We start from the raw sequence: 66,672 nt of genomic DNA on the forward strand, positions 1-66,672 counted from the left end.
ATCATCAAGCATTTATTGAACACTTTCTATCCTCTCATGTGCCAGGCACTGCATTAAGCATTGGAGATACAAAAATGAATTAGAAAAAAATAACAAAAATATTTTAGAAATGAATTAGACACAGTTCCTGGATCTGGAGTCAGGGATGTAAGAAGATATCTGTGCGATAAACATTCTCTGCTTCAGGTGTGTGCCCAGTAGAGCCAAAGAAAATAATAACTATTTGAGGGTAGGGTGGGAGATGGGATAACAGAAATATGGGTCAGAGGGAGCAATTATTTGAGTGGGGTCCAGGAGCTTTCCAGGTGGCATTTTGATTAAGGATAAAATGAAATGGAAAGATAGAAAAAACACGAGAGGAATTGAAAATGTTTAGGGTAGCTGAGACCCTGTGTAGTTCAGGGTATGGTAGACTGAATTACTCTTTGCAAATACTTGCTGCCCAGTGCCACTGGTGTCAGGTTTGACAGCGCGAACTAATTTTAGCAGAAGCCTTTTGAGTACCATGCTCTTTTCTGTTTGCCATGACAATCAGCAATGTTTCAGAAAGGTTCCTAGAGAAATGATGATATTGTGTGAAACAGAGACACAGTCTACCCATAATGAGCATGCAGTCTGGATGAAAAATAAGTATTTGGTTGTCATCCAGTAAGATTTTTGGATTGCTACCATAGCATAACCTAGCTTATACATAGGTGTGCATTTCCAGCTCTTGACTTCCAGACACATAGTAGGATTGCATTTTCTTGCACCCTTTAAGTAAAACATGGTCATGTGATTTGTTTTTAACCAATAATTCGGACATACAACTAATGTGTGTCATTTCTGGAAGGAACCTTCATTGCCAATGTGAATTCACCATGCTTTCTTTCTCCTATTGAGGTGATTGGGATGATTATGGAAGCATTCATCAAGGGTACTTTCTTCAGACTCAGTCTCTGAATGAGTACATTGAGCAGAGCCCCTCTGACCTTGAACGTGTAGTATGAGCAAGAATAAAGTTTTTTTCTTAAGACACTGAGATTTTAAAGATTTTATTTATTTACTTGAGATAGAGCATGCAATGGAGGGGTGGACAGAATGAGAGGGAAAAAGAGAGAGGGAGATAAGCAGACTCCCCACTGAGTGTGGAGCCCTACACAGGGCTCGCTTGACATAGGGCTCCACACAGGGCTCCATACCAGGCTTGACATGGGGCTCAATCTCACAGTTGTGTGATCTCACAACCCTGAGATCGTGACCTGAGCCAAAATCAAGTTGGAGGTTTAACCGACTGAGCCACCCAAGCACCCCAAGCCACTGAGATTTTAGAACTGTTCAACATGGTGGCAAACCTAGCCCATCCTGATAGAAAATTAGAACCTAGACACATGGTAATGTAATGACAACAACAAATAAAAGTAAACATTTGTTTAGAAGGCAATAACTAAGAACACTTATCAGAAGCTAAAAGGATGGTGATCTATTTGGTGAATATGTCACCTGTGATAATGTAGAAGGTATATAATGAACTAAAGCAAGAGATTGTAAAAAAAAAAAAAAGAAGAAATGTTAGTAGCCTGTGTTGGTAGCTATTGGATACACTTGGAAACTTATTACAAAAAAAGAGATGAGCTCATAGATTTGCCTAGTTGGTAAGCAGAAATGAATGGAAATAGGGACAATCTATAAATTCAGAGATTTGTAGGGTTAGAAGAGGCTACTGTTTCTCAGTGTCAACTAGTAAAATATAAAATTAAGATAGTTTTAGCAAAAATAAATAAACACATGCGAATTAAAATTAGCCTTGTAGTATGTATCAAGTCAAGGGTATGGTGTTGGTATGTTTATAACCTCTGGATAAATTAAGATATTATCCAGCATATGCTTTCAATTGGACAAAATGGCTTTGGAAAAAGGAGGAAAAGTGTCACTCTCCTACCAGAGCCCAGAAAACCCAAAGCACACAAAACCAAGTCAGAAGAAATAGGAGGGGAAGGGAAGGACAATGAAAAAGAGAGAGAGAGAGAGAGAGAGAGAAATACCAGCAGGTAAGAGAGCAAGAAAGCAAAGAAATACAGCAAAACATGAGGGAAAGAATTGGTGTGGCTATTAGTTCATGGAACGCCTGGAATCAAACAGATAAGAAGCCTACATTTTTATGAGAGTTGTACTGCCAAAAGCATATCAGCCTGGATTAAAGGACCATATTCAAGACTTAATATCACCATGTACCTCTCCCTATTTTAAAAAGCTTATTTTAAAACATATTTCAGTATGCCCACTTTAAATGTAGAAAAGGAAGACGTTCTCAGAGAGCAAAGCCAGAGGTTTTGGTTATGAAAAGCAATGGCCAGGGCAGCTACATGCTGGGGATAGAATCAGGGTCTAATCAGGGTGTTGGATGGGGGGATGGGAGTCCTCAACATGTCTGCTCAATGGACTGGTGTCTACTGTGGCTTCCCATCCCTTCACTTTCCAAACAACATGCCCACTGCAGTTAGCCTATCTCGGCCCCACTGCTACATGTGGAGGGTGCACAGGGTAGATGTCTTCCGTTTAGGGAAAGAGTCACATCTGGAGCTGATACAGTCTACTACGAATCACCCAGAACCTGGAAAGTGAGCTTAACACACTGCGACTCGATGGATCTTTAGGATTGTTCCCCCTGAGGAAAGAATGAGAAAATTCTGCCTGTGGGAAGACAGTAAGCCAAACATTTGGTGAACAGAAAGGAGACTGCTAGAGTCATTAGTGTTGTTCTCCAAATATTCCTGGCTCCTTCCCTTCAAGATACTGGGCAGGATTACAGAGATTTAAAATTAGGCATTGCCATGTGACTTGCTTTGGCCAATGATACATGAGAAGTGCAGTGTGTCACTTCCTGGTGGATGCCTCCAGAGCCAGTGAATAGTTTGCTGCCTTCTCTCCCCCCAGCCAAGACAGTAATGAGAAGCACGTGTCAAGGCGAAGCCATCTTCAGCCCAAGTCGTCAAGTGTCCACAGTGAGCAGAACTCCCCTGCAGACCCTGAGTGGGGGCATGTAGCATGAGCGCAAAATAGACTTCCCTGAGATAAGCCACTGAGATGTCGGGCTTGTTTGTTAGAGCAGCATAGCCCAGCCTTTCCTGACTGATCCTGAAAGTGAGAGAGGAGGCAGGAGAGCAGAAGTGAGAGCATGAAAGGCCCTTCTCCCAGGCAGAGGCCTCCAAACTGTTTCCAGGTCATAAGGGGAAACCATGAAAGCTTCCAAGCAGGGGTGTTAACATGAACAGATCTGCTATTTTTTGGATAAAATATGCTATTTCTCAACATAAGGAGAAAATAAGCCTACTAAACCACATAAGGCAAAGAGAAACACACAGAACCCTTAGGCAAAATATATACGTATATATATACATATATATTGTATATATATGTGTGTGTGTGTGTGTATATATATACACACACACATATTCCTAAGTCTTGAAGTTTCTAAATACAGGAGCTCTGAAAGGAGGCTTGAAAGGAGTTCCAGAAAATCAGGCATGGTAATTTGTTCTATCCCACCATCCAAGTGCCATTCCCCTACAGACAACTAATACTTTACAAGAAAGTCTGCCAGAGCAGAGCAGAAACAAGGGAATGTAACAAACACCTGAGGTCAATTTTCAGCGGTCTGTGTGACCTGAGCAAGATTCTTAAGCTCCCTGGGGCCAGTTCCTCACACGTTTAAATCCAAATAAGAACACATGCAGCTCGAGATGGTCATAGGAAGAAAGAGCATATTTAAATTGCTCAGGTGAATGCCTGATTCGTGGTAGGTGTTTAATACACGACATTTATTTTTATTACCATTAACATTAAAAAATTTTATTAAGAACGTCAGCTCCCTGATTACAAAAGAAAAGGATTCAGGGCAACAGAATAGAGAATGTTCTCTCCTTGAGGAAAGTAACTGGATCTTGTCATCACCGTATTGCCAGTGGGATGGGGTGGGGCAGGGGGGAGCCACTCAGTTTTCCTTTGCTGCGGAAGGGAAAGAGAGGCGAGTGCGTGGGGTGAAGAAAAGTTGTCAAGATTTCCAACACTAGCGGCTGTTGGGCCACTGAGTCTGAACTCCCAAAGCCACAAATACCTTAAAGCTCTGGGCTGTAAACCCAAAGCTGGAGTCCCCAAGTTCAGAAGCTGAAAAGCCAGAATTAGAACCTTAAGAACCCACGTGGCTGCAGGTCCAACTCCAAACTCCAGTCCTCGAGGGATGCAGGGCCCGCGGAGGCGCTGACTCCTGAGCTTTTCCTTCATCTTCCTCCTCTCCCTGCACCTCACTGGAGTAAGTGCACCTGGTCCTGCCGAGTCACACTCAAATCCTGGCGTTCCAACGAGGCTCTGGGACACCCCCACACACACCCCCCACACCCCCAGGAAGGGTCGGGCTGTTAGGACCACCTCCTGGTGCTGGAGGCGATGCCGCTACCCTAACCGAGCCCAGGGGGTTGGGTCTCCGCCGCGGCGCTTGCAGACCTGCAGGAGCTCAGAGCTCAGCCACGTGTTCACTTCACGCCGTGGCAGCGCTGGGCCACGGCAGGAGCCACGATTCCCGGCTTCGGGATTCTTTCCGCCACACACTTCTGTCCCCAAGGCGTGCGGGGTAGTGGGGTGGGGGGGGTGGGGGGGTGGAGGATAAAAGAACCACCGCAGAAAGGGCGCCACTTACATGAGTCTAGCGCTTCCTAGAGGCCACCCGGGATATGGGCCCACCACCCGGCCGGGAGGGCAGCCGGTGTGAAATCCAGGTCCCACCCGGGACTCGCTGCGTGACTTATTCCTGAGTATCTGACACTCTCGGGACTTGTTTTCCTGTAAACAAATCAGGACTCGGAGGGTGTGGGGGTGTGTGCGCGCGCGTGTGGTTGCACGCTGTGCGGGGGCGTGCAGCAGACGATCGCCGGGGTTCCCCAAGTTTCGGATTCCCTACACGCTCATTCACAACTGGAAGCTGAGCTGCCCCCTAATTCCACCCCCTAGGAGAGAAATTTCCCCCGCGGGCAGAACTGTGAACCCTCGCACCCCTTTTCCCTCGGCCTGCAGGGTGCGCTGCGGGTGCGGGGGGTGGGGGGCTGCAGCGCGGACCGAGCTGGGCACCCAGTCTGGAGCAGTGCAGGCCCCTGGGCGGCCGGCGCCGCGGGACAGCAGCGCGGGCGGCCGCTGGTGAACTTGACCGGGACACAAACTTCGCGGCGTCCTCAACGGGGGGCGGGAGGGGGCGCGCTCGCGAGACCGGCCCCAAACGGACGCCCGCTTTCCCCGGCCCGCACAGGGGACTTAAGGGAGCCACCTTAAGGGCGGTGCTCCCGCCCCCCGGAAGTGCGGGGGGGCGGGGGGGCGGGGGACGCCGGCCCGGAGCTCGGCCTGCAGCCGCGGCAGGCGGCGCGGCGCCCGCGGAGGACCTCGAGCGCCCCGAGTGGTGCACCCCTCCCCGCACCCCGCGCGCCCTCGGCCCCGGGCACCTGGCCGGGTCCCCGCGCCTTCCCGCCAGCGCCCTGAACTGGAGCCCGCCCGGGCCGCGGGAGCCCGCGTCCGCCCGCGTCCGCCCGCGTCCGCCCGGCTCGCGGCAGCCGCCGTCACCCGACAGTCAAATCCCAAGACGTCAGCCCACAATGCACCGGGCGGGCCGGGAAAGACGCGCGGCGGAGGAGACGGGGGCAGAGCCGGGCGCGAGCCGCGCGGGAGGGGAGGGGGGAGGGGGAGGGGGAGGGGGAGGGGGAGGAGGAGAAAGAAGGGCCCAACTGTAGGAGGGCAGCGGAGCATTACCTCATCCCGTGAGCCTCCGCGGGGCCGGAGAAGAATCTTCTAGGGTGGGGTCTCCATGGCGACGGGCGGGCCCGCCCCCTGGAGAGCGACGCGAGCCAATGGGAAGGCCTTGGGGTGACATCATGGGCTATTTTTAGGGGTTGACTGGTAGCAGATAAGTGTTGAGCTCCGGCTGGATAAGGGCTCAGAGTTGCACTGAGTGTGGCCGAGGCGGCGAGGTGGGAGTGGAGGAGCGCGGACTCGGGGAGGCGGGCGGCCGCGGGCAGGCGAGACGGCCGGAGAGTCCGGGCTGCAAAATCCGCTTTCCGTTTTGCATTTTCCTCGCCGACTGGCCGGAGCTAGCGCCTGTGGCTCCCGGGCTGGTGTTTCGGGGAGCGCCCGGAGAACCCCCTTCTCCAGCCGCCCCCGGGAGGAGAGCCCCGCCGCCCGGGAGCCGTGACAGCGCGGAGAGCGGCGACGGTCCGTCCGCGCAAGTGCAGAGAGTGGCTGCGGCGGCTCAGAACTTTCCTGGCCGGGAGCACAGGGGACGAGTGGCCCGGGTCCCGGAGCGAACTTTTGCAAAGCTCTGCCGCGCCTGAGGCTGCGGCGGCTGCGGCGGCGGCGGCGGCGGCGGCGGCGGCGGCGGCCGGGACGAGAGAGGCGGCGGCGGAGCGAGGAGACCGCGGAGGGACGTGCGCTCGGCGCCCCTCGCCCCGGTGGCTGAACTTGGGCGAGCGCGAGCCGCGGCTGCCCGGCGCCCCCTCCCCCTGTCGCCGCGGGGGCGGGCCCGCGGGCCCCCGGGAGCCGCCGCGCCCCGAGAGCGCCCCGAGCGCGCCCCGTGGGTGACCGCGACTTTTCCCCGAGGCGGGCAGCGCGCGCGCCAGCTGACCCAGGAGGAGCGCGGCGGCGGCCGGAGCCGGTGAGCGGGGCGCGGGGGGAGGACCGCCGGCGGGAGCGCGCGCCCCTCCAGAAACTTTCCTCTAGCCCAGGGCCGCCCCCCCCACCCGGGAGGCGCGGGGGTCCCCCGCTCGCCAGCGCGCTGTTGCGGCCCCGAAACTTCTGCGCGCAGCCCAAAGTAACCCCGCGCGAAGTGACGGACTGTTCTATGACTGCAAAGATGGAAACGACCTTCTACGACGATGCCCTCAACGCCTCGTTCCTGCAGTCCGAGAGCGGCGCCTACGGCTACAGTAACCCCAAGATCCTGAAGCAGAGCATGACCCTGAACCTGGCCGACCCGGTGGGCAGCCTGAAGCCGCACCTCCGGGCCAAGAACTCGGACCTGCTCACCTCGCCCGACGTGGGGCTGCTCAAGCTGGCCTCGCCCGAGCTGGAGCGCCTGATCATCCAGTCCAGCAACGGGCACATCACCACCACGCCGACCCCCACGCAGTTCCTGTGCCCCAAGAACGTGACGGACGAGCAGGAGGGCTTCGCCGAGGGCTTCGTGCGCGCCCTGGCCGAGCTGCACAGCCAGAACACGCTGCCCAGCGTCACGTCGGCGGCGCAGCCGGTCAGCGGCGCGGGCATGGTGGCCCCGGCGGTGGCCTCCGCGGCGGGCGGCGGCGGCGGCGGCGGCGGCTTCAGCGCGGGCCTGCACAGCGAGCCGCCGGTCTACGCCAACCTCAGCAACTTCAACCCGGGCGCGCTGAGCAGCGGCGGCGGGGCGCCCTCCTACGGCGCGGCCGGCCTGGCCTTTCCCGCGCAGCCCCAGCAGCAGCAGCAGCAGCAGCAGCCGCAGCAGCCCCCGCAAGCGCCGCACCACCTGCCCCAGCAGCTCCCCGTGCAGCACCCGCGCCTGCAGGCCCTGAAGGAGGAGCCGCAGACGGTGCCCGAGATGCCCGGGGAGACGCCGCCCCTGTCCCCCATCGACATGGAGTCGCAAGAGAGGATCAAGGCCGAGAGGAAGCGCATGAGGAACCGCATAGCTGCCTCCAAGTGCCGGAAAAGGAAGCTGGAGAGGATCGCCCGGCTGGAGGAAAAAGTGAAAACCTTGAAAGCGCAGAACTCGGAGCTGGCGTCCACGGCCAACATGCTCAGGGAACAGGTGGCACAGCTTAAACAGAAAGTCATGAATCACGTTAACAGTGGGTGCCAGCTCATGCTAACGCAGCAGTTGCAAACGTTTTGAGGACAGACTGTCGGGGGCTTGAGGGGCAACCGAGAGAGAGGAGAGAGAGAGAGAGAGAGAGAGGAGAAAAAAAAAAAAAAAACCACACACACACACAGAGAGCGAGAGCGAGAGAACTTGAGAACTTGACAAGTTGCAAGAGAGAGCGAGAGAGACAAGAAGTGTCCAAGGACTAAAGCCAAGGGTATCCAAGTTGGACTGGGCGGCGTCCTGACGGCGCCCCCAGTGTGCACGAGTGGGAAGGACTTGGCGCGCCCTCCCCTGGCACGGGGCCAGGGAGCGGCTGCCCGCGGGCTGCCCCGCTTTGCGGACGGGCTGTCCCCGCGCGAACAGAACGTTAGACTTTTCTTTAACATTGACCAAGAACTGCATGGACCTAACATTCGATCTCATTCAGTATTAAAGGGGTGGGGGGGGGAGGGAGGGGGAAGGGTTCCAAACTGCAATAGCGACTGTAGATTGCTTCTGTAGTACTCCTTAAGAACACAAAGGGGAGGAGGGGGGGTGTTGGGGGAGGGGAGGCGGGAGGGAGGTTTGTGAGAGCGAGGCTGAGCCTGCAGATGAACTCTTTTCTGGCCTGCCTTCCTTAACTGTGTATGTACATATATATATTTTTTAATTTGATGAAAGCTGATTACTGTCAATAAACAGCTTCATGCCTTTGTAAGTTATTTCATGTTTGTTTGTTTGGGTGTCCCGCCCAGTGTTGTTTGTAAATAAGAGATTTGGAGCACTCTGAGTTTACCATTTGTAATAAAGTATATAATTTTTTTATGTTTTGTTCCTGAGAATTCCAGAAAGGATATTTAAGAAAATACAATAAAATATTGGAAAAGTACCCCTCCCACAACCTCTTTTCTGCATCATCTGCGGATTAACCTATCTAGGTGGAGTTGAAAGAGTGAAGAGTGTCAACTAAGACCACTCTCAGTGCTGCTTACTGATGTATAGCAGTGAAAACTATTCTCTACTGGACTGGAGAATTAACTGTAGCTGATGCTCTCCTCAGCTTCTACTCTTCCCTCCCCCCCCAACCATCCATATAGAGTCACTTACAAAAGGTAGTGTGGCCCTTCAGAAGGCTGAGGGAAGGGAGGTTATGGTGGACGGGGAAGACAGTCCACGGGGAAGTCAAACCATTTAAAGTCCGGATTATACCAAGTGGCATGTGCTGTGACCATTTACGACATTAGCAGAAATTTTAAGAGTAGTTGTTCATCCTCAAATCAGGAAGGGTGGCAGATTTTTACAAAAGATGTATCCTTCCAATTTGGAATCTTTTAACAATCCCTAGATAAAAAAGATGGTCTTTGCTTATGAATATTTATAACAGCATTCTTGTCACAATAAACGTATTCAAATACCAATAACAGATCTTGAATTCCTTTCCCTTTACTACTTTTTTCTTCCCAAGCTCTACACTGAAGCTTTTCTTTTCAGTTGCTGGGGTTAACATTACTGCCATCTGAAGTTACTGGGTAATTAAGAAGCAAAGAATTTAGGAAGAGTCAACACAGAATTTGCAATCTGGATGAAAGATTCTCCCCGTTTCATTAATATTCTCTCTCTCTCTCTCTCTCTCTCTCTCTTCCCCCCCCCTCCTTCATTCCCATCTTCTCTCTCTCTGAAATAATCACCCATACTTAGACAAATTACCACTATAGCAATTTACCATTTGGGATTCTTCTATAGTTTATTTCTTTATTTGTTTCTAAAATAATCAACCTTGTTTAAGTTATTATTACAGAAAGAGCCTTGAAAGATAGTAATCTATGTAACATGGAAAAGATTCATAAGAGAAACCATGAACACACCAACACAATGATTACATCTGTAAATCAAACCTTAGCTCTGGGGAAATGGCAACCTTAAATTCTGTCTACAGATATAACTCGGGAGATCAACAAGGTAGTATGCAACAAGGGAACAATTTTTGCCTCGTCGCTTTTCATCCCAGGAGCAAGTATGATTATCAAGCAGCAAAAGCAATTTGATATCCAGGAATATTTCACAAACCACTAATTGAGGCAGGGCTGTTTGCTCATTAGCAGTGCTCTGGTACCCAACAGGTCTGAGAGTGCTAATACCCTGCCTGTGGCTGTAAATCCAAAGACACAAAGAGTTTCTCCTTAGGAGTGTACCTAGGAGTGGAAGAGATCGGACAGACTTGTTAGCTATCAGATCCACTCCGTTGTAATAACACTACCAAAGGGTTACTGGGAGCAGAGCAGAGTTTGCCAAACAGTGAATTTGCCGATGTCAGCAACCCGGAAGGTGAGTTGATTTTGACCATATGTAGGAATAGTCAGCAGAGGGACAATAAAGCACTTTGGGGTGGGGCTCTATGGAAGCTAAACAAGAGCCAACTAGAAAAAATAAGCAGGCTGGGGAATTAATTACCTGCAAAGGTAGACTAAGCCCAGACAACAGAGCAGCACAGAAAAGCCACACCACTCCCCAGCTTTATTTAGACTCCAAGTGTTAAAAAAAAAAAAAAAGCCTGAAACTCAGGCCTACCCCCACACTTGTTTGTTTCAACTAACATTCTAAATATGTATCCCTGAAATTCTAACCATTCTAACAAAGGGGTTAGAAAAATCGCTGTGGTGAAAGAAATTAACCGATGATCTTTGGACACAGAAAATCAGCTAATTTTGTAGAAACACAAAAGTTAATTTTATTTTGCCATTGAATGAGTTATTCTTTGGGTAGCACTAGTAGTTGGAGAAGATGAAGCCAGTGACACATAAAGCCGTTAATTCTAATTTGTCTTATGTATGTATATTTCAAACAGAGATTCTTAACCCTCTGTGTCCACTGGGGCAGGGGGTTCATGAACTCAATGAAAAAGCCTACAAAACTCTATGTCTGTGTACGTGCATGCACACATGGGCACATCCTTGCTCCCCTGAGGAAAGAAATCATTAGCTTTTATTTGGTTTTCACAGAGTTCCATGACTCAAAAATGGTTAATAAATTCCTAAGCTTAATAGCTACACACTCACTATGAGAAATTTACCTTTGTGCGAATCTAAATGTCGTACCTTTTCACCCTTCCATGCTTCTGCTTGAGCTCATCCGCCTACCTGGAATACCTTTCCTTTCCAGTTCAGCCATCCTTCAAGGCTTGGCATACATAGCACCTTCTCTATGAACCCGTCCTCGCTAACTCTATTTTCAGGTGGAATGAATATTCCCGTTGAGCATTCATAACATTCCATCAAAACTTCTAAAATAGCACTTACCAAAGTATTATCATTGTCAACTTCTGTGTCTCTTGGCTAGAGCCCTCTCCTACTCATCTGAGGACCCCAGACTCCTAGTACAGTGCCTGGTACTAGGAGGTGTTTTTAAAATAAATGTGCAATGACTGAACAAGCAACTGAACTTAAACCATCCTCCAAAATAATTCCAGGTCTTAATTTCTTCTAGTGAAATATATCCCATCCATTTCCAGGTGTACAAGTCAAGATGAGTTGAAGACCCCCAAGAAAATTCAAGCCCAGCCAAGTTTTGATGAGTGTTCTGAAGTGCTATCTTCAATGGATGTTCTTAAAATAACTAAGCTGTTAACACATCTTTCCAGCCAAATGGTGTCCCTTCCCCCCACTCTGCTAATGCAAGTGTGCATCTCTTTATATAAAATGGATCTGCCTGAAACATTAAGCTTGGAGGTGGAGATGGGCAAGGGGATAATGTGTGACCATTAGGCAAGCATAAAAAATAGTTCCAGATGTGGATTTATTAAAAACAACCACTTTGTTGGTAATGGCAGAGAGAGCTTTCTGTTTGTAAAGTTAATGTATCTCAGGGGTCTAGAAGTTAGTGCTCAGTGTATCTCGGGTACAGATAAGGATCATGCTAAAGTATCTATTCCCCATATCCTTTTATTGCTTGAGGAAATGTGTCTTGGTGGAACAAAGGGGGAAAAAAAAAACAATGCCTTTTACTTTGCCCTATCCTTGCCTCCACAGGTCTTCTATATGGGTCAAGTGAAATGTCATGGAAGATGGGAAAAGGTTAGAATATGGGACAGTCCCAGAAAGTGACATTATTCCTTCCTAACTCTTGAACCTGATCCCGTTTATTTGATTTTGCACTTCTGACATCCCAGAGAAAGGCATTCCCCTGGGTCCGGGTCTCATTGAGACCCTATGCTAAGCGCAGGGATTCAATGATGAGCAAGACACAATCCCTAGTCTCCAGGAACTCACAGTCTGGTGGGGGGGAGAATAGAGATGAACCACAGAGAGGTGCCAGATTTGGGGAGGAGGAGCCATTATCAGGAGAGACTTTACAGGAGAGGTGACATCTGAGCTGAGCCAGTGGCACTCACCAGGAAGGGAAAGTTGGAAGAGGAACTTGTGTGCAAGGAAAACATAGTGCTTTCAGAGAGCTGTAAGCTGTTTGGAGAGGCTGGGAATGAAGATATGGAAAGAAAAATGAAGGGAGATGAAGCAAGAAAGTTTAGGTGTCAGGTTGTGAAGTAGTATCTGTTCCATGCTAAGAGTTTGGGTGTTATTCTGCAGGTGATAGGAAATGTAGAAGACGGCAGAGGAAGAAAACAGCCTCTCTCAACTTGAGAAAGATTCATACAGGTTAACAGTTTGGATGATGGACTAGTGGGGAAGACACAAGGTGAGGAAAGCAATGTCAAAGACAGGATTTAGTTAATTTAGAATGCCCATGGTCTTTAAAGCTATCCTGGAGTTGGGGGAGAAATGGGGAGAAGATGGCTTAGGCTGAGCCCCATTATGCCACATTTCTTCCTACACAACTCCCTGGCAAGCTAGGCCTAAGGAGGGATATTGGGAAGTTTGTGCTTCACCTCAGCTACTTGTCCTGAACTTCAGATCTCACGTGTTGACTTGACATCTGAAGGGAAATCATCTTATAAAATAGTCCACAGTCTACCTGCCTGGTGTCAAGATGCTCAAATAAACAGATATAAAAGAAAAGGGATTGTGAGCTCACACTGCAGGACCCAAACCTGATTTTATGTTGTCCCTCAGAATTGACCAAGCTCAGTAGGACCAACTGAACCAAACTATGCAAACCTTTTGATGCCAGTGAAGAGACCAATGTTTTTACTTTTGTTGGGAGAATTGAATAATAACACCTCACATTCATGCAACACTCATTTTATTCATCGAGCGACATTGTATTCCTATTTTGTGCCATGCACTTAGAAATGCAATGAGGAGAGTGAAATCCACAGGATGCCTCCCCTCAAGGAGTTTTTATTCTGGTAAGAGATACTGTAAAGAGAGAACACACCAATAAATGGATGAGTCTACACCTTGACGAGCACAGTTAAGAACTGGGCACTGTGAAAGAGAAAAACCATCTAAACTGGACCAGGAGAGTTGGGATGCCTGGGTGGCTCAGTGGTTGAGCATCTGCCTTTGGCTCAGGGTGTGATCCCAGAGTCCTGGAATTGAGTCCCATGTCAGGTTCTCCGAAGGGAGCCTGCTTCTCCTTCTGCCTTCTGCCTATGTCTCTGCCTCTCTCTGTGTGTCTCTCATGAGTAAATAAATAAAATCTTAAAAACAACTAAACAAACAAAACAGGACCAGGAGAAAAAAAGGCCTTTCTGCCAGAATGCCTGAATGGAGGCTTTCTCCATGACTGGAATTCATTGAGTGAAAAGCAGGAGAAGGGGCAGCAGTTGGAGGAGCAGCATGAAGGAAAGCTTGGGAAAGACTTTGGGGCACCCTAAGGGTTTAGAGACAGGCTGCTGTCCTGGAGTGCAGTGAGCAAAGGAAGTGTGATGAGCAATGCGATAGGTCCTCACCAGGTCACGCTCTTGTCTCTCCTGTCCGCTTCCATTTTCACCACTACCCAGGCTGTGTCATTGTTGGTAGCTGTATCTCACAGAGACAGCAACTGATGCACCCAGGGAGTCTTAAGAGCTTTTGTCCATGCTCTTCATCCACTGGCTTGTGGGGCCACAATTAAGCTTCAAGAACCATATTCTTCTCCTATTTTGTTCCAGGAATCACATGCCCTGGTCATCCTGGGTTCCTTACCCGGAGCACATCCCCACTTCCACATCAAGCACCCTAAGGAACTGAATTAGTCATCAGAAGGTTCTTTGATGTGTACACCATCTGAGCAAAGGTAATCAGATAGTCTCCTGGGATATGTCATCTATGCCATAGCAGCAAGTAGTGAACTCTCCTTGCCCTGCTACAAACTCCTCCTCTCTAGAGGGCCCAGAATACTTAGTGCTGAGAACCCCTGACACTCTCTTGCCATACAGACTTCCTCCATGTACATCCACTGAAAAATAGTGCCTGATGGTGGACTCATTGTTGCTTCAGAAAATTGGATTACCAGATCACTAAGTTACTGCCTACTGCTACCTACAGCTACCTGCACAGAATTTGTGTATTTCTCAGTTCTCCTTCAGACTGTCAGTCCAACAGATTCCGCTAATGGCTACTCTCTTCCAGAATGTTGATTCATCTAGGTTCATGCTCAGAGGGAGGATTTTTCCCTGGCCTTATCACAAGTCCAAGAAAAAGGTGGGCAGGAACCTGGGCTGTTATATAATCGACCACACTAACAGAATGTTTACAGTTGCCACTAACAAAAGACACAATTTAAAGAAGAAGTCCAGACATGAACCAAGTCCAAAGCTCAGTGACCTCGTTCATTGACATCATCATGGGCTTAGGAGCTTTGAATCTTTCCACGTCACCATTCTTGGTGTGTCCAGGAAGTTTCTCGTGTGGCCTCAAGATAACTTTGGCAGTTCCTGGCATCATAGGTAAACGCAATAATCACTAGTAATGCAAAGATATTTACTTTAATATTTCCCTTTTTTATTAGCAAGATGCTTTTCTAGATGCTCCCCACCTCCACCCCAGTAGACATCCCCTCAGGTCCCGGAGGCCAGGAGTTGGTCACATACATATACGCAGACAGGGAATGAGACTTCCATAATTGGCCTACAATCATGATTCACTCTTTTGGATCACCTTTTTCTAAGCACATGGGAAAGTGAACACAGAAAATTGTTTTTAAAATAAATAAAAAATCAAGGCTCTGATGGCAAGAAAGAAGTGAGAGAGAGGATGGCTTTGGGGTTGGTAGATGTTCCCTAATGTTCTACACCAAATATTTCCAGTTCTTCTCTTGGGTACAAGGTAGGGTAATACTTTCCCATCTCCTACCTCCTTGAAGGAAGGAGTAAGAAGGCTTCTTACATGGGTAAGAAGCCATATGACTTGTGTCAGCCAATGAAATGTGAGCAAGGGTGACATCTGTCACATCCAGGTGGAAAGAAGCCTAAGAGCAAGTGAGAGATTCAACATGCTTCCTTTTCCCAGCTTTGGCAACCATGGAACCACAGAGAAGGAGTGTCCATTAACCTGGGTCTTTAAATAATGATGATGTAGATCTGAGTCCCTCCCCATGCCCAGCATATCTACAATAGACATTTAACATGAAAAAAATAAAAAATAAAAAAAAATAACATGAGCAAGAACAAAACCTTTGTTGTTTTGGGACACAGAGATTTGAGAGCTGCTTGTTTCTGTAGCCTTACCTAGCCTTTTTCAACTCCAGGAGAAAACAACAGTATCTTCACAAATATCACCTGTATAATGTTCATAATAGATACCATTTACCAAGTTTCCACCATGTAGCAGGCACTGTCCTGGGTCTCATAAGGTAAAGATAGGGCTGTATTTTGCATACGAGAAAATGGAGGTTTGCATCTTGTTTGGGTTCGTGGAATAAGTGATTGGTGGAAGCCCAAGTTGAGTCCAGGTCTTTCTGACTGCAAAGAGCTTGCACTGCATACACATGTCCTTATTCCCAAGTAGAACTGCCACATGAATTTATATCTAGTTGAGCCTCCCAACTTTCCTGCTGTCATTCTGCACTTCACAGATCTAGGAAGACACCAGAGCCTCTCCCTTTCCACTCTTCCTCTGTATCCTCCTGGTGACATGAAGCTCAAGGTGTCATGAGCTAGAGGAGGCACAAGGATTTTGGAACCAAATGGTCCAGAGGATCAATCCAGGCTCTGCAGTTGTACGTGGGGGAGTGTGGAGAGAGTACCTTAATATTGCTAAAGCCTCAATCTCTTCCTTTGTAAAAAATGAGGACAGCTATGGATACCTCAGAAGATTGTCAGGAGGATCATATATATAAAGCCCTTGTATGGAGCAGACAAGCAAGAATTAGTCATTTTTCATGATGGACTATTTCATCGTAATTTAAAATGAAATAATCAGGAATCTCCCACCCCATGGCCCCAAGCCAGTGTGCATGCATGCACATACAAACCATCCTCGCTGAAATGCAAACGTTTCCCACTAAGATTCAACAAGGTCTCACAGAGTCTGCTTCTTGGTCATATAAGGGCTGGCAGGTCCTGTCTACGGGCTGGAGAAAAGTTTTGTTTCCCCAGCTGCACTCACAGGGGAATGCTCTGCAGGCACGGCATTGGGAACCTGTTTGACTTGGCTCAGAGGCCTGTCAGCACATTCAGGAAGTGAAGTCAGAGAGAAGCAGGATTTCAAACAGAGCCAGCTGCACACGAATGCCCAGGCAGTGACATGCCTTATCTAGGCAGGGTGCCTATCAGCCTGGGTTGCCCTGGGTGCTGTCAAAGAAGCCTCTGAGAATGGCTCTGAGCCAGAAAAGGAAGAAGCAGTGTCTGGCACCCAGAGAAGGGCTGTGACTTCCATAACAAAGCAGCTAGAAGGGCTACGCAGGGTTCATCTAAGCCAGCCCCCTGTCTTGGGCAGCAGAATGACTAAGGCCGGACTCCCAGAGCTTGCTGGGTCAAGAGGCTAATGTTTATCTCTCTGGAGACTTGAACTCAAGTGTTGGGAATGGAACGAAGGAGAGGGGGAGGATAGCAAAAAGAAGGAATAGGTTAGGAAGGCTGGGCAGGGGAGACAGAAAATTGGATGGTGTTCCACAGCATGTGGATCCCTGAGAAGTAACACGCTACCATTCTCCAGCCACGTCCGGGACCAAGTACAGTGAGTAACTAAGACCTTCATGAACCATAATCCCAACTAGAACATCTCCTAGCTGTGAGTAGGAAGATAGTTAATTTCCCTAAGCCTCAATTTCATTAGCTAGGAAATAGAGATGGTAATACCTACCCCCACAGGGTTGTTGTAAGGATTGAATAAGCTGACATAGCTTAGTGCTGGCAAATCAGAAAGGTATCAGCTTAGAACTCTATGGTTGCAAGCGATAGAAAATTCAGTTTATGTAAAAAAAAAAAAAAAAGAGGCAATTTTATTGAAATATATCATTGAAAAGCCATCAGTAGAAGTCATTCTAGACCTGGCTATATGCAGGGCTCAAGTGATATTAATTAATAAATTAATTAATGGAAATTGATTTCCCTCCATCACTCAGCTTGCTATGGGAAGTATTAGCTTCTTGCTCAGGCTCCATATGAAAGTGTCCAGCAGATCCCGCTCTCTGTCCATGGGAATAAGTAAGATGGCAACAGCAGTTACTTCCCTTCTCCCAGGACGGTGTTTCATTGATCTGATTGGGTCTCATATCCATTCCTGAACCACCTGAACCAGTCACCATGACTGAGGGATGGCATGTGACATACTGATTGGCTTAGGTGTAGGTCAGCTTTCAATACTAGGGTTTGGGAGTCCCATCAAACCACATGGTCAGAGAAGAGAGAGAGGGGGAAGAAAAGATCCTCAAAGCAATGTCAGGACCTATAAAAGAGTAGATGCTGCTCCATCTATTTTGTGATTATTGTTGTTACTATTATCACATTTTATAAGTCAGGATAGAGGGGCAACTAGTCTCCTTCAAAAGCTGGGTCAAAATTCATGATACATTCTTCAATCTCTTATAACAAGTTTGAAGCTCAAGGTAAAAATCATCAAAACATATTGCACTGGATGGAAAATGTTTGGGAGGACTGTATTAAACAATATAACGTGAAAATACTCTGTAAAAAAGAGTTACTTATTAATATTAGTCGCTTTTGTAATGTTTATCGTAAAAAATTAACTCATGCAGGCCAGCTGAAATAAAGTCAAAGATACTCCAGGCAAGACTATGAAATGTCAGGACCCCACCAATCTATTCTGGTCTGTATTTTTCTCTACTTTCCTGCTCACTGAACTCTATCAGTATCAGTATCTACAACTAGTATTTCCACAATTCAAATGCTGAAGTAGTAAAGGTCAGAAAAAAAAGAAGTAGACAGTCATCATGACTGAATTCTAAAAAGGAGAATCCGAGGAGGGCACTTGATGGGATGAGCACTGGGTGTCACACTGTAGGTTGACAAGTTGAATTTAAATTTTAAAAATGAAAGTCAGCCCTCGACACAAGGGTTTGTAAAATAAAAAATAATCCAAAAAATAATCCAAAAAAATAAACAATAAAAGAATAAATTTTAAAAATGTAAAAAAATGAAGGAAGGAAGGAAGGAAGGAAGGAAGGAAGGAAGGAAGGAAGGAAGGAAGGAAGGAAGGAAGGAAGGAAAGAAGGAAGGAGAAAAAAATTAAAAATAAAAAGGAGAATCCAATACACAAAGAAATATTCTTCTACTCACATCAAAGATCTTTACATGAAAGATCTCTGAAAATTTCTAGAAGTGGTTATTAGCATAAGAAATGAATGAAAAATCCAGTGTTTCAAGAACAGCATACCAAGAAAGGTTGATGGGTCTACTGCATGGTTTAAGACATTTCCAGGAGGTGATATGGTGACCAATTCTTGGCATAAATAGTCAAAATCTTTCCACCTTAGGATACCAACATGGGATTGAATGATCATGACTCTCTCAGAAGGTAGTGTTACCATGTTTATTCACCAAATGTTGAACACCTCCTCCGTGCCAGACACTGAGCACTGGAAGTGAGAACTTATGTAAGATATCAATCCTACTATCAAAAGCTGATGGTGGGGCACCTGGGTGGCTCAGTCAGTTAAGCAGCTGGCTCTTGATTTCAGCTCAGGTCATGATCTCAGGGTCCTGGGATCAAGCCCTGCATTGGGCTCCTGGCTCAACAGGGCATCTGATTCAGGATTCAGCTTTCTGTCTCTCTCTCTCTCTCTCTCTCTCTCTCTCCCCCTCTGCCTCTCTCCCTGTCACTCTTGCTCACATTCTCACTCACTCTCTCTCAAATAAATAAGTCTTTAAAAAAAAAAAAAAGCTGATGGCATTCAATATATTAGTTGCTGTGAGAGAGGTAAATACAATATACTTTGGAAACAATATCCCACCTAAGGGAGTTGAACAATGGCCTCACTGGGAAGCCAACTTGGAATTGTATCTTTAAAAAGATGAAAAATGGGGTGATGGTGTTCCAGAGAGAGAGAGACCAAGGCCCATCAGTCAAGCATCAACTATTCATGGACAAAAATAGATGGAGTTTCTGCCCAGTGACTGCCAGGTAAGGAAAAGAGACATTTAACGGATTCTTAAACACATGATCAAAATTACTTACCAAGCCCAGCACTTTGCAAAGTGTTACAAAGATGTACAAGCAGTACTACTGCAGCCCGCTCCCAGAGCATTCAGTGGAAGGATGGGGAGGAGCCTGACTCAGTCTGATCATTAGGGAAGGCCTCTCCAAGGAAATGACCTTTAAACTGAGACCTGATGGAATCAGTCAGGCAGATGGGAGTGGGTGGGGACAGCATTCCTGTCTTGGGCAAAAGCATGTGTTAGAAGTAGCCAGAAGACCAGTGTGGTTAGAATGTAAGGTTCCCTCCAGGAGAATCAAGGGAGGAGATGGGAAGAGAAGGAGGCCATGGGGGCAGGTGAATCCAGATGGTGAGCAATTTTAATGCAGGATGTCCAAACAGAGCACCTCAATGACCCTCAAGTCTCAAACAACCCGAGAGGCTAGATGACAGTGAGCAAAGAGAACTTACGCATGTTCTAAAAGTCACACATTTCATGCTTAGGGCAGAAGCTCTGATTCCTGGCTACAAGACATGGATCATGACATTAGCTGTTTGTGAAGCTCTTGGGGCCCAGACTTGGGGCCAATGCCTTCTGTGCTACCTTGTTCAACCTCGCAACGGCTCTATCAGCTAGCTATCACAGGCTTGCTCCTCAGTCTGCAAGCTCGACTGGTCCCAGAAAATGGTTGCATCCTCCGACTGTACAAGTGAGGAGCGGGGTTTGGCTCTAAAGTCCGGCCCTTGATCATTCCATCAGGCTACCTCTGAAGGAATCAAAATCTTTAAGAATCTTGAAAATTCAACAGCTCAGCAATATCACCCTCCTCGAGCAGTACTTCAGCAGACAGTAGGTTTACAAGAAACGCTAATTCCTTTTTTTAACGTGAAAGGTGAATGGGAACTCCAGGGACCTTTTAATTTTCTCTCCCTTCCATATCTGGGCTTTAAGCCCCTGCTGTTTTGAATTCCATTTCAAATGAAAAAATAACCAAAAACCACTCTCTGCCAAGCCATTTGGATTTAAAACAGACTGGCAGAAACCTGGAAAGAGTCAAGATTCTCCTTAATATATCAAATACAGCAGCCAGACCCAATCTGAGAGGCTTTGCTCCATTTTGTAGAGAACAGGCCGTATTTTGAAAATGGATGAGTAAGGTTCACTGTTGCGACTTGTTTCAAGGTCTGGAGGCCAGGCCTGGTTTTGATCTGACAGGCCTGGGTCTCCAAATGTGGGTTATTCCTTCGCAGAGACTCAGAGAGGCAGCTTGCTTGCCAGGCACAGCCCTGGAACAGTGTCCCTTTGAAGACTTCCTCTGTGGGTCTTAAGTGGGATTTGGTGCCCATTGTGGAATCACAGTAATGAGCTCAAAACTAATGTTTTTCATTACGCCAGCAAATCAGTCAGCCCCTCTGTTTGCTCAGGTGTGTGGCTGTGTGCCCCATGCCCCAATCTCTATATAAGAACAAAATAAATATTTTCAAAAGGAAGAAAGAATTGAAGACGAAGGAATGTCACAACTGGTGGGATAGGAAAAAATGAGAGAAAGGAGGCTCTGGTCTCCTTAAAGTAAGATATAATTGCCATCTACTTTCTTTACTAATTGGTCACCCTCCAGTCTGTGAAGGAAAAAACAAACAAACAAACAACAATCTGCTAATGATGTGGCAAGATCCTTCCAATTAATTGGGGCTCATTCAGAGGCTTGAGCAGCGCCAGTAGATGGCACCAGAGGGCAGACACAGCGCTCCCTGCTTCTCAGGGTGTAAAAGATTTGAAAAAGCCCAGTCAACAAATTCAGCTGGGACAAGAAGAGCAGGGGAGGCGTCCTCCTTCAGAGAGGACCAAGCATAAACACATTTTTTACAGAATAGGGAAACATGCTCTGGAAATGTTCTTGCTCTACCAGCCAGAGGTCAGGAAGTGAGCACCAGATACTGTTTACAGGGCAGCTTGTATTTCAGAATGAAGTAGAAGGCTCAGCAGGTAGGGAGGCCTAGAGGAGAACCAAACTTGCCAGAAGCCCACGCTGCGACGGAACTGTGGAGGGCTGGGCTCAGGAAACTCGCTGGATAAGGCGATGGAGCCTAATGGTATCGGAATAAACCCACCTGCCTCCACAGAGGGACCAGCTGGGGGAAATACAAAGTGCTAGAGCTAGGTTAAGATCCTACATATGTGACCTTGACCAATTCTCGTCCCTTCTGAGCAACAGTTGACTCATCCATGAAAGAGATGCAATAATTGTAAGCGAGAGACAAAATCTGATTTATAGAGAATGCTTAGCACAACATTCAACATCCAGCAATCTCTGAAAAACTCCTCCAGCTATGGCACTAAAAGCCCTTTCTCTGGGAATGGGTACAATCAGAAAAGACAACTTTCTCATCTGTGTCACCACTGCGTCTGATACACACTGATTCTCTCTGGGATTGTCACATTATTTTACATTTTATTTACTTATACAGGTGCTCAGGTTGGGCGCTCCTTTAAAGTAAGGGCTGTGATGGTAAAGTTCTCCTTACATTCCCAGAGTCTATCAGGGCCCCTCAAACATAACATCTGTCGAATACAGGAGCTTTGCTTGTAAGCAAGTTGTACCAACCTACCAAGCTAAATGATTCAGATACAGAATTATGGCCACATCTCACTTTCTTTTTCTTCACTGTGCTCAGGAAAGAAAATAGAAAATACTGCAAACCTGGTGATGAAAATCAATTTTGAATTTTTTGTTTTAGCTGAAGACCAAATAGGAGCCAGATGCTAAGCAGCCATTTTCAATATTAGCCAGCTTACCCAGCCAAGATTCTAAATAAATTCCAAGACACACCTGCAAGAGTAGACATTGGTCTATGATCTTAGTGTCACAGGTTAAGATTTGGGCATGTGGCATTCTAGTCTACGCAGGCCCAAGAGAGATGCTAAAGGAAAGAAGAATGATCTGAATGGAAGCAAATAACAGGAGAGCAACAGAACCAGGGATGCCAATGTAGCCAATTTTAAACAGGGAATTGGAGACCACAAAACTTGGCTATTGTGGTCAGATAGACTTGGTTACTAAGTAGCCCCTTTGGGGCAAGTTACTTAATTGCTGAAAGACTTAACCTCTTTGTTTAGAAAATAAGGCATATTAGTCAGAATAGGTTAACCTATGCTATGGTAATGTTTAAACTCTGAACTCTCAGTGATTTAGCAAAACAGAAGTGAATTTCTCACCCACCCAAGGTCTCACCCAAAGGCAGGTTAGTGGGAGCTCTTGTACACTCAGGAACTCAGGGATCCCATTTCCTTCTATCTTGTGTCACTGTCATCTCATCATGTGGCTTCCAGTATTACTGCAACAGGGAAGAGAGAGGTGGAGAAGGCACACTGCCTCTTAAGTGCCTTAGTACAGAAGTGACATATGTAATTCCTGCTCAGAGTCCATTGTTCAAAATAAGACACAGTCCGAGTTTAACTGCAGGGGAGACTGAGAAATGTGGAGGGGCATAGAGATATTTGGGGAGCATTATGTATTATATGCCCCCACTATATTTTAATATTTAGTTAAAATAATTGAATCGGGATTAGACCCTGCTGCATGAACTAGAACAGCCAAATAACAGTGGCTTTAAAAAGTTAGAGGTTTATTTCCTCTATTGTAAAAGAAGCCTGAAGAGGTGGGCAGCTCCACAATCCTCAGCAGCAAAGGCTTCTTCTCTACCTCTCTGTTCCACCACTATTTGCATATGGCTTCCATCCTCAAGTCACTTCATGGTTTCAAGGTGCCCTCTAGGTGCAATGGCCACATTTCAGCCAAGATGAAAGGGAAAAAAGATCAAGGCAATAAAAGGCACCCTACCCGCTTTAAAGAGCTTTCTTAGAAACTCACTCAGCAACTTTCATGTAGATCCCCTTGGCCACTCCTAGCTACAAGACAGTGGATGATGTGCAGTCTTTGACATTTGTGAATGGGAGAGTGAACGTTGGGAAGGCTACTAACAGTCCATGCCAAAATAATCACACCCAATTCATGGGGTTATGGTGAGCACTTTACAAAGGTAAAAAAATAGCTTTGCCCAGGAGCTATTATATGTGTCCAATAAATGTTAGATATTGTCATTACTGTTTTTATTAACCAAGTCATCATTTTGGAAGCCTGATCTTGGTGGCAACACCTTAGGGATCTGTCAAGAAAGTGGAGCTAGTCTTTGGTCTCAGTGAGGAAGATTTGGAAGAGCAAGGCAGGGTACAAGAGCCCCAGACCCTGAGCTAGGGATTAGCAGTAGCACTCCAGAGGAGGCACCGAGGCACATCGTTGTTCTGGTGGGCTTGGCCAAGTCATCAGGGAGCTGAGAGTGTGGAAAGGAAGAAGCTGACTGTGGTAGCACGAGGGTTTTCTGAGGCTGACTCTGGTTAAGAGATGTAATTAGCAGAGAGAAGAACACAAGAAAAAATGGTGGAAAACCAGAAAGCATCACAGTGACTGCCTTCATTGGTACCTTTAGAATCCAATCTTTCTGTACCCTCAATTCCACGTATGTATTCTCTTGCTTATTGACCTCTTTCCACCTCTCTGAGATCACCTCACCCCTTCACTTGGTTTCTGCCACCACAAATCTCAGCCCTTCCTAATGCTACTGCTTTTTCACCCTTTTCTTCAGGATGCCATGGCCAGGCATAGCTTTTAGTACTAGGGATAGAGTGGGAAATAATACAGGCAATGCTCCTTGTATATAGCATGTTGGCTTTTTCCTTCCTTGGATTGGTGCCTTCTAGGTAATTCCTCAGCCTCACCGCTGGGACATCCTCTCTGGTAGGCCACAGTCTTAACAGTCCCAGTAGTCACTAAAACCCAGATATAAGAGGGGTAACTTAAATCTACATCCCACCCTCAGAGCCCACTTCAATGTTGGCTCAGAATCAGAGCAGGGCTAAGTCTGTGGCTGGAAGCATTAGTGGCCTCATGAGGAGATGCTACAGAAGAAAGAGCTAGAGTTAACAATAGTGTGACCAGCCTATACAACTCCAAATCTTCAGGTAGAACAATGAATAACTGCTTGTATCAATTATGGTTCTTGGGTTGCAAGCAACAGAAACAGACTCCAATTAACTTAAGTAAGAGACGTTTCCTGAAAGGATATGGGATATCACCAACAAAATTGAAAAGAATAGCTGAAGAGTCAGACTTCTGTCCAGAGTCTGGGGCAGCTCAAGGACTTTGTTTGAAACCCATGCCTCTGTTGGAAAGAATGGTTCCCGATTATATTTCTGTGCTTTTTCTTTCTCTACTCAAGGACATATTCCTGAGAGAAAGGGAGGCTATAGTTCTGGCCTGAGTTACATTTCTGCTCCTTCTCAACTAAAGTCCACAATTAATAGTTTCTATCAAATCTACAAGTAATAGGGTCTGGTAGTTCCCCAAAGCAAAATTCGGGTGTGACTACTAGAATGGAGAATGAATGCTGGGTAGGCAAATACACAGATGTCTACCTCCCCACTCTGGGTAATTATCCTATTCCCAAGCCTATGGCTTTAGGAGCATTTCATGAAGATGCATAAGAATGTGTCCTCCGGGAAACATTTTCAGTTGCAGAGAGCAAGACCATGGCTGAGTTATAATAATAATTATATATAGTTTATATAATAAAATGGATGCTCATGTTGGGAATTTGGAGTGGTATTAAAGGAAATAACAATTGACGAGTGATTTAAAATCTGAAAAATACAGGATTTTATTTTTGTATTACTTGGATTTTTTGAAGTCTGGTATAGATTTTTGTAATTATAACTTTATGGATTTTTAAAATTAATAATGTGTTCACATGGTTCATGCACCTTCCTCCATCCTGCCACCTAGAGCATGGATGCCTTCACCTTGAAACTTGGAGGCTGCCCTTTTGGATCATGAGGACGAAAACACAGGAAAGGCAGGATAGTGTGCAGAAGAAACCTAGATTCTGATGACTTTATGGAAAAGAGACATTATGTTAGCCCTGCTCTGTGTTGCCTTATATTTTTATGTATTAGAAAAAAAAAAAAAAGACCCCACCTGTTAAAGCCACCCCTGTTTGAGGTTTTTCTGTTATAATCAAGCCTAATCCCAATTGCTTCTCTGAAGTTACACCACCAGTAAGTGACAGAGCACTGATTCTAACTCGATTCCGGAGTCTAGACTAGGTGAGGCAAGAGAAGCATGGAAGGTACAAAATTTAAGAAGGCACTCACTCTCAGGGTAATTCAAGTGCTGACCATGCACTTGTAGGACTCTAAGAGTAGGTGCCTCCTATAATTTTGCACCTTGGGTGCTTCTCTTGCCTTACCCTGCTCAGCTTCATCAGCTCCCAGAGCCTGTGCTTTCTGACATCACACTCATAGGACAGGGCCTAAGATCGAATCAACCTGTCGATATACCATGACCATGTGAAAGCAACTGGTCTTACTCTGAGATTTAAGAAATACCTTCTTTGATATTAACTATGAGATGCAAGATTTTAAAACTTTCTTACATCTCCATTCCATAGCCCCCTGCTATTACAAGAGCTAGCTTTTCTCATTAGCTGGCACGGGAGTGAAAAGCCCTTCTGAAATACCTCGCCCTCCCATCCGCTTTCCAAGCAGGCAGCCTTGTTTATATATCACTTCTCCTGGATGAATCATTTGTAGCAAGAGTACAGCTCCACTTGTCCATGAGAAACTGTTCAAAACAATCCTTTCTATTCTGCAAAAAACCTCAGGAATAACAATAGATATTCAAAATAAGACTGCTACTTGTCAGCCTCTCAAAGTCAGGGAACAAATAAAAGTAACTGTGTGCCATCGAAAATCATTTTGAAAGAAAAAACAAAACCTCCTCGTGACTGCTTATTTTTTTGAGCTCCCACTCTCCACCTTCTTTATATTCTGCTTCCTGCAGAAGCCTTTCCAGTTCCTTTTGCTTCTGGTTTCAAGGCATTATTTTCATATGATGCTTCCTGAAGTCCATGCAGAGTCAATGTGGGGGGAAGGGGAGGAGAGGGCTGGTATAGGGGCCAGAGTTCAATTGCCATTGGCATTTTAGGAATTAGATCCCTTGAATCAGGGGATCCCTGGGTGGTTCAGCGGTTTAGCGCCTGCCTTTGGCCCAGGGTGTGATCCTTGAGTCCCAGGATCGAGTCCCACATTGGGCTCCTGGCATGGAGCCTGCTTCTCCCTCTGCCTCTCTCTCTCTCTCATGAATAAATAAATAAATCTTTTTAAAAAAGAACCCCTAAATCAAGGTTAGAGGGAAATGTAGTCATATCTCAATAAGGTATATATTTAATATGCTGAATTTATGTAGTACTACAGAAAGATTTCCAAAGAAATCCATTTTCTGTAGATCTCTGCCAAACTCTCAGGAACAGAGAAAAGGTAGGCAAAGAAACAGGGGCTGGAGAAGCTAATAGAAGAGGAAAGTGGGGTCTGGATCATAGCTTGTGAAGACACTGTTCCAGAGTCTTAACATTAATTCACAAAGCCTTGCCTCCCTTCAAAGAGAGTGCTTTTATCTCCATTTTACAGGTAGAAACAATAAGTTCAGAGAGATTAAGTAACTTGTCCAAGATCACACAACAAAACATTGCTAATAAGGACCCAAATCCAGGCTGACTAGACTCAATACGTATGCTCTTCCAAGCGTGCTTTGCTGCTTGCAAAAAGCTCGATCTATTTCTTATTAGAGGGAAGATCAAGAAGGGAAGGCAAGAAACTGAGGATCTAGTCCCAGCATGGGGATATGGGACAAAACATTCCATTTTCCCCTGGGATTCTGTGCTCTTACCGATGGAACAAGAAAGTAGAACTAGGTGATTCTTCAACTGCTTCTGCTTTCTGACAGTCTGGATTTCCACATCTACTCCCATCAAAGGCATCCAACAAAAGCATAAAATAACAGGAAGGGTGAGCCACAGGCAGGATCCCTCCCTGTGGGTCAGGAGTCCAGGAAAGGCCAGAGACAGCCACTGCAGGATAAATAAACTGAACTTGGTGTTCTTTGCACTCTCCCATTTTCTCATCAACCTTTCCAGTACCTGCCTCCATCAGTCAGGTACTCTGCTCCTGGCCTTGCCACCTCCAGCCCGCCTCAACTTGTAGCACCCCATCCAGGCTTGCCCGGATTCCTGCAGTGTTGAGTTAAAAGGCCTAATTGTTTTTGTTTTGTTTTGTTTTTTGTTTTGTTTTATTTTGTTTTATCCAGCCAACTGGATGGTTCCTTTTTGCACATTTTAAGAAGGTACTACTCAGACTTGGGTAGGCATGGTCCCGAATCAGGATGTATGGCTTGGCAAGCAGAAGTATGGACTGCCTTTCAGCTCCTGCCTTCCCCGCTCAGCCAGATGTCCTGTGCAATACACAACTGACACGACTGTATGTGGCAGCCCTGGGATGAGGCCAACTGTTGATTCATTTCAGTGAGTGGTACTTCATTCATCCAATTATGCATGGCGGAGAGGGACCTAGGCAATATCTTGACCCCTTTCTCACCTTCATTTCCCATGTTCTACTCACCATACTGTTGATTTAGCTTCTATTTACCTCTTAGATTTTCCAGTGCTCTCCATCACCACCACTGCCCTGATCAAAAGAGCATCTTTCTTCTGAACTACAGCACTAGCATTCTAACTGGCTTCCTTCCATCTACTCTGTCCTGTCTTGCGTTTATTCCTATTGTTGCAGCCAGAAGGTATGTGAACTCAATGAGTTTAGCACTGAGAGCTAGCAAATTGGAGGATATTTTCAAGATATAAATATGGCCATTCCTTTTCCTTGCTTGAACTTCTGAGTGGCTTCTCATGACTTGTTTGTTGTTGTTTTAAGGTTTTACTTATTTATTTGTGAGAGATGCAGAGAGAGGAAAAGACATAGGCAGAGGGAGAAGCAGGCTCCCCGCAGGGAGCCCAAAGCAAGACTCGATCCCAGGACCCCAGGATCACGACCTAAGCCAAAGGCAGATGCTCAACCACTGAGTCACCCAGACATCCCTTCTTATGACTTTTAAACTAAAGACAGAACTCTTGACCAGGCCTCCTGTACCATCAGTCACCTCCCTACACTTCCAGATTCACCTGACATTGTTTTCTTTTCAGGTCTCTTCTCCCCAGCTCTTCAGAAAAGTCTCCCATGAGCAAATTCTTCTTTCTAGCTAGGGCACTGATCCTCCTTCTTTGCCTGTTAACTCCTACTCACACTCTTAGTGTGTCAAGGGTCAAGCATTATACCTCAGCAAGGCCTCCCCTGGTCCCCCTGACTGATCAGCCTCCTGTATGCTATCCCTCAGAAGCAAGGGCCTTCTTCCCTTTGCGGCACTCGTCAGAGTTCCACATGTATTTGTAAGAGTGTCTGACACTATCTCTCTCTCCACCTGGCTTGTAAACTGCATCACACAGCGCCTAGGCTCATCGCTGTATAGTGTCGGGCACACAGTATCTACCTGATAAATATATGTTGGATGAATGCAGGCTTGTCTGGCTTGGAGAAACCAACACTTAGCTATGACCACTTCTGATAATCCCCCCAAGTCATCTACTAGTTTAACGTCCCCCAACTGAGGGTGTAAAAGAAAGAGGAAGAAAAAAAACACAGAAATTAACAATAGACAAACCATCCCTTCATAGGTAACCAACTCTGAAGGCATCTTCTATGAAGCATTGTAGTTAACTGGTTCCTGGCAATTATTTGTTGAATCAGTGAATAAAACCCAATCATTCAAGACCCAGATTGGATGCTATATCTGCTAGAAAGACTCAGAAATAATCTCTGTCCAGTACATGTCCAAAGCATTTCATCGTTCCCTCTTTGCTGATAGCTTATATCTTGTGTTAGAGTTATGTGGGTAGATGCCTCATCTCATAGAGCACATTGTAATTGTCTAATTGATTCCTGCTCTGATCTTCCATCCCCCAACATCTAGCACAATGTCTGCTGTATAGTGCTCAAATAAGGTTTGGCAAAGGAATGAAGGCACAAAGAAATGATAAATCATGCTTGCTTAGCTCTCTCTCAGGGGTACAAACTGTTAGTTTGAATGTATTTCTGATTTTCCCGATCCTACATTATCTTCAAAAAGGCTACAGGAAAGGACTACTTGGGATATCTTCAACTACTTTAAATTAATTAATTGTCCGTCATTTAGTAAGGCTCCCTTGTGGGAAGCCAGGTTTTTGTTTTCTCTCCTGGTCAAGCATTTTCCAGTCTACATGATCTCGACAGCTTTCTAATTCACATCAGAGACCTTCCAGTACCACATATGTGCCCCCAAGCACACCAGAGGTCAAAATCCAGTTTTGGTGATCTCAGTACCCACCGTATAATCATTTAGGCAAGTGCTCTCATGCTATTTAATTAAACTGCCAACATTTTCATTGAGTCCCTTGTTTGTACCAATGGAAAACAAGCATTAATACATAGAAAATCTATCCCTCTTATTAGTTTCTGATTAAAAGACAGTTTAGATATTGTGTCAGGACGGTGGGAGTATCAACTCTTATCTGACCATGAGCTACCATTAGGATTCATATATGTGTGCTGAAATATGCTTACGAGTTGCCAAGTTTTAGAGCAGAGAGAGATCTCGGAGGTTATTTGACCTAAATGCCCATTTTACAGATGATGAAACTTAAGTTCCAGAAGAGAAGAGACTGGCCAAGTGGGTCATGGAATTGAGATGCACACTCAGCTAAAGAAATCTTTTTTTTTTTTTTTTTTTTTTTTTTTTCAGCTAAAGAAATCTTGAGAGTTGAAGTACTTATTGTATCTCCTGGGATATGACAGGCTTTTAAAATATTTTATCACTCCTATCTAATAACACTTCAGAAAAGTTGCATTGTCCACATTTTGTAAGTGAGAAAACTGAGCTCAGAAAGTTGAAATAATTTGTTTCAGTGTCTCCTGTCTACCAAATCTTCCAGATAACAAAATTGGGGTTGAAACCCATATCCACCTGAATCTGAAGATGGAGCTTCTCCTACCACACCAGGGTGGTGAAGGTCACTGGAGCTTTGTGAAGAGCACATTGCTACTGAGTGATGGGTTTGAGACCAAAAGAATGCAAATTCCAGACTAGAGAATTCCAGAGCAGAGATGTCATTATGATCCTGGCCCCCATGCCTCCCACACAACCACCACTAGCATCCTGAGTAGTCAGACCAATACCTTCTCAAACTTTACAGTGCATACAAATCACCTGGAGATCTATTAAAAGTGCAAATTCTGGTTGAATAAGTCTTGAGTAGAGCCTGAGATTCTCTGGATTCTGAGATTCTGAGGTAATACAAATTCTCCTAGTTTGGGACTACATTTTCTGTAGCAAGGCTACTGAAGATGTAACTGGATCTTCAGCAGCCCTATCCCCAGACTGTCAAGAAGCAAAATTTATAGGGGTGAGGGAGGGCAGCTATGCTTGAATAGCTGGAGGAAGCAAAATATTGTATAGATATCATTTGATGAACATCTTACTATGTGCTGGCATAACACTAAGGACTTTATTGTACAATCATATTTAATCCTCCCTATAACCCTTCTAGTAGCTATTGGTGTCCACACTTTACAGATGAGGAAACAAACTCAGAGTTTAGGCAACTTCTCCAAATTCACATGGTTCTGTCTGATTCCAAAACTCATGCTCTTAACCACAATGCCAACTTCCTCCACAACAAGCATCTCCTTTACACTCAGCGATTCTGAATGGCACTTTCAAGGGGGAACGAGTCTTTGACTAACTGAGGGGGGCATCCCAAACTTAACACCAGAATGCTAGTGAATATCTTAGACCAGATGTTGATCAACTTGCTAGAGAAATGTACAAAGGATTCATTCACACCAAGACAGAAATAAGCATAAAAAGCTTAAGTGAAAAATTAGAAATAACTTACATGCTCCACAATAGAGGAATGGTTAAATAAAACATAGTATATTAAGCAATGGAAATACTAATTAAGCAATGAGAGTACCTATTTCAGTAATATATTTGCTAGGATAGCATAATATGTCTTGTGTTAGAAAAGACTGTGTGTGTGTGTGTGTGTGTGTGTGTGTGTGTGTAGGTATTCACTCATAGGAAAAGATTGGAATGAGGTGTTCCCAAGAAATTAATATGAGTAACCTTTTAGGTGGTATTATTATTCATTTTTTTCCTTTCATTTTCTTTTCTTTCCTTTCTATACCTATCTGTACTTCTTATTTTTCTATAACAAGGGTAAATCATTTGTACAATTAAAAAAGTAAATAAATATGCAAGTTAAGCTAAGGAAAAGTTTTTCCAAAAGGGGCAATGAATGTAGACATGCATTACCAGAGAGTAAAATACATTATAAAGCTGTAAATATGCAGTTGGGCGCCTGCCTTTGGCCCAGGGCACGATCCTGGAGACCCGGGATCGAATCCCACGTCGGGCTCCCGGTGCATGGAGCCTGCTTCTCCCTCTGCCTGTGTCTCTGCCTCTCTCTCTTTCTCTCTCTGTGACTATCATAAATAAATAAAAATTTAAAAAAAATAAAATAAAGCTGTAAATATTATAACAATTAGGGTTGGGAAATACTAGACTGACAAGTCAGTGGAAGAGAATAAAGTAAAATATAAGATTTGGATACCTAAATAATTTATTATCTCTCTTTACATGAGAAGGCTTTTCTAGAAATCATATAAAACTATTGTATGGCCCTCTAAAATGCTACATACGCAGCCAGTAGATCATTGACAAAGTAGGGGGAAATATTTCTAATATATATGACAAATAATCAGGACTAGTCTTCTTAATAGATAAAGGGTTCTTATAACTCAATAGAAAAATTGTCAGAAAACATAAACAACTATTCAAAAAAGGGGCAGGGGTTAACGGGCAAGAGAATGAATCCTAGCTTTGGTAACATTTAGAAAGGGGGCACTGTTTTTTTGCCACGGTCCATCCTGATCATCAGAGTTTTTATGTAACTCTCAAGGTAGAAATTCAAATCAAACTAGAACAGGAACAATCTCATGAGTCACATCTGACCACTGAGGTTCATCAGCAGCTTAGTGAGAGAGGGATCAGAAATGAATACCAGTAAACTAGCGTGCACAATTCACAGTTTGGGGAGGTTTTTTGGCATGCAATTAGGCTTAAGCTAACTGCAGAATGAAGCAAAGGAAAGGAAGTGACATGGCATCAAGAATGAAAAGGTGTAGCTAAAGGGGCTTAAATCCCAGCTCTTCCTCTGACTGTGTGTATCCTCAGGCACCTCACTAAATTTTCATTTCCTCATCTGTAAAATGGATTCAAGGAATCCTCTCCACAGTGGTTTTCTGTGGGAAAAATAAGATCTCCTTTGTAAAGCATGTAGCATCACTTAGTGAGTGCTCCATACATAGTAACTATTATGACATCCCCAGAATTATTGTTATCACCCATGTGAGGGCAGGAACAGGGACAGGAGCTGCGTCTCCCTCTCCTCACCCCAGTACTGAGCCTATAGAGCAGAGCCCTATAATGACTGGGTTGGGGAGGGCAGCACAGCACTGTGGCTGCATGGATAGAGTGTGGCTTTATCTCATATCCAGAGCCCTGTGCCAGGGTTGACTCCCACGGATGGGGAACCTCTCAGGACCTCTGATTCCTCATGCAGAGAGACCATTGGCGGTGCAAGCTGGAGAGATCAAACTAAAGGGGTAAGCCTTTGGGGACATACTCTCTGAGCTGTAAAGCTGTCAGCCTCAGCCCTGCCTTCTCTCGCTCTCGGATGTCAGTCCTTGAAGCAAGTCTATGCAGCAAAGTTTACCTCTAAGTCACTTCAGGAGCCTCATCATCCCATCCAGCAGGATTTAGAAGATGTTGCCAGACCAGGAATCTGCTAATTAGCCAGGATCAAGCAGTTCCTAGCCTCGTCCAGGACATTAAGATCCAGCTGATTGGAAAACTCTGGGAGACCCTAGAATATCCCCTTAATGGCCATCATTACCCAAACACATGCCACATAGCCCTCTTTCCTGCACCTGCACTGCCAACCAGACCATGACCTGACATCCCGGGACCGACCAATAGCCGACATTTATGGAAGGGTGTCTGTGTTCTGAGCCTAATGCTAAGTGTCTTACCTGCATTGTTTCAATGAATCCTCGCAGATCTAGGAGATAAGTATTCTCACATCTTACCTACGGATCAGGAAATGGAGGTTTACAGAAGTTTTAAGCACAGAAATTAATTAATTGAGGGTTATAGGTCAGGGCCTCAAAGCCAAGTCTGTCTGACTATGAACTCATTATGCTGCTTCTCTAGGAATTATTTTGCAAACGTCCCCAAGAAGAGAAGGGACCCACCCAAGATCACACAGCTAGTAGGTACCAAAACTAGGATTCAAATCTATAGCTCTCCAATTCCAAAGCCATGCCCTCCCCATGACACCATGCTGTGCTCCCTGGTCCAGCCTCTAAAGTATCCCTTCCCTGAGCCTAGAGCCTGCTTTTGTCCCAACTCATTGGTTGATGGCCTGGAACCATGCCTGACATTTCTCATCTCCTTTCCCTGGGGGCTGTTTCTAGAGTCTGTTCTTGTCAATGGGACACCTGCTGTGCATGGACAGATCTTGCCCAAAGGTGACAAATCCCGGCTGGGTTCCAGAGAATGCAAAGAGAGAGTTCCCACTGCTGGTGCCACATCTACTTTTGAGAATGAGAAGCTAACTAACCTATCCTCTTGGTTGCTACATTGGGTCTTCAAAGTTACCCTGCTCCTAAGCTGACTTGGAAGAGGCCAAGACATCAGTGCCCCATCCCACCTTCTCCCACTTCCTCATCCTACTGCTCAGGTAGGCATGTTAAGAACCCATAATGCCTTGTACTCAAGACCCATGACAACCGTGCGCTGCTACTTTTTACTATGTTTGTTCATTTCCAGTTGTAAAAGCAACAGGCTCATTGTGTTATTTCCCACTGCTCTGACAAACCCGCCTCTCCGCAGCAGTGCTGTGGGAGCATAAAGGGAGTCAGAGTTGCAGATGAAGTATTACAACTGGCCTAAGTACAAATTAAAATTCCCCCAAGGTGTTCAAAGGATGCCACAACCGGATCAGTTTGCACATAAAGGCTCCCATTCAAATGGAGGGGTTCAATAGAGGAAGAGGCAGACTAAGAAAGAGAATATTTAAACACTTCCAATCATTTTCTCAGAAAGGCTTTCCACATCTCGTTGGAGGAGCGAGTCATCTTCCTGTGTGAAGTGTTCTAACTCACTTCCGGTGAGTAATGAAAGGGGCATTCAGGCCTGGACGCAGCCACCGTGCACGAGGTGGAGCCCACGGCGCTGCAACTTCCCCTTCAGAAAACAGAGGTGCCGCCTCTTGGGCCCCGTAGCTCGCAGGCCACCAAACAGCGGGGTTCCTGAGGGGCTTCTGCCCACAGCCTGCGCCAGCTCTCCGTCCAGTGTATCCGTGATGTCTGTGACTCACAGGGAGCTCACGCCGGAAGGCGTTTGCCGGTGCAGGCTCTGCTGCCTGAAATTCTCCAGCCCCAAGGCAGGTCTGTGGTACTGGCAGGCGGCAGGCGTGCACCAGAAAGCAGCAAGGATCCAGCCTTACCTCGGACTGCAGCAGCATAAAGAGCAAAAATCCAAACCAGCACAAGCAGGTGGGTGTGACGCATGGGCTCGTCTGTGCAGTAGGCTGGAAACCACACATGGTAGGTATGGTGGAGAGTGCAAATGCGTGCCCTACGTGCAGAAAGCTATGTGTTATCTAGGTCAAACGTGGCCCTTCCGAAGAGAAAAGATAGGAAAAGAACCCATTGCTCCGAAAACAAATCAAGCAGGACAATGAGAGACTTGGTGTGTCCGAAACCCCCATCCTACCTCTAAGTTGGACTAATCAGAAGGCCTTCAAATGATCCCCACAGACACAGCCTGCAAGGGGGGTGTTGGAGGTGTTGTCTCTTCTCCTTTACACAAACCGAACTTCAGAGAGGTTGAGCTGCCACAGACCACACCAGTAGTCAGAGGTCCAGTGGCATTTGAACCCACATCTCTCAGACTTCCGCACTCTTAGCTTCTTCAGAATTCATTTCCTTCTGATAGAAATTTTTTGAAACCACCTGTGGGCACTGCCATAGCTTGGAGCCAGACACACTCATGACACGGTGTTGAATGGAAGGGGGAAAAAAAGGAGAAAGAGGGCAGAAGTTCTAGATGTGTTGCTAACTATGTGACCCTGTCACCAATAACTTTAGTCACCTTAATGTTTAACTCTGTGATTGCCTTGAGAAGTTGTTCAGGGGAGGTTCTATGATGCCATCTCCCATACAGACCCTTAAAAATTAGAGTTTTCTCATTCATTCATCCTTTGTTTATTTATTCCACCACTCAGTAAACATGCATTGATTACTCAGTAACAAGCATTGGAGCAAAGGGATGAATAAGGCCCAGTCCCTGCCATCAAGGTAGTCATGGTCTGGTGGAGAAGAAAGGCCTCCAAAGGGAGTCATCCTGCAGTAAGATTGATGGGCGTCACAGGGAGAAAACGTTACAGCAGTAGGAACAGAACAACTAATTCTGCCCAAAGGGCTGGGGGAAATTACAGAGAAGGTGACAGTTGATCCAGGCTTTGAAGAACAAGTCATGATTAGCTAGGATGGGTGTGCTTCATGTCCTGTCCTGTCTAGGCACAGTCTGTGCCTTCACCCCAGGTGACGTGGACACCGCCATCTTGAATAAACAAGCAAACACATGGAAGGATGGTGTAGGGGTAGGAGAATCAGGCAGTCCTGGGTTGGAACTGGAGCCCTGCCACTTACTAGCTCTGCCCTAAGTCTAAGTCTCTATCATGGCAAACTTTTGAAGTGCTTCTCCTTTTTTCTTTTTTTGGCAGCTTTAAAAAAGAATCCTTTTCCGAACCTCCTTCTTCTCAATTGAAGGCCCTTCTACAAACATATGAAGTGCCTACCATTGCCAGGTAGTTGGCAGGTACTGGGTAGGGGAAGAGATGCAGAGGCAAGTGGGACAGTCCTTGTCCCCCTAGGAGCACAAATATTTTGGGAGGCATGGACACTGACAGCCATTCAGTAGACACAGTGGGATGTGCCCCACGGTGGTCCCTTCCAGCAGGACTATGGGGACACAGAGGAGGGGCAGTTAATGCTCAAGGCTCCATCCTCAAGCCATGGCCACTTCCTGAAGCTCCATTTGGGGTCCTCCAGGCTTGCGTGGCACGGTTGGGTGATTTATTGTAACATTTAGAGCTGGAGTGGAATTTTGAGATAATTTTACAAGTGGGAAAACTGAAGCCCAGGAAAGTGGAAAGCATGGGTAGCAAGGGACAGAATCTGATTCAGGACCCAGACCTCTGGGCTTCTGTGTCTTACTAATTTTCAGCAGTGATGAGATATGAATCTTCTGCCTCTTTTTATCCTCCCACCTGCCGCCATTCCCTGTGGTCTCAGTCAGCTGGGTGTAATAAGGCGGGACAGGTACTCGGAATAAATATAACATTTCTCAGTGGGATATTTGAAATTAGGGAAACCATTTTTGGACTCATTTCCAAAAGTTTCTCTAGCGAGGATGTTTATTTTTCGAGCCAAAGTATCAAGGATGAATTTGGTGCAGATGAATGTCTTTGGTGAAAGGTAGTAGATGGAAAACATCCTGGCATAGGGTGTTGGAAGCCCAGCTTCCAAGATCAGCTTTGCCAGTTGGTTGCCTTGGGGCCTCAGGCAGATCACTCTCCTCTCACGGCCTCCAGTGTCCCCTCAGCTGAAAAGATGGCTGAACCCATGAGATCCAAGACCTTGTCTACTGTGGTCTCTCCAGGGCCCACAGCCATGTACACAGTAGGGACTCAACACATGTTTCTTTTACAAGCAAAATACCTTCAAAGTCACCAGCATTCACTGAATAAGAGTCCATGAAATCATTTCCAAAATCTAAAGTTTGTCTCTGTTCATTTTTTCCCCTCTCTCTCAGAAGCATGGTTACCTCCCCACCTCCCCGTCTCTTAGCAACAACATGGAAGGGTTGACTGTTCTGAAGCACTTCTCAAGTTGCGTGACCTGGCAGCTGTGAATTATTCTGTGTACTCTAATATTATCGTTTCAGCATTGCTCCCCCTCCGCTGTCACTCCCCGGGCCTCCTGCTCAAAACCACCCGCTCAGCGCCTCACCTCACTTGTTGCTGAAAACACACCCTGATTCCACCTACCTTCACCCAGCTTGTTTGTTCAATTGTTCAGACACCAGAAAACTGGATGGAGCGATGTATTTTAGCAGGGGCACAAGAGCGCAGTGAGGCAAGGTAAACACTTTGCAATACTTGCAAATCCCAGATCTGAAACCCATTCAGATGTGAAAACCACATTTTTCTAGAGTCTTCCATTTGTTATTTTGTTGTACAATGGATTAAGCAAACAAACAAAAACTTTAAAACAAACAATAATGACTACCATTAATTGAGCACCTACTATGTGTCAAGCAACTGCACACACTCTTCCCTGCTTTATCTTCTCGAAAGTCCAAGGAGCACCCACTTTTACAAATGAGGGAACTGGAGCACAGAAATGCTGATGAACTTCTCAGGGTCACACAACTGGTGAATAAATGCTGCTGTGGCACTGAATCTGGATCTGCTATCTGATTCTCAAAACTAGGGTTATAAAATTGAGAATAATCTGAAAAATGTTGGCCCGCAAGAATGACCTAGCAAAAAGAGAACAGAATGGCAGTTATAGACCATCCAGTTCTTTCTCCACCCACTTTATTTCAACTCCTAAAACTGAAATAACTTGTTTTCTGTTGCTCCAATATAGAGAGCTGACTAAAAAAGGGCCTACGGAGGAGATGCCTAGCAATTATTAGGCCAAAGAAAGTTCAGGTTAGCCCTGGTAGTTTATAGATGAGAAACTGAAACTCAGAGAGTTGAAGAAGGCCACCCAAGTTCACCCATCTTAGCAGTAAGTAGCAAAGCCAGCCTTATGGCTATCAAATTCTATGCTGTGAGCGGCATCTGAGCACATGTGTGTGAGCCCACGGCTCAGAGGCCTAAATGAGATACTATCCCAAAAGTATCTGCCTGGCCTTGCCTTACACATACGTAAGTAGCTGCTGCTGACCCAAATCCTCTTTTGAACCTCAGTCTCTTTGTCAGTAAATGGGGTTGGCGAGGGCTCTCCACTCATACCTTTGTTAAGAAATTCCACTGAGTTCTGAGATGCAGCAGAGCTTTGTAGTCTTTGCTTCCCAAACACGAGCTCTAATCTTTTGGGGCCCTCAGGAAGGGCCTTTCATGTTCCTGCATGATTTCCCAGGTGGGTAACATTAGAATAAGGTTGTAGCCACTGCCCCGGGCTTCTTATGATTATGGATGATTATGAACCAAGAGAAAGAAAAGAAGACAGGAAAAATATTAGAACTTCTGTCCACATGTCTATTTTACCTTCTCGACCTTCTTCCCATCTTGGCACTAGCTTTGACATCACTGAAGCCATTGGCAAGGAAGACTGTTGGTTAGAAGGTCGTAGAGGAATTCGTGCAGGGTGGGCCAGCCTAGTTTAGAAGTCAGGTGCTGCCAGGTAGAGGGCTCAGAACATGGGAGGCAACGGCACCACATATGTCATGAGGCTTGAGGACTGTGGGTTCTCTCCATGTGCCTGAGCCTGGATTGCACACGAGGCAGTGAAAGCCAACAGAGGCCAGGGCGATTCCATTCTTGGTTCACCAGAGTTCCTATCACCTCCTCTTTCCTCTCTACCCTCTCTCGAGGCCCTCTTTGCAAGATGAAAACAAATCCTGACCTCGTGTCTTTGATCTTGCTTCCTCTAGACTCCAGATAGTCACCTTCTTTCTTACGGGTGACACCACCCCAAGTAGTGAGTTATGGGGGAGCAGGTCAAGGAAGTAGAGCCAGGTGGTGCAGAGAAATACTGCAAGGAGTCTGCCTGGGGGAGGATGGAAAGAGAAGGAAAGGTACTAGGGGGACAGCTGGGTTTAAGCTGGTCACACGCACGTGTATGTGTGTATGCGTGTGTTGAGACCGAAGCCCAATTACATGCCTTTGGGAAGAAGCCAATAGAAAAGAAAAGGCTGAAAGGACAGGGGCCAAGGCAATAGCACAGGGTTTCTGAGAAGGTGAGAAGGTGGCCCAGAGCTCAGAGGCAGTGATTGGCCTCACTCAGGAGGAGGGACCACTCTTCCATTGTGGTAGGAAGGGAGGAGGGTACCAAGGAGCAGAGGTAAGAGCACCAGTGTGCCCACTCTGGCAGACATGCCAGCAATCAGAGGTCAGTACTGTCTCTCCTTCTTCTGCGCACAGCTATGGCCTCTCGCCAAGTGCTGTCTCCAGCCTCTGTGTCTGTGAATTGCCATCCTTACCACAACCTGCAAGGCAGGCATTTCTAAAACCCCCATTTTATAGATTGCCCCACTGAATCTCAGAAAGCATGTGAAATTACCAAAGGTTGCACAACCAATATTATTAATGAAAATAGTGCTGACACAAATACAGCCCTTAGTCTGTGTCAGTCTTTATTCTGAGTACCTTTCTTCATTAACCTATTGAACCCTATGAGGTAGGTGCTATTACTCTCCTGACTTTACAGATGAAGAAACTAAGAAACTGGATGATTAGATTATTTGCCTAAGGACAAACACCTTTAAAAGCACTTGAACCCAGGGACACTTGGGTGGCTTAGTGGTTGAGCGTATGCCTTTGGCTTAGGTTGTGATCCTGGGGTCCTGGGATGAGTCCTGTATCTGGCTCCCTGCATGGAGCCTGCTTCTCCCTCTGCCTGTGTCTCTGCATCTCTCAGTGTCTCTCATGAATAAATAAATAAGATCTTAAAAAAAAAAAAAAGCACTTGATACCAGACTGTCTGCCTCCCAGGTTAGTATTTGGAACACTTCTGTCATTTTGGTCGTAGGAAACAAAGTGACACAGATCAAACTCATTTGTCTGATTCTAAGGGCCATACTTTGCTCACATGTCAAGGGATGAGGCTGCATAAAGGCAAATCAGCTTTGAGAGTTGAATGCTCTGTACCACGATCTAGTTAGGATGTCTAAGAACAAGTAATCAGTATCCCCAAAAGGCTTCCTTCTCCTTTGCTAAAACTAGTGGCAGGGCTCTCTCCTAAGTTCCCTAACAGCTGGGGTGTCTCTATAGTGGGGGCGAGCAGGTGGGGAAAAGTTAAAACATGGTACAAATTTAACTGATCAACAGCATCTGTCACATACACTCAAAGTGAGAAGTCTTCATTTCTTCAGGAAGTCATTTATGGTTCAGTAGTGCTGGTGGTCATGCCAGCATGAGGCTCATGGGAGAGAAAGCCCATGGCTCTTGCTCTCTAAGGAGCTTAGACACTGGGACTTGGAACAACCTCTTTTTTTTTTTTTTAAGATTGTATTTATTTATTCATGACAGACACACAGAGAGAGAGGCAGAGACAGACAGAGGGAGAAGCAGGCTCCATGCAGGGACCCTGACGTGGGACTCAATCCCGGGTCTCCAGGATCACACCCCCGGCTGAAGGTGGCACTAAACCGCTGGGCCACCGGGACTGCCCTGGAACAACCTCTTAAGCGGACAAGTCCCTCTTGGTGTGTGGCAATGTCGTCCAAAGGGTGTTGGAAACAGAGGGGGATGCTGTGTCTGCCCAGGGAAGGAACTGAGGCTCAAGTTTGACAGAGGAACCATCACTTTTAAGGAAAGAAGTTTGCCAGAAGAACAAGGGAAGTGAGGGCATGTGACTCAGGCTGAGAGGACACAGGTGCCAAGTCAGAAAAGCATGGAGAATATGTCACATTCTGGGGAAGTGTTGTTCAGTATGACTGCCCCAGAGATGCCAGCTGTGGGGGTGGGTGGGTGATGCAGCTGGAGAGGTAGGCAGGGGCCAGGTCCTGTTGCCATGGGTGCTGTACGCCATACACCTCAATGTAACCTCTAATCCTCGGGCACTGAGCGGGGCACTCGATGGGGTGAGCACTGGGTGTTATTCTATATGTTGGCAAATTGAACACCAATAAAAAATAAATTTATATAAAAAATAAAAATAAAAAATAAAAGAACAAAAATAAAAATGCAAAAATAAATGTTCTTTGCAAGAACAAAGAAAAAATAATAAAATAATAATAATAATAATAAACCTCTAATCCTTCCTACCACCCTGGGCAGCTGTGCTATGACTGCAGGTTTCCCCCAGCCAATAATGCTCCCAGATAGTTCAAAGCTCTGGTGGCTTGCTGCTGTGGTCCTGAGTGTAGTTCCCAGGAGAGGGGCTTGGTGCCCCTCTGGCTGTTAGGGCTGCAAAACCAATGCTGAATGCTATTTTTGCTTTTTGTCTCCCCCCCCCCCCATAAAAGTGAAAAATTCCTCTTTGGGTTTCTTTCAGTTAGCAGAAACAAGTACTAATGTAGGTCTTTCATGAAGGCAAGGTGGTGTAACACGAACTTTGGAAAAGCAAGGGATGCCTGTATTTCTAATTTACAGATAAGAAAACAGAGGCTCATAAGAATTAGCATGCCAGAGCTGATAAGATGCAGATCCAAGGTTTGAACTCAGGCTGGCCCGAGGCCAGAGCCTACACTCTTTCCACTCCACCACAATGAGTGCCTCAACTAGGCCTCTAAAGCTATCGCTCCCTATTATGTAACCAAAAAAATAAAAAATAAATAAATAAAAAGCCTTTCTTTCTATGGTGGCAGTGGCGATGTCTTCCAGAAACTAAGATTTGCTCCCTTTATAAATGAGGGGTCAGTGCATTTTTTCCCCCTGCTCATTAGAAAGGCCTGCTTCCTACCAGAATGAATAATGAGGTTGTAGCTGTCTGCATTCAGCCATAGGAAGACGCATAATTGTATTTCTTCCATGATGGAAGAACCAGCTGTGGCACTAATAAAAATGACTGCTTTTCAATTCTTTCAACAGAGTAAATAAAACTCCCTTGTGATGAACAGCAAATTGGTTTCCTACAGAGTTGTCACATCTGAAAGGGTGCAATGAGGGGGTTGGGAGAGAAGGTGGGGTGAGAGCTTAGCCAGTGGTTCTACTCAAGCAGCGTGCTTTCTCCAAGTATGCAATCCTAAGGTGCTCTAGGGAGGAGAGATATTTTTAACTCCTTTCAGGAAATTCCCAAGTCTGGCAAAATAATACACCAGTATCCTGGCATATCCCGGTGGAAAGGGGGTCTCACTTATTAACAACAGCAGTTCATGAGCCTTCCAAATTTGGGGCACCAATTCTTTTCCAATTTACGTATTCCACAGATATGTATTCAGTGCTGGCTAGTGGTTTATTCATTAATTGACTATTTATCGAGTGTCTACTATGTTCCGACACAGAGCTGTGCCTTGGGGAAGGGGCTCACAGTCTAACAGAGTGAGACACACGGTTTGTTACAATTCCTGCGGTAAGTCCTATAGACTGGAAATAAAAGCTGAGAATGTTTATAGTCTTTTCATTGTTTTGACAAATAGGATAGAAAAGCTGTTTTGGGGATCCTTGGGTGGCGCAGCAGTTTGGCGCCTGCCTTTGGCCCAGGGCGCGATCCTGAAGACCCGGGATCGAATCCCACGTCGGGCTCCCGGTGCATGGAGCCTGCTTCTCCCTCTGCCTGTGTCTCTGCGCCTCTCTCTCTCTCTGTGACTATCATAAATAAATAAAAATTTAAAAAAAAAAGTAAAAAAAAAAAAGAAAAGCTGTTTTGCCCATAGCTTTAAGCCAAAGAGTTACAAACCAAGTCTAATAAAAGAGTAAAGATAATGTAGTTGGAAACAATAACAGAGGGAGACGTGATTCTGAAATTTGCAAAAGATTGGTGGATAAGACAGGATTCCCATAGGAAACAGGTGGATGTCCAAATTAGGAGAGTTCGAGGAGAGTTTACTTACAAAGGAATCCTTTGTGTGCAAGGATGTGGGCAGGATGTAGGGGACCCCTGAGGCTGTGCAAGAACCCGGGAGTAGAAGAAGTGGTGCTGTTAGCACCGCAGATCCAAAAGAACAGGGAAGGACATTGGCTACAGGAACCTGGAAGGGAAGAGTTGTATAGGGAAGATCACCTTGAAAAGTGTAGTGATGGATAACTGAGGATCATAGCCAGGGTGACCACACAGAAGGTGTCAGAGAAATAAATTGCTAATCTCACTGTCCTCTGCCCCAAGATTTTTTCCATCTTGGGGTCAAGGAAGTCTTCCTGTAGTGGAGATAGTATCTGAGCTAGATCTTGACAGACGAATGGAAGTTTGCTAGTTGATGAAGCAAGGGGAAAAGTCTCTAGGCAGAAAAAATAGAGCAAAAGCAAGAAGGTGGGAGGTGTACAGAAAACAAATCCTGAGAGACCTTTTTGATAGGCTTAGAAGTTTGACTTTTGTAACCTGGGCACTGGTCAGCCATTGAATGATTTCTAAGCAGGTGAATCTCATGACCATATGTGCAATTATGAAAATCTTGTTGGCTGAAGCATGAGAGATGGGTGAGAGAGGGGTGCAGCTCGGAGAAGAGACAGGCTGGTGCAGTAAGTAGCAGATAAAGAAGGGAGCCGCAGTCTTGGAGATGGAGAGAAGGGAAGATTTTGAAATAGTTGAAAGAAGTAGAAATGGGGCAGCCCAGGTGGCCCAGCGGTTTAGTGCCACCTTCGGCCCGGGGTGTGACCCTGGAGACCTGGGATCGAATCCCACGTCGGGCTCCCTGCGTGGAGCCTGCTTCTCCCTCTGCCTGTGTCTCTGTCTCTCTCTGTGTGTGTCTCTCATGAATAAATAAATAAAATCTTAAAAAAAAAAAAAGAAGTAGAAATGATGGTTGATTGAATGGGAGAAGGGTGTGCAGGGGAGGCAGGCAGCCAGGCTGATTCTCAGCATTCCGGCTAGGGTGTCAGTGGACCACACCATTTGCCAGGACTTGGAAAGGAAAGAGGTAGCATAGGTTTGAGGAACAAAACTGAGATGGCTTTGTTCTGAGGCAGACTGAGTTCCCCATGCCTGCAGGACCTCTAGGTGGAGATGCCCACTGTGACTTGGGTAAGACTCTCAAGTTCAGAGCTGGACTGAGAGAGAGGTACAGGACACTGGAGCCCACTGGAGGTTAAGACACGGTAGCACACAGGAAGAGCACGGACAGAGGGAGGGGACTCACTGGCTGGGCCACCTCCATGCCCTCATTGCAGGATAAAAATGGGAGAGCCTCCTTCGCTGGGTTGTTGTGAGCAGTTGACAGAAGAGACACATGTGAAAGTGCCTGGTGCATAGCAGATCCTAAAAATACTTGCAGAAATAGAGAATAGGTACAAAATGCTAAGAAACTTGGTTTTATGCTGTGTTCAGAAAAGAAAGAGCAGCTGCTTTACAACAAACACCACAGTACTATCTCCCTGCCTATTTCCTTACACATCTGTCTCTTCTTGGTCCTTGGGCTGAAAGGGGATGGGAATTAGATCCCGGACGGACTTGTCTGTGTTTCACATTCCCTTACATATTTGAAAAACAATTAGCACATAATAGGTGTCCACTAAACATATAGATATGGCTAATTGATTGTCTGGTGGGGGAAAAAATGAGAAAAACCCCAAGCTATAGATAGTCCCAATTACCCTAGTACTTCTCTAAAACTCACAAACCGCTCACTCTCTGGGTCCTGTCCGTCTCCCACTGGAGAGACATGATTAATGTCCTTTCCCTGTTTGAGAGTGGTGGTCCAAAGATTAATGAAGCCAGAATCCCTTGGAGATAACTTGAGTAAGAAATGGGCCGTATTGTTGTCTCACTTTAATTAATTTGAAAATTATCCTATATTGTTCAAATGGCAACTGACTCATCAAAAGTGGGTGTTTGGAAGTGATAGATGGAAAGTCTGAGGATTTTCTCATTAATTAATTTGGCTGTGAAAATAAGCACTGGTCCACAATCCCCAGTGAAATCAAAACAGACCAAGAGGTAACCAAAGAAATCGGACTAGTGGGGAATGGTATAAGTTCTCCCCTCAGGCATAGACTCAGACTTTTAGCAGCCACGTAATAATTTTATATAGGTGACATGTACTATGTGATTTTCTGTGTTTTCCCAATTTTCTACAATGGGTACATGGTATCTTACAATAAAAAGTTAATTTTTAAAAAGTAAAATAAAAATATTTGTCATACATACATACCATATAGAATAAATACAGCACGTACAATTAGTACAATAATATAGAGTAAATTCTATATTTTTCTCTTTATCTATGTCTTGAGACTTTAATTAGTATTCCATAATATTATTTGCCCCCTTATTCCATTACTGCGTGAACCAGGGGCCTTCACTTGTAAGCAACAGAAACTGCATCTGGCTAATTAATAGATGCCAGGAAGGAGTTTTTTGGAAAATACAAGAGAATTCAAAATTTCAAAAGGAATGTGGGGAAATAGATTTAGAAAGACAGGAAGAGGAAGCGAGCTGCTCCAGGGGTTTTGCAGGAACTACACACCGGCTTGTCCAAGAGCCCCTGTGACGACCAGTGGCTCAAACCACTCACATGCTCGATTAGGAAGGGAAGTTCTGGACAGCTCAGTGAGGGCCATGTTTCTGCCACGCGAAGGGGGAATAGGGCACCTTGCTAAGTGTCCTGACCAGACTGTACCCAAAGGATGATTTACCCAAGCGAACTTTAATCCTAGCCCCATGGAGGTAGTATGGATGTTGGACAAACAAAAACAATAGATGCCCATCCCATGAAGTAATTGTTTCCCCTTCACCCAGAGTCTTTTTAGGTATAATTTCCATACAAGCAATAACGTTCAAATCAACCACTGATCCATTGCCGAACAGCTCTGACAGGTAATTATTCCCTGAGTGTGGATTCCACTTCTGTCTCCCTATATCAAAAGAGGGGTCAGACTGGCAGTTGGACTGGAAACAACTGGAACAGTTAGAGGATCAGTTGAGAAAGCTGGGGTGGGGAAGCTTGGCGGTGAGGAGACGACTCAGGTGAATGAGCTGTCATCACCACATTTCCAAAGGGCTGTCTGCTGCGTAGCAAAAGAATGAGTTCTAAAACAATCAATAGAGGCTCCAGGGAGGTAAGAATTGTCTCAACAAGCTGTAGAATTAAAACGGCCCCACTCTGGAAAGTAGGAAGCCCCCATTTCAAGGGGTTAGCAATTAGGAATTCCAGCGTGGGGTGGGCTTGGGTTATTTGATCGTTAAAGGATTCTTTGAACCCTGATAGTCTATGGTCCTTTCTTATTTGCAAACCTACTAAGTGTTGAGCTGAAGGGCTCCTTGTCTTTCAGTTACTCAGTCACATGCATACCTCAGGGCTCAGCTTCTCCTTTTTACTTGGTTTGCCAGCAAACCTGTATTTGTGGAAGAGTTCACCAGGCCACTACTCGCTCCTGCGAGAGGATGTTGGGATTTCCTCAGCTGAGCATGACAAGCAGAGACAGAGGAAAGGAACAAGAGACAGGTTCAGAGTAAGAACTCTAGAATTTAAACCTCAGCTTTGCCTACATACTTGGGACCTTAGGCAAGTCAATGGGCTTTGCAATTCTCATTTTATCCATACGTAAAGAGTGGATGATGAGAAGAGTAAAAGTAGCAATAACCTGCTTTACAGAGTTAATTTTTAAAAAAATGTAACTTGGCTTTTATCGAGTCTTAATGGTGTGTTAGATTATTTACATGGATTATTTGTTTCATTCATTGACTCATCCTGCCAACAATCCCATGATGTGTAGATTCCATTATTCCCACTTCACAGATAAGAAAACTGAGGTTTAGAGAGTTTAAATCATTTGCCTAAAAGATGGAGCTAAAATTAAAATCAACAGATCTAACCCCTTCAGCTGAGTACTTTATAATGCCAGACCACTGCTGTCACATGGGTGAGCACATATCATACTGGACTTAATAGACAATCTGGAACATGATAGGGACTCAGTAAATATTAACTTTCTGCTCATCATCCTTCTGATTTAATCTTCTAAAAATTCTAGTTAAAATTCATCTTTAAATGTTGTGCCCCTATGCTGCCTCAATCCTCCACCTGGTCACAAAATGGATGCAGGAGCTTCAAGTGTCAAATCAAGATACCACACACAGCACCTTTATTGTTCTTTTGCAGGAGCAAAGAAAAGCTTTTCCTAGAAAACTCCTCTCACATCTTATCTAACAGATTTGTGTCCACAGTCTCATCCCTAAACCAATCATTGGAAAACAAGGATGATTGAATAACCCCAAGGCCAACCAGTCCTACCCCTGGAGCTGGTCCAAAATCAGCCTCTTCTTGGAGAGTAAAGGGATGCAGGTAGGTTACCAGCTCTCCCCTCTACAGCCCTGTTATTCTGTTAAGAAAAAGAAGGCTCAGAGGGGTTTAATTAATCTATCCAAGGGCAAGGGCAGGGCTGGGAGGAAAGTGTATACCTAGGGTGGTTCTTTGGTAAGGAAGAGAGTTGGAGCTGTGGCAGGGTAAGGAAGGGATTTAGGACAGTGGTCCTGACCTGTGCTGCACCCTGGAGTGACACAAGCCACTTTAAACAGCACCGGTGACTGGATCCCAGCCCTAGGGATTCTGACTTGCTTGGTCTGGGAGGTGGTCTAGATATCAAGATTTGTAAAAGCACCCAGGACATTTTAATATGCAGCCAAGGTGACAGCCACTGATTTAGGAAAAGCACTAATGGAGCATAGAGGGCTTGAGGCCCAAAGGTATAGAGTAGAGTCTGCACTAAGTAACAGAGATCCTGTCTCTCTTGTTTCTCCTCAATAATTGCTTCCATTTACTGAGGACTCCCCCCATTTCAGGCATGGCTGCACCCCCAGTACTTGCCATCTAGTAGGCAGACAGTAATTGAAGGGATCACAGACGCTTTACTCATAGAATGAATAATTTTCATGCAACCTCCGCAAAGTAATAGTGCTTCCATTTTACAGATGAGGAAAAAAAGGCCCAGGCATTTTGAGGAACTAAGTCTTTTTAACTCTGCTCTCCAAGTCCTGTCCCATCTGCAGAAGAGATCAGGAGTCTGAGAAGCAAAACTGAGACTCTCCTCTCTCTTTCTGTTCTCTTCCACTTTGCATCTGACACTGTCTGGAACCTCCTTCTGGTCCCTCCCACCTGCTGGGGAGCACCAGCCTTCTGGGAGTCAAGGGCTGAAGCTTCCTCCCTAAGGCATGGGCCAGCATCAAGACCAATCTTCAGTTTTAAGAAACCCCATGGAAGCCTGATGTCTAACCTGGTCTTGACACCTCCTTGTGGTGTGAACTTGAGTACAGGCCTTCCGGTTTCTGGGCTTCATTTTCCTCACCTGTAGCATGAAGAGGTTGGACTAGAATCTGCAGGTCATAAACTCAAGTACTTTTGTGTCTGGATAGATGATGTAAACCCATGGGGCAGGCTGAATGGAGTCGAGGGAAGGAACAAAACTATGCCCTGTCCAAAAGGGTGGAATTTATTGAACTCCACTAATTGTCATCATGGTGACCTGTGGGCTCAGGGATATGAGAGTTTCTGATTTATTTTCAAAGAAATGCTAAGAAATCTTTATTTTTTTATTCAATCTCCTGCTTAAACTAATGTTCATCTAGTAATATAATTAATAATAATAATAATAATAATAATAATAATAATAATACAGGGGGAAAACCGTGAATGTGGACTGAATGTAGCCCACAGGCTATTTCTTTGTGACTTGTGGGCTAAATGGGCTGTAAGGCTCTAATCACATTCTGTGATTTCTAAATGAGGGGGACTGACCCAATATTAGAAAACACACATTGGCACTTCTGCACTAATTGAAAATTAGGGAAGTTGACCCAAATGGCATCTTTCCTATTTTCATTCCTGGTAGTTTGCTATGCATTTATTTCTGGGGTCCCAGATAAATTGTACCCCCTCCAAAATCTGAGGATCCCATTTGAAAGATCCCCTGCTTTATAGAGAAATAGTGCCCTCTGCTGGAAGAGTAGTGCAGAAAGCGGCCTTTGGGGCTGAGATCCTTTAACACTTGGAAAGAGTGGATTTGTTTGTTTTCACTTGAAATAGATTTCATGAAGAATAATAAATAAAATATAAACGCATATTTATGGATGGCTTGATGTATGTTAGGCATAAACTGGACTTTCATGTATCCATTTGGGAGTAATTACTCTTAATCTACGAAAAGGCCAGGATTCAAGAAAGGAAGAAAACATTTGTTACATCAAGTGACAGCAATCTGGAAAGCACAGACAAGGAGAGGAAATTGGAGTCTAGGTCTCCAGACTGCGTGCTGGAAAGTCAGAGCCTTTATAATAATGTATTGCAAATCTGTGGGTTTTAATAGTTACTTTCACTGCATCCTTTCAATAAATCCTCCCAATAACACTCCAAGGCAGGTATTATTTTCATTTGGCAGATAAGGAAAATGAAGCAAAGAGTCTGAGTGACCAGCTCAAGATTCCTTGGCAATGAAATGATGGAGACAAGCTTAGGTAAGTTGCTTAGCCTCCCTAAGCCTCAGTCCCCCTATTTGTAAGACATGGATGAAAATAGCAGCTATGTTTTCAACAAGGATGGAATGCAAATACATGTGTGAGGCACTTAACACCACACCTGGTACAGAGTGAGCCTGGTACCTAGCATTGGCTAGAACCACTGAAATGGTCAGAGTCCAGGTCTTTCAACTCCTGGTCCTATGCCTTTTCCACTATCTTACTTGGGTCTTGAATGGTCTAAATAGGGACCCCAGTGCTGCTGGAATTTATAACCATGGCCCAAAACCCTAAAAATATAGCCCAGTTGTTTTTTTTTTTTTAACATAAGTGGCTTTGTCTACAGGTATTAAGATCTTGAGCTGCATTATAAAGACAGATTTTTCTAAATGAGGGAAGTTACAGTTCCTGGGACTATTGTGCAGATCGCTGACTCTACATTCAAGTAGGAGCACTGCCACATTGGATGGTATCCAAAAGAAAGTGGTGTGGGATCCAGGAACCACATCAGAGAAGACTTGTTGAAGGAACTGCTGATATTTGGCCTGAAGAAGACAAGACTCGTGGACCATATTCATTCATTCACTCATTCACTTGTTCATTCATTCTACATTTATTAAGTACTTGCTATATGTGACATGCTGCAGATACAGCCAGCAGCCAAACAGACAGAATTTCTGGTCTCATGAACCCAAATCCAGAGAGGATTCACATGCAGTAATAAAGGGTGTCATGCGAAGAATTAGCTTTCTGTTGAGTGAACCAGGACCAGGGCCAGAAGAGGAATATACCTAGGCAGAACTCTTTAGGTGCAGGTGAGGGGGCAGAGATGGCTGGCTCAAATGCATGAACCCCTTGTATTTTAAGTCTAGAAGGCTACTGGGAAGCTATGAGAGGGGATCCAAGAAGGGGCCAGGTTGGGCCAGGGCTTAGCAGCTTTAGTTCCCTTCAAACCAAGGCACTGTGGATGCACCAAGGCTGCAGACCAGGCTGCTCTGGAAAGGCCCTCAGAAGTTGCCACTTAACTGGTGGAAGAGAAAAACAAGGACCTGAAGCTCCTTGGTCTTTGGTTTCCTTTCTTGAGCCTCCATGTTCTCGATGCTTCGGTGATACTATGGCCCTTTCTCTCCCCACCACCGAGAATTCTTTTCAACAGTGTCCCTCCGCAGAGGATAAGGGAATTAGCAGCAAAATATTTTAGAACAGGATTCAGATTTTTCGAAAACCCATTATAAAAAAAAATTCATTTCAATTGTAGCTGATTCTGAAGCAAAACACAAGCAATAAGGCTGAGGAAACAAAAATCACCCTAAGATAATCATGGCTAAGAATATTTCCTTCTATTTTGTCTTTGTTTAGGATTTTGTTTTATTTTTTAAGTACATATGATCACACCAAATTCTGCTTTTTCACTTAGGATTGTTCAAAACAAGTCTGTCGTGAAAATTATGATAAGCTCTTCATTACAATCATATATTGACTTATATAATTATATTATTATTATGTAACATTATATTAAGTAAATAGACCATAGTTTACTTATTCATTGGCCATTCCCAATCTTTGATACTATTTGGTACAACGTAGAAGACCATACATGATACCAGTGTTGGGGAATAAAGGAGGGAATGGTGTGCTGTGGGGAGGAAAGAGGTTAGCACTGGGTGGGGAGTGTATGGTCACTGATTAGAAAAAGAATGGAGCAAGTGACATAGACTTAAAGACCTGTAGATGTTTCCCGGTTAGACCAGTGAGGAAAGCACATTTTCAGTGACTGAGAGGTCCTCTGCAGGGGTCAATGCCAGGTTCCCACTACCAGGGACTAGCTGGGTGACCATGGAAAAGTAACTTCTCTGAGCCTCATTCTCCTACCTGTGTTTCACAGTGTGGCTGAGAGAATTACTTCAAATTGGTAGAGAGGAGGATCAAATTGAGATAACATGTGCAAAGCGCTTCATGCCATGCCTGATTCTCAGCATGCGCCCAACACCGGCCAGCTGTGCCAGATTGTCTTTTGGCAACTCAGGGCCATTTTTGCCCTTCTAAGTTCTCCTTATAACATGGGGGTTGGAAGCCTAGCAACTATGTCTTATAAAATTCCTACTCCCAGAATGTGTTAGTTTACTAGGGCTGTCCAAACAGCCATAACAAAGTACCCCAGGCTGGGTGCTTTAAACAACAGAAATTTAGGGGCACCTGGGTGGCTCAGTGGTTGAGAATCTGCCTCTGCTTAGGGCATGATCCTGGGGTTCTGGGATTGAGTCCCGCATTGGGCTCCCCACAGGCTCCTCTGCCTGTGTCTCTGCCTCTCTCTGTGTCTCTCATGAATAAATAAATAAAATCTTCAAAGAAAAAAAAAAAAGAACAACAGAAATTTATTTCCTCAAAGTCCTGGAAGCTGAAAGACTGAACTCAAGGTATCAGTAGAGTTGGCTTCTTCCAAGGCCTCTGTTCTTGGCTTGTGGATGGCCACCTTCTCACTGTGTCTTCACATGGCCTTCCCTGTGTGTGTGTGTGTGTGTGTCCTAATGTCTTCTTATAAAAGGACACCAATCATATTGGATTAAATTAGCACCCGTGAGACCTCATTTTATGTTAATTATAATTCCTCTTTAAAGACCCTATCTCCAAATACAGCCACATTCTGAGGTAATGGAAGTTAGGACCTCAGCAAGTGATTTGGATGGGTGTTGGTGTCATAGCTTAGCCTGAAACATAGATTCTGAATTAGAGGCGTAGCTGCAATATTTGAAAGTCAGAAAAGAAGCAAAGCCATTGTCTTAGTCTTTGGCAGATGATAGACACAAGGTTTTTCTAGTGCCTGCAGCTTCTAGGCATCCTCTTGAAAATCACCCACTTTGCTGTTGCAGACAAATTAGGGATATTTTCCTGCAATTCTTGTACTTCCTGCTGCCATGAACACTGGCAGTGGTTTTCCCAACCTTTTTCTCCCAGATCTTCTAACAGAGCTTTGCAAGCATCTAATTTCCTGTGTAAAATGCTTTCCTGTTTGAGATACCTACAGTAGTTTTTGATTCTGACTGAACCCTGAAGACTACAGTAGCTATCATTTTCAGTGGTGTGGGATAGTTGGTGAGTAGAGTTGCAAGAGACCCATTGTAGAAAACAGGGTGGCAAGCCACAAATTAAAAGATCCTGGAAAAATCAAGGATAGGACACTTGGAATTTATCCTATGGTCTAAGACATTATAGACTTCTTGCTAAAACATCCCTAATGGCAGAAAAGAATACAATTTTACTCTAATGGGTTCTGACAGCAGCTGCTACAAGAAAATTCTCTGAAGTGTTCTCAGGTCACCCAAACTTCTTGATCTATAATATATTCATTTGTTTTCATGTAAGGTAACATTTGTAATTATTAGCCATCAAGTAAAGTGAACATTCTAGAGTGATGCTGTTTATCCTACGATTTCGAGCACTGTCTGGACCGCATCACAAACCACAGTTTGAGAAGCAGAGCCCAAGGCAATATGGAAACACTGAATGGTTTTGAGGAACAAAGTAAAATGGCAATTGCTTTTCTGAATGATCTCTGGGCTGCTGTGCAGAGGGTGGAAGGAGACAAGATGTATGCAGGGAGATCTACTAGAAGGCTATCGGAATAATCCAGGTAAAAAATGATGAGACATTGAAGTAAGACTCCGGCAGTGAGAAAGAAAGACAGGAGCCAATACAGGTGACTAAGAGAATTTGAGTGGTCATTTTCATCAGAATAAACAGGTTGAATCAGCAGACCACCAAGATCCATCCCAAGCCAAAGATGTAAGTGTAGGTACAGAGGCATGGGGGAAGGGAGGTGCCAAAGGCTCACAGGGAAATCTCTTGGGTGGTACCACCTACCCGACACCTTGACTCTACCCCTTGGGGGCTGCTGAGAGGGGGCTGGCCAGGGCCAGGGGAGGCAGAGCCTATACTTTGGGCTAGTATTGTGATTTATTTCCTTTTATCTTTATATTATGTGCTTGCCTTTAATCTATCATAAATATTCATGGTTTATTTCACTCAAAGGCCAGCTTCATTCAAAAAAGACTTTTGCTGCTAGGTTGCCAATGAGACAAAATTCTGTACACTTGTTTTAAAGAAGAAGAAATTCTAGATATAAGGAGCAGTGATATTTTGACAAAGGTTTCTAGTAATTTCTAATTCTAATTCGATTCTAAGTCTAATTGTTACCTGTCATATAGGAGGCACTCAATACACATCTGTTGAATTACCAAATGAATGAATATATGGCAAGTGACACATGTCAGTGCATTCAAACACTTCTGATAGCAAGTATTCCCTTACATGATTTGTGTAACCTTACATTGTCTTGGCAGTTCAGCCCACAGTCCAGGGCCTTGTTCATACATGTGCTGTTCCCTCTGCTTATATGCCCCTTGCCTCTTAATCCATCTGGAAAAATGTCTTTTCATTTGTCACTACTCAGCTTAATTGCCAGAGAAGAGCATAGCTACATAAGATGAACACAGGCATTCAGAGTCATACGGAACTGGGTTCAAATCCAGACTCTCCTACATAGAGTGGGAGGGTATATCAAGAGTCTTTTCTCATAAACATTTGGTCTAGTAGATGATAAGTAGAACAAAAAAGAAAAATTATTTCACCAAATCTAGCCATCGTTTTCCATGGCTATGAACCATTTTTCTGCAGGCAGTCCAAGCTGGTAATAGCACCAAGTTTCATGTTTAGCTTTGCTGAATGTCTCAAACTGCCACCCACATGGAAACATGTCATAGGTTGGATAGCAAATACATTTGATGGCACAAAAAAATCTCAGCTATATGCAGGATTTACCAGAACTTTAACTCCATCCAATTTCTGGATTTTGTCTAGGTCAAACATGTTCACCAAGCTTGTGCATCACTGTGCTGGAGGAGTCCGTATTTAGAGTAGACCAAAGCTGAGTAGCAAGACTCAGAAAATTTGAAAACTCTCATTATTCACATTCTGTTATTCAGAGATCAGTGAGGAGTTCATACCAAGACTGGCAAACCAGTTGAAAGGGTGGAACTTCCCATCATTCCACCAAACCCACACCTTCTCCTTGTGCGAGAGTCAATCTGGTTGATGCACCAAATATGGCTCATGGTGCATTTCACTCATTGTCAATCTCTTGGCCTTTGAGTTCACAGATGTGTTGAGCTGCCATCTTTACTCTCAAGCCTGTTTTCCAGAAGAAACCCTGAAATAGCTGAATTTTTTTTTGTCATGGCACATCTAAAGGATTAAATAAAATAAAATGTGCTTAACGGGCAGAAAGCTATGGGCACCTTGAAGCAAACTTCAAAATGATACTAAACCTGCTTATATACAATTTGACTTTCACATTGCAAACTTAGCATCAATAAGATCATCCTGTACTACAAAACAACTTTTGAGATACACTAGATTTCGGTCCTTAGGCAAGCCTCCTAATTTTCCTTAGCTTCAGTTTCCTCATTATAAATTGCGAGTAATAATTCCTACTGTGAGACCTCAGTGGGGTATATTAACACACTTGGCACACAATAGATGTTCAATAAACAATGTCTATAATTAGCATCCCAAAATTCTACCTTTTGCAGAGTATGCTTTCTTTTTTGGTACCACGTATACAGAATGTCCTCACCTATAAAGTGGACAAATTGATACCAGATTCATAGAATTATTAGGGCTAAATTAGATGAGACACATAAAATTACAATCTCATCATGATTCCCATTTGCATTATCCTAAAATCAAATGTGCTTCCATTAGCGTTCTAATCGCTTTGTAAGTGTTCATTACATGTCTATGTTGTTCACACAGCTACACATTCTTTGAGTTTCTCATGTGTGTCTTGGAGGAGGATGGGTGAATAATACGTGTTGGGTATCTACCACAGGCCAGGCCTATATGGGGTGTTTTTGATACACTGTCTCCTTGGTTCTTTCCTCAGTCTCTGTAAGGAGATGTTGGATCCCACCACTAGGTGAGAATACTGATGTTATGAAGGTCAAGCCCCTAAGACCAGGTGTGATGCCATGCTCTTCACATCTCTCTGTAGCCTGACTGAGACCAAAGCAGGCATTCAATAAATGCGGAATAATGTTCCTGTGAATGATGAGGCCCCTGAACCAAGGTTGAATGTTCACTAAGGCTCAGCACTTAAGAGCAAGTACTTGGGCCAAATTGCCTTGGTTCTTCCACTTTCCAGCTTTCTGACTTTTGACAGGTTTTTAACCACTCTGTGCCTTAGTTTAAAACAATTGCAAAGTAGAAATCATAATAGTATCTATCTCTTCTTATTGTTTGTTTTGAGGATGAAACAAAATAGTATATGTAGATTGTTTCATACAGTGCCTGGCATAGAGTAAGTGCTCTATAAATGTCTCTCTTAAATAATCAGTCTCAGAGCCCCTGAGTGGCACTGTTGGAGACACTCAGGAAGCTACCCCATGAGCTGTGGTAGGCCAGGGCCTCAGGAGCCTGCAGAAACTTGGATGCTGTTGCTGAGGGGAAGTGAGGCCCATTTCCAGCTGCAATGGCCTCACAGCTAACAAAGGGACAGTGTTCATTTCCTTCAAAAGTTGTTTTGCTCTCTTTCCAAGGCTTTAGGGCAACTGCTGCTTCAATAGGAAGCTCTCTGAAGCAGTGAGGCAATAGTCACTCATCCTAGGAGGTGATTCACACACCAGAGTGTGTGGTCCACAAATGGTGTGGGGGTGGTACCTCTTGGGGAGAGACTGACATGCCCCTAAATGAGTTGTTTGTGATCACAGGCTGCTCACGAGCAGATATGGGAACAGATGAGCCAATTAAGTTCTCGTTGTGTCCTCTCCACACTCCTTCAGGAGGGGGGCACATGTTGCTCGAAAAGATGCTTAACTTGTGCATGAGAAGTGTTCTTGCCTGCATCCCCCAGGCCTCTCCCAAATGAAGGCCAGTGAAGACAGAATGGGGAACTGGAGGTTTGGATGGTTTCAAGACTCGTGCTGTTCACTTGGCGGTAAAATGAGAGAATTCCTGAAAAGCTGACTGGAGAGAGATTTTGGAGCTGAGCATAATTCCAGTGGGGTGAGAGTCTTGTCCCTAAATTTTACTCAATGATAAAAATTTTATCAAGATTAAAAAAAAACAATTAGCCTATTATTTGTTTCTTCCAAAGGACTGTGCATGTTCTAGGGGTACTATGAATCTTATTCTGTATCTATCACAGCCAAGAGGACTGCATTGGCAGTGCCAGAATGCTTGGATGAATCAGAGCTCTGGGCAGCTGTGGAACCTCTCAGTGCCTCAGTTCCCTGACCTGTAATATGGGAACCTACCTGAAAGGGTTGTAAACATTAATCAACCTAAAGCAGTGCTGCTCAAAGTGGGATCCACCCTCCAGAGCTCATCTACAAACTTACCAGTCCTTTGCCAGTTAGGAAAGTAAGAGTAACCTTTTGAGAAATTTTATCCCAATTGCTCATTATAGCAACAGTTTATTATATTTTACAGAAGTATCAGTTTGTAGTAGATGAAACATTTTTTAACTGTCTCTTCATCACAGTTTGAGAACTACTAATGGTGTCTATCTTAAAATGTAGGTGTGTTGCAGTATCCATATCATTTTGTTATGAATATCTTCCTTTGACTTCTCCTCTCTGCTTATCATTGAGTTTTATGGGTCGGTAGTATGATTTCCATTTCAGGATTTTTAAAAAGTTATTTAAAATGTTTATTATCAAAAGTGGGCGTCCTAGTGTTAAGAACCACTGATATAAAATTTTAGTAAACACAAGGACTTTGGATTTGATTTCAAGACAGAGTGAGAGACTTAGGGTTCTAAGTGGGAACCCTGGCAACATGGTGAGGAAGGGCCTTCTATGAAATCTCACCCTTCAGCAATGTAATACCATGGTAGGCCCTCCTCCTTGGCTCTGCTGTTGGAAAAGCCCTCTTGATGAGCCTGGGTTGAAAGTAGTCTTTCCCACTCTATAATACATTTCGTAAGATAGAATATGGGCTTTGCTCAATATCAACTCATTAATTTTAGACAAGAGCAAATACTAGGCCAGGGAAACTGTCATTAAAGTGATTATTTTAAAACCTACCAATGTGGAGCACCTGGGTGGCCCAGTCAATTGTGCAGCTGACTCTTGATTTTGCTCAGGTCATGATCTCAGAGTTATAAGATGGAGCCTTGTGTTGGGCTCTGCGCTCAGCAGGGAGTCTGCTTGAGGATCCTCTCCTTCTCCCTCTGCACCCCCCCCCCCATGCTCACACTCTCTTTCTGTCTCTCTCAAAATAAATACATAAATCATAAGAGAGAGAGAGAGAGAGAGAGAGAAAATCTACCAGCTCATGGGCATTTAAGGTGCCCTCAATTTTCACCCCCATAAAATGAGAGGTTCAAAATAGGTGTATGATAGTGTAGTGTAGCAGAAGGAGCAACAACTTTGGAATCAGGCATAACTAGGTTTGATCTTTCACTCTGCTGCCTATAGATCAACAGATCACTTAATCTCTCTGGGCCTCAGTTTCCTCACTAGTAAAATGGAGATAGTAAAACTTGCCTTGTAGGATCTTTGTGAAAATGAGCAGATACTTGCTGGTGTGCCCCTGACATAGAGTATTTCAATCATTGTTAGCTGCCATCTCCCTACTTTCATGTTTCCATGAAGGAACTTCTGACAAATAAAAATTAAAGATGATCACAAATATCTTGCCATTCTCACTGAGAGGTGGAGTCTAGTTCCTCACCCCTTGAATCTGAGCTAGGCTGGGTTACTTGTTTAACCATAAAATGTACCAGAAGTCATGTTCTAGGACCTGCAAAGCTAGGTCATGGGAAACCTTGCAGTTTTCACCTAGGGTTCTTTGAAAATTTGTCATGGGGGAAGCTACCTGCCATGTAAGGATCTGATTACTCTGTCCTCTATGCTTTGAGGAAGCCCAAGCTACAAAAGTAGAGAGGGCAGTGGGGGAGAGATATTCCAGCTGGCCAGTCATCCAGCCCAGGTGCCAGACATGAATGAAGAAGCCTTTTTTTTTTTTTTTTTAAGATTTTATTTATTTATTCATGAGAGACACACACACACACACAGAGAGAGATTGAGAGAGAGAGAGAGAGAGAAAGGCAGAGACACAGGCAGAGGGAGAAGCAGGCATCCACGCAGGGATCCTGATGTGGGATTCGATCCCAGGACTCCAGGATCATGCCCTGGGCTGAAGGCAGGTGCTAAACCGCAGAGCCATCCAGAGATCCCCCTGAAGAAGCCTTTAGATTACTCCAATGCCAGCCTCCAAAAATAGCCATGTGAAGGACCCTAAGCCAGAACCACCTGACTGAGACTGTCAATAGACAAAACTGTAAGAAAAAAACACTGCAGTGTGGAGTGGTTTATAAGCCACAGTAGACAGCCAGAACATTCTGCTAGAGTAAAATTTCTAGTCTTTCTACCCCGTACTAACTTATGAGTGATTGATGGTTTGCCAATAGTTTAAACTCCATTAGCTCACAATCCTGTATGGGCCAGGAGTAAGGTATTCAAGGTTGCTGTTTCCACATGGCCTGCCTTTGTTTCCCATTTCGTGATCTGTGAACATTCTCCTCCTTCTCCTCTGTGACACGTGTGGCTCTTCTGGGGGTAGGTGGGGAGGAGGCTACTTGCCTCAATGATCTTGCCTGCAACTGGGTAGGTAAGTAAGAGAAAGCCTACTTCATGTTGAGGTGACTTTCCCCAGTCTAGATCTGATATTTTGAACTCCTTCTCTTTGACCGAACTGGTTAAAAACCAATAGTGGGGAATGTTGGGACTGGCACCTCAGAGAGACCCCAATGTCCCTTCTAATTCTGACATTGTGTAAAGCAAATGGTTAGATATTAGGCAGGTTCCTAACCTGCCTTGCTGATATGGAACTCTTGCACACATTGCTAATAATGTGTTTAATTTCCTCAAAATAACAAACAAGCTAAAGCAATTATACTTTTGGTTAGTCAGTTTCTGGTTTTCTCTTGACACTTTTGATGGTTTGCTTACATTACTTCTCACAAAGATCACGACAAAAACTTTCTACCAAAGCCAAGCTGATAAACAGAGCCCTGGAGACTGCCATCATATCCTGTACATGACTCAAACATGACTTCTAATTTCCTTAGTCCCTGGGAAGACGACAGTGTGCATCTGCTATATTAAATTCTGTTGGGCCTTCATTGTTTTTTTCTTTTAGTTATTGTTGTATTGCTTCCAATCATTTCTTCTTATTCAGGACATAGAAGGAGAATGAAGATTCTGTTAAGGTAACAAATATAGGTGTTTTTCTGCCCCCTCTCCACGACAATGCTAATCCATCCACTCATCTAAGCACCCAGTCATTCATTCAGCATGTCTTTATCGGGAGCCTTCTCTGAACTGAGGCCTGTGCTGAACCCTGGACATTTAAGTGTAAGTGAGATACTTGCAGGCCCTTTCCTCAAAGGGAGTACCTCTAGTGACAGAGCATTTCAGCAGATCATTGCAATGCTGCCTAATGAGTGTCCCAACAAGGAAATACATGTACACATACACATTCTTCTGAGGGAAGAAGGCAGAGGCATTGAGGACACCAGCCTCTGATACCCGTGTCCTCTTAATATTCAAGTTTAAGCACAAAATTTGAACACTTTTTGTGATTCTGCCCATGGATGAATTTCACCATTGCATTTTGTGTCCTTCGTGGATCTTATTTACAAAATCTTAGGCAACAGAATTGCTAGAGGTGGAAAATCGGTCTCTAATAACTGATTATTATTAGCATAGTGACTACAATATATATTATCTTAGTGAAGCCTCACCACAACCCTGTGAAGAGGCCTAGCATCTCTGTTGCATAGAGACCTCTAGAGCTTAAGGAACATGCCTAAGCTGACACAGCCAGTGAATGGCAGAAACAAGCCATGAAAAGAGGTTTGTATGAGTCCAATTCCATCATCTATCGTATTGTGCGATAGAAAAATATCTACAGAAAGAGCAACTCCACCCCTCACACTGTATCATTAAAAAATAATAAAACTCTTATTGGGGAAACAACGACAAAGAGCAGTAGGAAGGATGTTAGTGGTCCAATAATATTAAGATATATAAAGCAGGTGTTATGGGCTGAATGTTTGTGTCTCCCCCCAAATTCTCAAGTTGAAGTCCTAGCCCCCAATATGATGGTATTTGAGGTGGAGCCTTTAGAGAGCAATTAGGTTTATATGAGGTCAGGAGGATGGGACCCTTGTAATGGGATTAATATCTTTGTGAGATAAGGGAGAGAGAGAGATCCATCTCTCCAGGAATATGCACCAAAGTAGGGCTATATGAGAACACATGGAGAAGGTGATGGTCTACAAGCCTGGAAGTGGCTCTCTCAGTCACTAAATCTGTTGCACCTTGATCTTAGACTTTCCCACCTCTAGAACTGTGAGAAATAAATGTCTGTTGTTTCAGCCACTAGTGTATGGTATTTTGTTACAACAGCCCAAGCAGACCATGACAGCAGAATATGAAATTCAATACAATCATAACTATGTAGCACAAATGTACAGAAAAAAATAGAAAAAAAGCCTTAGAATGTTAACTGTTCTAAGTGATAAAAATACTTTTTCCAAACTTTTCTATATTTTCTAAAATGCTTATAAAATGGCTCATAAGAGCTCCAATTGCTCATAGGCTGATGTTTATTGAGCACTTAAGTCCGTGCCAAGATCCATAATTTCAGTTGGTCCTCACAACGATCAGAGGGGGCAAGATCTATAAATTCCTCTATTTTACGTAAGGGAAAAGTGAGGCCAAGAGACGTTAAATCATTTGTTACAGATCACACATCTGGTGGATGACAGAGTAGGTATTCAAGCTTCACTTTGTATGGCTCTACAACTAATTTTCACTTTGAAGTTCCAAAAGCAATAAACTTTATAGTCTTCCTTGGCTTCATCCTATATTTAGACTCTAAAAATATTATGTTACTGCAAAACTTTAACCTTCATTTGTGTATTCCCATTTTGATGCAGGGAAGACAATAAGCCCTGAGGAAGTAAATTCCTTACTTTGAGAACATGAATGAATTCTTAAAGACCACTTAGTAACTTGTTTCATCCCTGGGGCCTCCTTCATCCTTTCCAGCTCTTGCTTTCTGTTAGCCTTTTCATTGGCTGAGGGTCACAGAACGCCCCCCCCCCCCCCCCCCCCCCCCCCCCCCCCCGCCAACCCCCTCAGTTGGAAGGACCACAGAGACCATCTGGTCAAATGACCCATGTGAGGCTGGAGGCCTTCTTCAACCTCCCCAGGTTAAAGAAGTTAACCTCTAATTGTACCTTGAATACATCTCCAGGGCAATTGCTGCCTTTGACACTGTGATCCAGCTCTTTGCAGGGACTGTGTTTTTGCTTTGAGGGAATTTACAACAACCTCATTATCTGCAAAGAAAAATAAAGCAAATACAATGCTGTCCTTACTTTTCTCTCATGGATAAACAATTTTAATGTGCTGCAATAAACTGCTTGTCCAGCATATTCAAGACATACTAGTGTCTAACTATGGCAGAGAACATTGCTGATACTCAGCCAAGATGCATCTAGCATCAGGCCTGGCTGCCTCTGTCCGCAGGCTTCTTTCTTCAGTCAGCTCCTGCTCTAGTCTTCCACATCTCAGCAAACGACACCTGCATCCTAGCATTGCTCAAGCCAAAAACCTAGGAGTTATTCTTGTTGCCTCCTTCTTCCTCACCCCCACAGACAATCTGTTACCAAATCCTGTTGATTATACCTCCAAAATATATCTCAATTTCATCTAATTCTATCATCCACTCATGTCCAAACAACTATCATTTCCCATCTGGAACCCTGATATTCCCCACTTTCAGAATACTCCCCCCAAGTGCACACACACACACACACACACACACACACACCACAATCCATTAACCAACCAATACCCAAAGTGATCTTTCAGAAAAAATATGCTAGGTCATATCACTTTCCTGCTTAAAATCCATAAATGGCTTTCCATTGCCCTCATGACATGGTACCATTAAAAATCCTCCCTGATACTTCCAGGGTTCCTATGATGGCCCCAGCCATCTCTTGGCCTCATCTCACATCATTTTCCATCTCATTCGTCATATTTCCATGTCAACAGATAGCTTTCAATTCCTGCCTTCCTTGGGGCTCTCATCACCCACCATCCTGGAATATTTCCCCTGCACTGCCCATCTCCTTCCCTGATCTTTGTTTGGCTGGTTCCTATTCGTTCTTCAAATGTCAGCTTAAGTGTCCCTTCCTCAGAGAGGTCTTCCATGATTTCCCAACCTATATAGCTCTCTGTGGAAGCCAAGGGCTATTCTCTTGCAAATAACAAAAACTGAACTTTAACCAATTTGATTAAATAAGCAGTGTTTTTTGGATCAATAAACAAAAATGAATTTTTGACCTATGGAACTGAGAAGTTTAGGATTGGTCTTGCCTCAGACACCATAGATCCAGCACGCAAATGATATCATCAGAACTAAGTTCAACTCCATCTTTTCATTCAATTTTACATCCAAAAAATATTTATTGAGTATCTAGTAGATACCAGGCACTGTTCTAGGTGTTGGGTTGTATTAGATAAGAAAAAAAAGATAAAAATTCCTGCCTTCATAGAGTTGTCATTCTAGCAAAGGAAGATAGTAATCAAGGAAAATATACTCTATAATAGAAAATTTAGGGTGAGATAAGGCAGATTGGTACAGCAGAGAGAGGGAAGGGGTTTGCAATTTTAAACAGGGTAGACTTAGATGAGAAGGCACTGTTTGAGCAAAGATTTGGAGGTGAGGAAGCAAACCATGTGAATATCTGAGCTGGTGGGCCATCCAGGCGGAGGGAATGGCTAGTAAAAAAGCCACTCACACAAGAGTGTGTCTGTCATCCTCAGGACCACAGGGAAGCAAGAGTGACTGGAGTGAGGAGGGATAGGAAAAGAGGTCACAGGTAGCAGGAATCCCATCTTAGAGAGCTTCATGGGCCATTGGAGAGTTTTGAGTAGAGGAGTTAAAAATCTAACTCTTAAAAGAATCATTCTGTGTTGAGTGAAGATTTCAAGGGAAAGCAAGAGTAGAAGGAGGGATCAGTTTGGCAGCTACCACAGTCCTCCAAAGATTAATGGTGATTTGGACCATAGTGAAAGCAGTGAAATGGTGAGAAGGGGCTAGAATCTGGACACATTTGACAGATTGGATGTGAGGTGTGACAGATGCCCAGGATAAAGTCTTCATTTCCTAGCCTCTCCTGATGATAGGTGGAATCACCTAATTCTAAGTTTTAGCTCTTGAGACATAAGCAGAAGGAGGTGGACAACTTCTCAAAGGGAAGGGGCATGCCCTCTACTTTGCCTTTTACCTCTGCCTTGCTGGCTGACATTCAGCCATAACATTGGTAGCCCTCTTGCACGTTGCCATTTTGGATCCTCCCAAGGGAGCCACGGGGTGAACCACAGAGGAGCTGTCACAGCAGTGCTGGTCTGCCAATGCATGGCTTATTGTTACATGAGAAAGGAAGACACCAAGTACTTGACTCCTTTTACTTTAAATCTCTGCACAAGAGGTCAAATGTCTACTATACTGAAGATAATGGCCTTGTGATCTTTATCTCACGTGTGCCAATAGGACTTTATCTTGCATGTGAAAGTCTAGGTCAACCCAAGGGAAACATTTGATGGCAGAAATTACACCTTTTAGAAGTCACTGAAAGGAAGTTGAAAGTACAAATACTTGACTTTTCATAATGAACTATTTTATTCACAAAATGTTTTTTTAATTGAATAATAATTGACATACAGTGTTATATTCATTTCAGGATTACAACATAGTGGTGTGACAATTCTATAGCTTCACAAAATACTTTTAACTACATTACTTTCTTTACTTCTTGAAACAACACTGTGAGTAGAGTATTGGTCTCCACTCTATCGTTATCACCCAGTGGATAGGGACTGTATTTTAATCATCTTTCTACCCACATCTCCTGTATGCAGGAGTATGGTCTAGCATGCAAATGTGTTTAGTAGATATCTGATTAATAAAAGCATTTGCAAATGCTTGGATACATGAAAAATATGGTTCCCCCATTTTCAAGATATTCAAGAACTTACCAAGATGTTAAGTGACTTGCTCCAAGTCACACAGTTCATAAGAGATAAAGTCAGAAAGCTATGCCCTCTGAGTTGACACTTGGCTTCAGATTTTACCCAAAGAAGACAGGAGGAAGGAGAAAGAGAAAGAGGAGTGAGCTGCGGGGAAAATAGAGAAAGGGAGAAGACAGGGTATAAGTAGAGAACTTACTCCTTGACTGGGACATTCTACCTAAAGGGAAGGAAACAAATAAACTAGGGATATCCTCACTTGGAATCCTGGGGTGGTGCCCAGCCCAGCGATAGGGAACAGGCACGTCAAAATCCTGCCTCTCGCTGGAGGCTAGCACGCCTCAGAGCACGCTGGGTGCTCTCAGCTCTCTGAACCTCAGAGCTGTTCTGAGTCACTTTCCCGCTGGCAGATTCGGGACACAGATACTCTCTCCGGGTAATGGATCTTTCTGTAAATAAAGATCGTTTAAGAAAACCAGACCCACTAGCTGCTTATGTTTGCCGGGAACAGAAACGAGTGTGTCTTTTCCCTTAAATCCTTTTTGTGTGCTTTTAAACCTTCCTGCTTGCACAACCTGAAAGAGAATTATTAAACCCCAGATTTAAAAAAAAAAAATTGTTCTGCAGCTTTAAAGTTTGCCTGCCTTACTCATCTAGTGGGGAGGATGTGGGTAGGGCCACATGATGTCAAGTAAGCAACAAAACCATGACATTCATCTCAGCCTGTAACTGACAGCACAGAGCCAGGATGACCAGAAATCACAGAGCCCTCCTCCAGGGCAGGTGGCAAAGGCTGGTCCCTGGTGGTCTTAGCCACAGCTCCCAGGCAGGCTAGTGCCCGTTTGAAGGAGGGGCTGTTTTGAACACAGACTTACAGCAGATGTGAGGGGCCAAACCAGCCCTGGTGTGTAGGGAGTGCAGTGGTAACCTAGACTGGCTGTAGCCCGAGGCTGCAGGATCTGTTAAGCACTTACCACTCGCCAGTCCCTGGTGAGGCCCGTCCACTTCCTTTATCTTTATTTCATTTTGTTTCAGATCATTTCATCTTCCCAGCAGCCCTCTGAGGTAGGGATCCTGACCCACCATTACAGACAGTGAAAGTGGGACTCAGTGACACGTACCCTCCAAATGCACCCTGCTAGTAAATGCAAATCTGCAATTCCCTCCTGTTCACTTTCCACTCCACTATTCACCATCTACTCCAGCAAACATCACCTTTGCCATTCAGAGAATCTGCCTACACTCCTAAGTGAGCAGACAAAGGAGAAATAAAGACAAAATCCCTGTAGAGGGGAGGATAGGGTGGGTGTGCCTCTGTCTGTAGTCTCCTGGGAAGAGCCTCAGGGACTCTGCTGGCTTTCCAAGGCCCCAAGCCAGAATGGGATGACACAGACCACAGGGTGCTTTGGGGGAGGGGGGGCAGCCCCTGCTATGGGGCTAATGAGGCGTAACCACCGCACTCCAGGCACCAGAGCCATCCAAGGCCTCTGGAATCTTTTATGGCAGGTCCACTAAAGTTGCAAATCCTAGTGGCCATAGTATATTTTCAAAGGCTTAACCAGCTCAGTAAGAAGAATGCTCTGGAATCTTCACTAATTCAGTGAGGTCTGTTTCCAAGACATGGGGCTTAGAGTCCAAGAATCTTACTGAGTATCATCTGGGCTGCTTAACAGAGGAAAAATCACAGCAAGTTCAAGGTGTCGGTGACTGTGATGGAAATGGGCTCTAGTGAGCATGAAATTAAATCAAATAAAAGCGTGGAAAACCTTGAAAAACCCCTTCCTGTCTTAAATGAAAGCCACAGAAAATGTATATGAGTAATTCCTTGATGTCCAATTTTTTCTATCAAAGTAAATCCTTTCAAAGGGTTAGAAGAG

At 44.7% G+C, this 66,672-nt stretch overlaps 1 protein-coding gene and 2 long non-coding RNA genes across 3 annotated transcripts; 2 read left to right on the plus strand and 1 right to left on the minus strand.

The window, feature by feature from the left end:
• Positions 1-3,776: 3,776 nt before the first annotated feature.
• LOC112647116 (uncharacterized) lies at positions 3,777-4,668 on the minus strand. The gene is made up of 2 exons (XR_007410834.1): positions 4,181-4,668; positions 3,777-3,987 (listed from the first exon to the last, which is right to left on the minus strand). It is a non-coding gene; the product is annotated as an uncharacterized LOC112647116 (long non-coding RNA).
• A 1,067-nt stretch (positions 4,669-5,735) lies between these two features.
• JUN (Jun proto-oncogene, AP-1 transcription factor subunit) lies at positions 5,736-8,720 on the plus strand. The gene has a single exon (XM_025427814.3). It carries the CDS (start codon positions 6,857-6,859, stop codon positions 7,880-7,882), a length of 1,026 nt encoding a protein of 341 aa, XP_025283599.1. The 5' UTR covers positions 5,736-6,856; the 3' UTR covers positions 7,883-8,720.
• Positions 8,721-34,418: 25,698 nt separating this feature from the next.
• LOC118354881 (uncharacterized) lies at positions 34,419-52,047 on the plus strand. Its single transcript, XR_004816256.2, has 4 exons — positions 34,419-34,898; positions 47,403-47,520; positions 49,610-49,685; positions 50,032-52,047. It is a non-coding gene; the product is annotated as an uncharacterized LOC118354881 (long non-coding RNA).
• Positions 52,048-66,672: the final 14,625 nt, after the last annotated feature.

The sequence above is a fragment of the Canis lupus genome, chromosome 5, assembly GCF_003254725.2.
Source record: "Canis lupus dingo isolate Sandy chromosome 5, ASM325472v2, whole genome shotgun sequence".
NCBI lineage: Eukaryota > Metazoa > Chordata > Mammalia > Carnivora > Canidae > Canis > Canis lupus.

What these genes read in the sequence shown, in the direction of transcription:
- JUN (XM_025427814.3), top strand. Translation starts at nt 6,857, where the DNA reads ATGACTGCAAAGATGGAAACGACCTTCTACGACGATGCCCTCAACGCC.